Here is a 72089-nt window from a genome sequence, read left to right on the forward strand (position 1 = left end):
AACTTTGTAGGTCAAGACGTTTTCGTGAGAAGACCAATTTTCGGGATTTCTCATGGTCTGACAAACACCACTCTAGCTCTGCCACCTTTCACCGCAGATGCGGAAGTGCGACATCGGCAGATGTGGCAGATGAGACGCATCCAATGCAGATATATCTAGTTTAAACTGACGGATTTTAAAGGGGATTTTTTTATTATGTTACTTAGATTGACATACCGGTGTATCAATCAACTCTAGGGGGTTTTAACATGATTTCTGAATGACTACCTCATCTCTGTACCCCACACATACAATTATCTGTAAGGTCCCTCAGTCAAGCAGTGAATTTCAAACACGGATTCAACCACAAAGACCAGGGAGGTTTTCCAATGCCTCACAAAGAAGGGTACCTATTGTGGGTAAAAATACAAAAAAGCAGACATTGAATATACCTTTGAGCATGGTAAAGTTATTAATTACACTTTGGATGGTGTATCAATACACCCAGTCACTACAAAGATACAGGTATCCTTCCTAACTCAGGAAGGAAGGAAACAGCTCAGAGATTTCACCATGAGGCCAATGGTGACTTTAATACAGTTACTGAGTTTAATGGCTGTGATAGGAGAAAACTGAGGATGGATAAACAACATTGTAGTTACTCCACAATAGTAAGTGAAAAGAAGTCCAAAACATACAGTGGGGAAAAAAAGTATTTAGTCAGCCACCAATTGTGCAAGTTCTCCCACTTAAAAAGATGAGAGAGGCCTGTAATTTTCATCATAGGTACACGTCAACTATGACAGACAAAATCCAGAAAATCACATTGAAGGATTTTTAATGAATTTATTTGCAAATTATGGTGGAAAATAAGTATTTGGTCAATAACAAAAGTTTCTCAATACTTTGTTATATACCCTTTGTTGGCAATGACACAGGTCAAACGTTTTCTGTAAGTCTTCACACACTGTTGCTGGTATTTTGGCCCATTCCTCCATGCAGATCTCCTCTAGAGCAGTGATGTTTTGGGGCTGTCGCTGGGCAACACAGACTTTCAATTCCCTCCAAAGATTTTTTATGGGGTTGAGATCTGGAGACTGGCTAGGCCACTCCAGGACCTTGAAATGCTTCTTACGAAGCCACTCCTTCGTTGCCCGGGCGGTGTGTTTGGGATCATTGTCATGCTGAAAGACCCAGCCATGTTTAATCTTCAATGCCCTTGCTGATGGAAGGAGGTTTTCACTCAAAATCTCACGATACATGGCCCCATTCATTCTTTCCTTTACACGGATCAGTCGTCCTGGTCCCTTTGCAGAAAAAACAGCCCCAAAGCATGATGTTTCCACCCCCATGCTTCACAGTAGGTATGGTGTTCTTTGGATGCAACTCAGCATTCTTTGTCCTCCAAACACGACGAGTTGAGTTTTTACCAAAAAGTTATATTTTGGTTTCATCTGACCATATGACATTCTCCCAATCCTCTTCTGGATCATCCAAATACACTCTAGCAAACTTCAGACGGGCCTGGACATGTACTGGCTTAAGCAAGGGGACACGTCTGGCACTGCAGGATTTGAGTCCCTGGCGGCGTAGTGTGTTACCGATGGTAGGCTTTGTTACTTTGGTCCCAGCTCTCTGCAGGTCATTCACTAGCTCCCCCCGTGTGGTTCTGGGATTTTTGCTCACCGTTCTTGTGATCATTTTGACCCCACGGGGTGAGATCTTGCGTGGAGCCCCAGATCGAGGGAGATTATCAGTGGTCTTGTATGTCTTCCATTTCTTAATAATTGCTCCCACAGTTGATTTCTTCAAACCAAGCTGCTTACCTATTGCAGATTCAGTCTTCCCAGCCTGGTGCAGGTCTACAATTTTGTTTCTGGTGTCCTTTGACAGCTCTTTGGTCTTGGCCATAGTGGAGTTTGGAGTATGACTGTTTGAGGTTGTGGACAGGTGTCTTTTATACTGATAACAAGTTCAAACAGGTGCCATTAATACAGGTAACGAGTGGAGGACAGAGGAGCCTCTTAAAGAAGAAGTTACAGGTCTGTGAGAGCCAGAAATCTTGCTTTTTTGTAGGTGACCAAATACTTATTTTCCACCATAATTTGCAAATAAATTCATTAAAAATCCTACAATGTGATTTTCTGGATTTTTTTCCCTCAATTTGTCTGTCATAGTTGACGTGTACCTATGATGAAAATTACAGGCCTCTCTCATCTTTTTAAGTGGGAAAACTTGCACAATTGGTGGCTGACTAAATACTTTTTTTCCCCACTGTACATCCTGTTCGCAACAAGGCACTAAAGTAATACTGCAGAAAATGTGACAAAGCAATTAACTTTTTGTCCTGAATGCAAAGTGTTATGTTTAGGGCAAATCCAATACAACACATTACTGAGTATCACTCTACATATTTTCAAGCATAGTGGTGGCTGCTTCATGTTATGGGTATGCTTGTAATTGTTAAGGACTGTGGAGTTTTTCAAGATAAAAAATAAACGGCATGGAGCTAAACAGATCCTAGAGGAAAACCTGGTTCAGTCTGCTTTCCACTGGGAGATGAATTCACCTTTCAGTAGGACAATAACCTAAAACACAAGGCCGAATCTACACTGGAGTTGCTTACCAAGAAGATAGTGAATCTTCCTGAGTGGCCTAGTTACAGTTTTGACATTAAATCTGCTTGAAAATCTATGGCAATTTTTAGAAGAATAATGGGCAAATATTGTACAATCCAGGTGTGTAAAGCTCTTAGAGACTGTTTGGAGACCCAGAAAGACTCAGCTGTAATCGCTGCCAAAAGTGATTCTAACATGTATTGTCTCAGGGGTGTGAATACTTATGTCAATGAAATATTTCTGTGTTTCATTTCAATAAATTTGCTAAAATGTCTAAAAACATATTTTCACTTTGTCATTATGGGGTATTATAATCAATTTTAAATTCAGGCTGTAACGCAACAGTTTCAATACCATATTTTGAGGGCATCCTGGTAAACATGTCTGTGAGGACGGTCTCACATGTTCACCTTTTACCCTTCATATGTCAAGCTGATGCTGTCTCACTATGAGGTTAATGTCTACCAGCTTCAAGGGCGCGCACACACACTCACACACATCCCAGGCAGAGAGCAAGAGTGTGAAAGAGATTACAGACGGCATTTTCCATTCCTTCCCGTCTGTGTGGTGTAACTCTGCCCCTTATTTGCCTGAGTAATTATTTAAGTGGAAAGTCACTGGTTGGGAAATTGCTGGGGTTTGGTATTGCAGTGTTGCTTCTTTCAGTCTGGATGCAGATGTCTGCCCTCTTTCAAATGACAAATGACAACCCCCAAGTAGCTCATAATAGCTTATTCTATCTCACATGATGATTGTACAAGTGCCACTGTGACAATGGTTTTCAAGTGTCTCCCAGACCAGACAGTATACTGTATCTCGTTAGCTTCTCCTGGACAGTAAAGCACCTCTGTTGACCACTGATCAGTTGTGCCCTTTCTGACCCTAATTAGCTAAACCAATTTAGATTACAGCACTTGTATCCAAGAGCGCTAATGAAGTCTTTAAAGTGTTAACAGTTTCTCTTTAAAAACTTCACCATTTGTGTCTGAGAATCTATGTGTTTGTGCCATTGATTAAACATATAAAGTGAGGTATATTGGTTGTGAAGAATAAAATAATAATTATGACAGATGAGGAGGCAGCCAGACAGCCAGACAGGTAAGGACAGTGTTTGAAGCGTGGCTGCATGACCGTTTGAAGTGCTGATGTGCTCCTCAGTGATACATCTAGATAAACCTACTTTACACTAGCCCCCCTCTGTCCACAAATGTTATCTGGCATATGAGAGTTTATTTGTTTCCTTTGTTTAGCCTGATTAAAGCAGCAATAATCAGGCTAAATCCCTATGCTGGCATAGTGTGCCTGTGTGTGTGTGTGTCTCTGTGTGTGTTTGTGGTGTGTGTGTGTGTGTGTGTGTGTGTGTGTGTGTGTGTGTGTGTGTGTGTGTGTGTGTGTGTGTGTGTGTGTGTGTGTGTGTGTGTGTGTGTGTGTGTTTCAGTTGGCAGAGTTCGTTTTGGGGGTGGGGAGTTTTACTAATGTGATCTGGGGTTAAATATGCCTACATTCTAGCAGATAATCTACTATAGGCCCAGGATGCACATACACAGTCGCAAGCATTGTCCGTCCTTTTCAATTTGCCCTCTCTGAAAAAAGAGGGTTCAAAGGTTTTACAAATGTTAAATCTGTATAATATAAGATAGTTAAAGAGTACAACCTAGTAGTCTATCTTTTAAAATATTTCTTATACTTTTCTCTCTTTCTCTTTTTCTATCTGTATCTCTCTCTCTCTCTCTCTCTCTCTCTCTCTCTCTCTCTCTCTCTCTCTCTCTCTCTGCTTCGTTGTCTTCCACTCTCTCAGTCTCTGCTGCTGTTTCTTCCATTCCCTTCCAGTCGCGAATCTCTTTCTGGGATGGCTGTAGTGCAGTGGACCCCTTGCTGTGTCAGGAGGCCTGAGTATTATGGGCCGCTCAGCAACTTAATTTCTCTTCCCAGCATGCCCCAGGGGCTCTCAGGGAAACATCCAGTGGGAAGACCAGTAAAAAGCAGGGTCTACTACAGTAAAGTGACCTCATCCCACAGTAAATCATACCGTGATATATGGCGCATGGTAAGATTAGGGGGAGGCCCCTGTGGAGTGTTAGGGTGATGTGACCCGTTTCTTTCTTGACTGGTGTCCCTTTGCTGCTATCTGTTGCTTAGTTTCCCTAGAACATCAACCCGTCTGATGTATTTATGATCATGAGAAGTACGAAGCCGGGCCCTGAACAGTGTTGCTGTAAAATAAAAAACATGTTTGAGCATTATGGCTACCTGTGTATTCCCACTGGAGCTGTTGTGTGAACATATGTGGGAGGGGAGGGGTGTAGGAGGGGTAGCGTGGCGGGGAGGTGGGTGTCTGGTATCCGCTCACATGAACACACTCATCTTATGTCAAGCTCTCTGCTGGAGTTGTTTTTACATTTGACCCAGTTCAGTTTTTTGTGTGTGAAATTTTACACAATGCTTTTGCAATTTCACACTCCAATATCAAACACTTACTGTATAGACAGATAAAGTCACAGATATAGAAGAATATGCACTTGTGTCTGTGTGTGCATATAGATGGGGGTAGGTGTACATTCCAATGGGAGACTCAGGTGACAGGCAGTGAGCCCAGACTTGTTGCTGCATTCCAGACTCCTGCTTCAGGAAACAATCTCCTCCGAGAATCCTGTGGGGATTTCCGAAAAGAGTTGGGACAGGGGGCAACGTAGCGAGTGAGTAGAAAAAGTGTAGTTTTGCGGACATGACTAGTATTAACAGTTTACTATAGTATAAATACTGTAGTATGAGAAAAAAAAAACAGTAGTATATACTATAGTAATTACTGTAGTTTTTTTGTTTTATTATCTTTGACATAGCAGTGAGGGCTTTGTCCTTGAGGAAACCTACTGGGCAAAATACTCAAAGAGCATTTTGTACGTTTGCCCACTGACAAAGACATGATCAGTCTATAATTTTAATGGTAGGTTTATTTGAACAGTGAGAGACAGAATAACAACAAAAAAATCCAGAAAAACGCATGTCAAAAATGTTATAAATTGATTTGCATTTTAATTAGGGAAATAAGTATTTGACCCCTCTGCAAAACATGACTTAGTACTTGGTGGCAAAACCCTTTTTGGCAATCACAGAGGTCAGACGTTTCTTGTAGTTGGCCACCAGGTTTGCACACATCTCAGGAGGGATTTTGTCCCACTCCTCTTTGCAGATCTTCTCCAAGTCATTAAGGTTTCGAGCCTGACGTTTGGCAACTCGAACCTTCAGCTCCCTCCACAGATTTTCTATGGGATTAAAGTCTGGAGACTGGCTAGGCCACATCAGGACCTTAATGTGCTTCTTCTTGAGCCACTCCTTTGTTGCCTTGGCCGTGTGTTTTGGGTCATTGTCATGCTGGAATACCCATCCACGACCCATTTTCAATGCCCTAGCTGAGGGAAGGAGGTTCTCACTCAAGTTTTGACGGTACATGGCCCCGTCCATCGTCCCTTTGATCCGGTGAAGTTGTCCTGTCCCCTTAGCAGAAAAACACCCTCAAAGCATAATGTTTCCACCTCCATGTTTGACGGTGGGGATGGTGTTCTTGGGGTCATAGGCAGCATTCCTCCTCCTCCAAACACGGCGAATTGAGTTGATGCCAAAGAGCTCGATTTTGGTCTCATCTGACCACAACACTTTCACCCAGTTCTCCTCTGAATCATTTAGATGTTCATTGGCAAACTTCAGACGGCCCTGTATATGTGCTTTCTTGAGCAGGGGGACCTTGCGGGCGCTGCAGGATTTCAGTCCTTCACGGCGTAGTGTGTTATCAATTGTTTTCTTGGTGACTATGGTCTCAGCTGCCTTGAGTTCATTGACAAGATCCTCCCGTGTAGTTCTGGGCTGATTCCTCACCGTTCTCATGATCATTGCAACTCCACGAGGTGAGATCTTGCATGGAGCCCCAGGCCGAGGGAGATTGACAGTTTTTTTTTGTTTCTTCCATTTGCGAATAATCGCACCAACTGTTGTCACCTTCTCACCAAGCTGCTTGGCGATGGTTTTGTAGCCCATTCCAGCCTTGTGTAGGTCTACAATCTTGTCCCTGACATCCTTGAAGAGCTCTTTGGTCTTGGCCATGGTGGAGAGTTTGGAATCTGATTGATTGATTGCTTCTGTGGACAGGTGTCTTTTATACAGGTAACAAACTGAGATTAGGAGCACTCCCTTTAAGAGTGTGCTCCTAATCTCTGCTCGTTACCTGTATAAAAGACACCTGGGAGCCAGAAATCTTTCTGATTGAGAGGGGGTCAAATACTTATTTCCCTCATTAAAATGCAAATCAATTTATAACGTTTTTGACATGTGTCTTTCTGGATTTTTTTATTGTTATTCTGTCTCTCACTGTTCAAATAAACCTACTATTAAAATTATAGACTGATCATTTCTTTGTCAGTGGGCAAACGTACAAAATCAGCAGGGGATCAAATACTTTTTTCCCTCACTGTAGGTAGGACTGCGGTCTGAATGGACACGTCAGAGCTTATGCTCTTTTTTATAGCCTATAGGGAGCACAATATATGGTCTTTACAGTGGCTTGCGACAGTATTCTCCCCCTTGGCATTTTTGCTATTTTGTTATATGGGTATGTATCATTTGATTTATAACAACATGCCTACTGCTTTGAAGATGCAAAATATTTTTTATTGTGAAATAAACAAGAAATAAGACAAAAAAACTGAAAACTTGAGCGTGCATAACTATTCGACTCCCAGGTCGAGTCATACCAAATATGAGGTGTGCTTGTACAAAAAGCTGTCTCATGCTACAGTAACAGGAGAAGGCTACTTACTTACTTCTCTATGGATGGCAATTTCATAATGTGTCCTTGGTGACCTGTCCTTTGCGCTCCGTGTTATCTCTGGAATGTCTAGGGTGGTTACTGTAATTGTGTGAACTCCATCAAACTCGCTCTGAGAAATTAGGTTTTACATTTAGCATTGCAAACTGCCACACATGTCATATAAAAGTCAAAACATTGACACATTGGACTGGTCTCCTGACTCATTGTATTCTTGTGGGCGTGTCTGGCCTGGCGCTTACTCACAGGACGTGGGCATGGCCAGTGCCTGCCAGTGCCCGTCTCTGCCCACCCTTCAGACGGCAGTATGGTTCGACCAACTTTGGCGCCAGTCTCTCTGAAAACGACTAATCTACCTTCTTTGCCCTGTTTCACCCAAATCATTCCTTTCGTCTCTCTCTCTCGCTCTCTCTCTCTCTCTCTCTCTCTCTCTCTCTCTCTCTCTCGCTTACCTTTAGAAAAACCAACAAAAACGTCCCATGTGTCACACTTATGTATTGGATCAAACAGCCGGTTATGCAAACAAGTGGTGTGTGGAGATACGCAAACAGAGCCTCCGTAATGAAGGACAGCTATTGCGTAATAGGGTAAAAGTCAGTGAGAACGCGTAAGCACAACTGTAGTGGTTTATGTAAGCAGGAGCAGGTGATGATGACAGAGCACAGGGGGTGTTACAAGGCTATGGACTGATAACACAGCAGAAATATTGTCAATGACTCCATGAATCAGGCCCATAGACTGAATGTGTCCATTACCATGCTTCATATTCATGACTCCCATGCTACTCAATACAACAAAAAAGTAATGTCATACTACACTCCAAAAGGGTTTTTACATTTACATGACATTTACGTGTTTGGCAGACGCTCTTATCCAGAGCGACTTACAATTTGGTGCATTCACCTTATAGCCAGTGGGATAACCACTTTACAATATGTTTTTTTTTTTTTTTTTTTTTTTTTTATTATTATTATTTATTTATTTTTCTTTGGGGTGGGGTAAGGGGGGGTAGAATGATTACTTTATCCTATCCCAGGTATTCCTTAAAGAGGTGGGGTTTCAAGTGTCTCTGGAAGGTGGTGAGTGACTCCGCTGTCCTGGCGTCGTGAGGGAGCTTGTTCCACCATTGGGGTGCCAGAGCAGCGAACAGTTTTGACTGGGTTGAGCGGGAACTGTGCTTCCGCAGAGGTAGGGGGTCCAGCAGGCCAGAGGTGGATGAACGCAATGCCCTCGTTTGGGTGTAGGGACTGATCAGAGCCTGAAGGTACGGAGGTGCCGTTCCCCTCACAGCTCCGTAGGCAAGCACCATGGTCTTGTAGCAGATGCGAGCTTCAACTGGAAGCCAGTGGAGTGTGCGGAGGAGCGGGGTGACGTGAGAGAACTTGGGAAGGTTGCATTATACAAATAATAATAATGAATAATAATTGATTGGATTTATATAGCGCTTTTCTACCAAACAAGGTACTCAAAGCGCTTTACATAGAAGGGGGAAACTCACCTCATTTTTCGACTGTCCCTGTAGGACAGGAGTCCCCAACTGGCGGCCTGCGCCCGAATTTGGCCCGTGGGTGGTTTTATTTGGCCCCCTAAGTTTTCTGAGCAAAAAACAACAACAAATAATATATAATTAATTTTTTCTTCATTTTTTTTCTTAATTGTTGGACAGAAAATACTTTAAAAATCAGCTCCAAGTTATTTTAATTTTGGAAACCTGTTCCCAAGTATTCCCACGCATAAAAGAGAGACATATGTGATTATATACAAATAACAATAATTCATAATAATTGATTGGATTTATATAGCACTTTTCAACCAAACAAGGTACTCAAAGCGCATTACATAGAAGGGGGAAACTCACCTCATCCACCATCAATGTGTAGCACCCACCACAGTGATGGACGGAGACCATTTATGTGCCAGAACGCTCACCACACATCAGCTATCAGGTGGAGAGGTGAGGAGTGATGTATGCCAATTAGGAATGAGGGGGATGATTAGGTGGCCATGATGGAATGTGGCCAGGTTGGGAATATAGCCATGACACTGGGTTGAACACCCCTACTCTTACAATAAGTGCCATGGGATTTTGAATGACCACAGAGAGTCAGGACACCCGTTTTAGCGTCCCATCCGAAAGACGGCACCCTACTCAGGGCAATGTCCCCAAATGTAATCAAGGTTTGAAATTACTATGTTTTAGTCAAATATTATATAATCTGTTTATGCCTCTTGCTGTCAATTTGCAGTCTAAAAATAATTTTTTAATCAAGTTCCAGCCCCCCAACCATCCGCTCAAGAAAAAGTTGGCCCGCAGCTGAATCTAGTTGATGATCCCTGCCATAGGAGAACCCTTTTTGGTTCCAGGTAGAACCCTTTTGTGTCCATGTAGAACCCTCTGTGGAAAGGGTTCTACATGGAACCAAAATGGTCCTACCTTGAACCAAAAAGGTGGGGACAGCCAAAGAACCCGTTTAGGTTCTAGATAGCACCTTTCTTTCTAAGAATGTGTGCTAGTTCACACATTCAGAGGAGGTTCAGGTACCTCTCATGCTAACTAGGGGCTAACAATTCAGCATCTCCATACCAGGAAGGAACAAATGTAAAAAATTAAAGATTAGACGTAACCCTATTCTGGTTGGGTATTAAGACATTCCAAATATGTTATGTTTAAATCAACACAACATTCTAAGAAAAAAAGGTGCTATCTAGAACCTAAAAGGGTTCTTTCGGCTGTCCCCATAGCAGGACCCTTTGAATAACCTGTTTTGATTGCAGGTAGAATCCTTTTGGTTCCAGATAGAACCATCTGTGGAAAGGGTTCTACATGGAACTCAAAAGGGTTTTAGCTGAAACCAAAAAGGGTTCTCCTATGGGGACAGCAGAAGAACACTTTTGGAAGCCTTTTTTCTAAGAGTGTATTTATGTCTGTTTAAACCATTAATATGTGATTACCTTTTGCAAGAGTGGGCATGTTAAATCAGGTTAGTACCACTACCAGTGACGCCGGTTTCTACCAATGAGGCTGTTTTTTGTGTCGGCAATGCCAAATGTCTTTCTTGAAATTGGCACAATCTCCTCTCACTTAAATATCGTAAAATAGCGGCTAAAAACACATGGTGTGTCAGTGTTTTGAGGTGGATGTGGTGTTGGAGTCAGGCGCAGGACACAGAAGCTTAGTCCAAACAGACTTTACTTGTCAGCAAATGACAATACAAAATAAAGGGCCTCAAATAACGGAGGCGAGCGATACGCAAAACAGTGCGTAAAACACTAAACATAAGCGATGCGCAAACAGTGCGTCAATCCACTTAAATACAAGAATGCTAAATCCAAAACCTCAACGGACAGGCGTACAACAACACACAACTACAAACAAAACCAAAGGAAACTTATAGGTGACATAATCAGGACGGATAAGACACAGGTGCACCAAACAGACAAAACCAAACAAACACAGAGAACATCAAACGGTAGCAGCTAGTACTCCGGGGACGACGAACGCCGAAGCCTGCCCGAACAAGGAGGAGGAGCAGCCTCGGCGGAATTCGTGACAGTACCCCCCCCCTTAACGCGCGGCTCCAGCCGTGCGCCGACCCCGGCCTCGGGGACGGCCAGGAGGACGTGGAGCAGGGCGCGTAGGATGACTGCGATGGAACTCAGTCAGGAGGGATGGATCTAAAATGTCCCTCCGAGGCACCCAGCACCGTTCCTCCGGACCGTACCCCTCCCACTTCACGAGATATTGTAGACTCCCCATCCGACGTCTCGAATACACGATGGACCGGACTGAGTACGCCGGAGCCCCCTCGATGTCCAGTGGGGGCGGAGGGGTCTCCCTTATCTCACTCTCCTGGAGTGGACCAGCTACCACCGGCCTGAGGAGAGACACATGGAATGAGGGGTTAATATGATAGTCATTGGGCAGTTGCAACCTGTAACACACCTCATTCAATCTCCTCAGGACTTTAAATGGCCCCACAAACCGCCGGCCAAGCTTCCGGCAGGGCAGGCGAAGGGGCAGGTTTCGAGTCGAGAGCCAGACTCGATCTCCAGGGGCGTAGACTGGACCCTCACTGCGGTGGAGGTCGGCGCTCGCCTTCTGCCTGCGGATGGCCCGCTGCAGATGGACATGGGCAGCGTTCCACGTCTCCTCCGAGCGCGAAACCACTCATCCACCGCAGGAGCCTCGATCTGGCTCTGATGCCATGGTGCCAGAACCGGCTGATAACCTAACACACACTGAAAAGGGGTCAGGTTAGTAGAGGAGTGGCGGAGAGAGTTCTGAGCCATCTCTGCCCAGGGGATATACCCCGACCACTCCTCCAGCCGGCCCTGGCAATAGGATCTCAGAAACCTACCCACATCCTGGTTTACTCTCTCCACCTGCCCATTACTCTCCGGGTGGTAACCCGAGGTAAGGCTAACCGAGACCCCCAAGCGTTCCATGAACGCCCTCCAGACTCTAGAGGTGAACTGGGGACCCCGATCAGACACTATATCCTCGGGAACCCCGTAGTGCCGGAAGACGTGGGTGAACAAAGCCTCAGCGGTCTGTAGGGCAGTAGGGAGACCCGGCATAGGAATGAGACGACAGGCCTTAGAGAACCGATCCACAACGACCAGAATAGTGGTATTCCCCTGGGAGGGGGAAGGTCCGTGACAAAGTCCACCGAGAGGTGAGACCACGGCCGTTGTGGAACGGGCAGGGGTTGTAACTTCCCTTAGCAGGTGTCTAGGCGCCTTACACTGAGCGCACACCGAGCAGGAGGAGACATAAACCCTCACGTCCTTAGCCAATGTTGGCCACCAGTATTTAACACTAAGGCAGTGCACTGTCCGGCCAATACCTGGATGTCCAGAGGAGGGTGACGTATGAGCCCAATAAATGAGCCGATCACGGACCTCGAGCGGCACGTACGTCCGACCCACTGGACACTCTGGGGGAGTAGGGTCAGTGCGTAACGCCCGCTCAATTTCCGCATCGACCTCCCATACCACCGGTGCCACCAGACAAGACTCCGGCAGTATGGGAGTGGGCTCAATGGACCTCTCCTCTGTCTCATACCGCCGGGACAGGGCGTCTGCCTTACCGTTCTGGGACCCTGGGATGTACGTGATCTTAAAAACGAACTGGGTCAGGAACATGTTCCACCTAGCCTGACGAGGGTTTAATCTCCTAGCTGCCCGGATGTACTCCAGGTTACGATGGTCGGTCAGAATGAGAAAAGGGTGTTGAGCCCCCTCAAGCCAATGCCTCCACACCTTTAGGGCTTGAACCACGGCTAACAGCTCCCTGTCCCCTACGTCATAATTACGCTCCGCCGGGCTGAGCTTCTTAGAATAAAAAGCGCAGGGACGGAGCTTAGGTGGCGTGCCTGAGCGTTGCGACAGTACTGCCCCAATACCGGCCTCTGACGCGTCCACCTCTACCTGGAACGCTAAAGCGGGGTCCGGGTGCGCCAGCACCGGGGCCGAGGTGAACAGGTCCTTCAGTTTACAAAACACCCTGTCCGCCTCAGCTGACCACTGCAAACGCACCGGGCCCCCCTTCAGCAGGGAAGTAATGGGAGCTGCTACCTGTCCAAAACCCCGGATAAACCTCTGGTAGTAATTGGCAAAACCCAAAAACTGCTGCACCTCTTTCACAGTGGCTGGGGTTTGCCAGTTACGCACGGCTGACACACGGTCAATCTCCATCTTCACCCCTGACGCGGACAACCGATGACCCAAGAAGGAGATGGACTCCTGGAAAAACAGACATTTCTCTGCCTTGACATACAAGTCATGCTCCAACAGTCTACCCAACACTCGGCGTACCAGGGCTACATGCTCGGCACGTGTAGCAGAGTACACTAAGATGTCGTCAATGTACACTACCACTCCCTGCCCATGCAGGTCCCGGAAGATCTCGTCCACAAATGATTGGAAGACTGAAGGAGCTTTCATTAACCCGTATGGCATGACAAGATACTCATAATGACCTGAGGTGGTACTAAATGCTGTCTTCCATTCATCCCCCTCCCTAATGCGCACCAAGTTATAAGCACTCCTGAGATCCAGTTTTGTGAAGAAACGCGCCCCGCGTAATGATTCAATCATACTCGCAATCAGAGGAAGAGGGTAACTGTATTTCACAGTGATCTGATTGAGACTACGATAATCAATACACGGGCGCAAACCTCCATCTTTCTTCTTCACAAAAAAGAAACTCGAGGACGCAGGGGAAGTGGAGGGCCGTATGTATCCCTGTTTCAGGGACTCAGCTATGTATGTCTCCATAGCCGCCGTCTCCTCTTGAGACAGAGGATACACATGGCTCCACGGAAGTGCCGCACCTGTCTGGAGGTTTATCGCACAATCTCCCTGCCTATGAGGTGGCAATCGTGTCGCCCTCGTCTTGCTGAACACGAGTGCCAAATCCTCATACTCAGGGGGAATGTGCATTGCGGGCACTTGGTTCGGACTCTCCACCGTGGTCGCCCCCACGGAAACACCTAGACATCGCCCAACACACTGGCCAGACCATTCCTTGAGAGCCCTCTGTTGCCACGAAATGGTGGGGTCATGGGTGACTAACCAAGGAAGCCCCAGCACCACGGGATACGCAGGAGAGTCAATTAGGTATTACTGAATAATCTCCTCATGACCCCCTTGCGTCTTCATCTTTAGTGGCGCTGTGACTTCCCTAATCAACCCAGACCCCAGCGGGCGGCTATCTAGGGCATGGACAGGAAAGGGTGTATCAATGGGCAGGAGGGGAATCCCTAACCTAGAACAACATTTCCGATCAATAAAATTCCCAGCTGCGCCTGAATCGACTAGCGCCTTATGCTGGGAATGAGATGTAACCTGAGGAAATACTACAGGTATACAAAAGTGAACAACAGAGAGCTCTGGGTGAGTGGGGCGCCTACTCACCTGAAATGACTCTCCAGTGCGCGACCTGTTGTCCTGATTCCCTTGAGACCCTCCCCAGCACCTAGCCGCAGTGTGTCCTCCACAGCCACAGCTGGTGCAGGGGACGGCCCCCCTCGGATTCTCTCTCCTTCTCCCTCTAGCGCCAGCACCCCCGAGCTCCATTGGGATCGGCTCGGAGGTGCTGGGGGATGGAATGGACGGCCCCATCTCGGGACGTCCGCGGGTGGCCAGCAGGGTATCCAGCCGGATGGACATGTCCACTAGCTGGTCAAAGGACAGATTGGTGTCCCTGCAGGCCAGCTCTCGACGAACGTCCTCTCGCAGGCTACACCTATAGTGGTCGATTAGGGCCCTCTCATTCCACCCCGCATCCGCCGCTAGAGTCCGAAAATCCAGGGCGAAATCCTGTGCGCTCCTCTTCCCCTGTCGGAGGTGGAACAGACGCTCCCCCGCCGCTTTACCCTCAGGAGGGTGATCGAAAACAGCCCTGAAGCGGCGGGAGAACTCCGCGTAGCTGATGGTGGCGGCGTCTATTCCCCTCCATTCGGCGTTGGCCCACTCCAACGCCTTGCCGGAGAGACAGGAGATGAGGGCGGAAACGCTCTCGTATCCCGAGGTCGCCGGGTGTATGGTGGCCAAGTAGAGTTCCACCTGCAGGAGGAAACCCTGACACCCGGCTGCTGTGCCATCATACGCCCTCGGGAGCGAGAGCCTAATCCCACTGGATTCCGGGACCGGTCTGGTGGGACTGGCCGATGGTGGTGGTACTGTAGGAGGAGGTGTGGGCACACCTCCCCTTTCCCATCGGCGCAGGGTGTTCATGACTTCCTGCATGGCGGAGCCGAGTTGCTGGATCCTGGCGTCCTGGCAGCTGACCCGATCCTCCAGTGACTCGGTCGCCGCCGCTGCTCCTGCTGACTCCATGAATGGTGTGTTGTTCTGTCAGTGTTTTGAGGTGGATGTGGTGTTGGAGTCAGGCGCAGGACACAGAAGCTTAGTACAAACAGACTTTACTTGTCAGCAAATGACAATACAAAATAAAGGGCCTCAAATAACGGAGGCGAGCGATACGCAAAACAGTGCGTAAAACACTAAACATAAGCGATGCGCAAACAGTGTGTCAATCCACTTAAATACAAGAATGCAAAATCCAAAACCTCAACGGACAGGCGTACAACAACACACAACTACAAACAAAACCAAAGGAAACTTATAGGTGACATAATCAGGACAGGATAAGACACAGGTGCACCAAACAGACAAAACCAAACAAACACAGAGAACATCAAACGGTAGCAGCTAGTACTCCGGGGACGACGAACGCCGAAGCCTGCCCGAACAAGGAGGAGGAGCAGCCTCGGCGGAATTCGTGACATGGTGGTTGATGAGAAGAGATACCCCTACAATGTAAGAGTCCCCCCATGGATGCTGTGGATCAGCCTGATAACAAACAGCCAGTCACAGTAACCCAGAGATGAGATACCCAATGGACCTGAGTGCCGCAGATGACGAGAGCGGGACCTTTGTCACTCAGGCATCCTGTCTGATCCCTGATGAGAGAGAGAGAGAGAGAGAGAGAGAGAGAGAGAGAGAGAGAGAGAGAGAGAGAGAGAGAGAGAGAGAGAGAGAGAGAGAGAGAGAGAGAGAGAGAGAGAGAGAGAGAGAGAGCATACATAGTTAGTTGCACAACTGAATGCATTCAACCAAAATGTGTCTTCCGCATTTAACCCAATGCAAAAAGAATAATTTGCCTGCGCTGAAGACTTCTATATCGGTCTGCTAAATCAGAATTAGTAAAGGCCTAGTGCACTACTTTTGTAAAGAAAAATGTAACTAAATGTATTTGAGTGTTTACCAGCATTTGTAACTTGAATCTGATAATTATCTGTACAAAACAATTAATCTGATAATACTTGTGGAATATAACAAAACATTTCTTGATAGATGTTTTCTAAAACACCAGTCTCAACGTCAACAGTGAAGAGGCGACTCCGGGATGCTGACATTCTAGGCAGAGTTACAAAGAAAAAGCCATATCTCAGACTGGCCAATAAAAATTAAAGATTAAGATGGGCAGTCTGAGATATGGCTTTTTCTTTGCAACTCTGCCTAGAAGGTCAGCATCCCGATCGCTCTTCACTGTTGACGTTGAGACTGGTGTTTGCAGGTACTATTTAATGAAGCTGCCAGTTGAGGACCTGTGAGGCGCCTGTTTCTCAAACTAGACACTCTAATGTATTTGTCCTCTTTCTCAGTTGTGCACCGGGGCCTCCCACTCCTCTTTCTATTCTGGTTAGAGCCCGTTTGCGCTGTTCTGTGAAGGGAGTAGTACACAGCATTGTACAAGATCTTCAGTTTCCAGGCTCTGCATGGTCAATCCAACGTCTGCAGTTGCGGTACAGTATTTACTCACATGCGACCTCCACAGAAGCCAGAGCATTCATACTTCTTGAGCTTCGGGGAGATGTCATAGGCATCCAATAAATTGATCTGCAATGCACCACCGGAAGCGATTTAGGGCTAATCTCTATAGCCATCCAGCTAAATACACTGAACAAAAATATAAACGCAACATACAACAATTTCAAAGATTTTACTGAGTTACAGTTCATATAAGGAAATCAGTCAATTGAAATAAATTCATTAGGCCCTAATCTATGGATTTCACATGATTGGGAATACAGATATGCATATGTTCACAGATACCTTTAAAAAAAGGTGGGCGGCAGGATCAGAAAACCGGTCAGTATCAGGTGTGACCACCATTTGCCTTATGTAGCGCGACACATCTCCTTCACATAAAGTTGATCAGATTGTTGATTGTAGCCTGTGGAATGTTGTCCCACTCCTCTTCAATGGCTGTGCGAAGTTGCTGGATATTGGCGGGAACTGGAAGATGCTGCCGTACACGTCAATCCAGAGCATCCCAAACATGCTAAATGGGTGACATGTATGGTGAGTATGCAGGCCATGGAAGAACTGGGACATTTTCAGCTTCCAGGAATTGTGTACAGACCCGTGCGACATGAGACCATGCATTATCATGCTGAAAGATGAGGTGATGGCAGCGGATGAATGGCACGACAATGGGCCTCAGGATCTCATCACGGTATCTCTGTGCATTGAAATTGCCATCGATAAAATGCAATTGTGTTCATTGTCCGTAGCTTATGCCTGCCCATACCATAACCCTACCGCCACCATGGGGCACTCTGTTCGCAACATTGACATCAGCAAACCGCTCGCCCACACAACTCCATCTACCCGGTACAGTTGAAACCAGGATTCATCCGTGAACCTCTCCAGTGTGCCAGTGAAGGTAAGCATTTGCCCACTGAAGTCGGTTATGACGCCAAACTGCAGTCAGATCAAGATCCTGGTGAGGACGACGAGCACGCAGAAGAGCTTCCCTGAGACTGTTTCTGACAGTTTGTGCAAAAAATCTTAGGTTGTGCAAATGCACAGTTTCATCAGTTGTCCGTTTGGCTGGTCTCAGTTGGTCCCGCAGGTGAAGAAGCCGGATGTGGAGGTCCTGGACTGGCGTGGTTACACGTGGTCTACGGTTGTGAGGCCAGTTGGACGTACTGCCAAATCCTCTAAAACAACGTTAGAGGCAGCTTATGCTAGATAAATTAACATTTAATTATTTGGCAATAGCTCTGGTGGACGTGCCAATTCCCTCAAAACTTGAGACATATGTGGCATTGTGTTGTGTGACAAAACTTCACATTTTAGAGTGGCCTTTTATTGTCCCCAGCACAAGGTGCAGCTGTGTAATGACCATGCTGTTTAATTAGCTTCTTGATGTGCCACACCTGTCAAGTGGATGGATTATCTTGGCAAAGGAGACATGCTCATTAACAGGGATGTAAACAAATTTGTGCACAGAATCTGAGAGAAATAAGCTTCTTGTGCATATAGAACATTTCTGAGATCTTTTATTTCAGCTCATGAAACATGGGACTTTACGGACTTTACATGTTGCGTGTATATTTTTGTTTAGTATAATAATACTCTTAGCAAAAAGGTTTATCTTTAATTAACAATCTGTAGAAACTATGAGAATAGAAAGGTTCAGAACTTTTGTGAAACATCACAGCACAGTTGAAAAATATGTAGCAAACACAAATCAAAACTGGATGGAGTTCAGAGATAGATGGGAGGGGCTGAGTGGTGCTGAAGGGTGGGACTAAAAATAACAAGATAACTAATGTAAAATATACACTGTCCGTAAAATGTATATAGGTTAAGAACTTTTGTGAAACAGCACAGTTGAAAAATGTATGGCAAACAGAAATCAAAAACTGGATGCTCTTCAGAGATAGATGGGAGGGATTGAGAGTAGCTGAAGGATGGGACTAAAAACAAACAAAATGTGAATATTGTCAAATATACTGTGTCCGTAAAATTGATAGAGTATGTATGAGCTGGAAATAGAATCCTAAGTGTTGTTGTCCATTAGTTTACTCCAATTAGGGTAGGGGTGGTAGGGTTAGGGGAAAATAATAAAGGAAGGTATATTTTAAAATATATAAATTGTATATACAGTACCAGTCAAAAGTTTGGACACACCTACATTTTTTTTCTACATTGTAGAATAATAGTGAAGACAGCGAAACTATGAAATAACACATATGGAATCATGTAGTAACCAAAGAAGTGTTACACAAATCAAAATATATTTTAAATTTGAGATTCTTCAAATAGTCATCCCTTTGCCTTGATGACAGCTTTGCACACCTTTGGCATTCTCTCAACCAGCTTCACCTGGAATGCTTTTCCAACAGTCTTGAAGGAGTTCCCACACATGCTTAGCACAAACCATCTCAATTGGGTTGAGGTAGGGGGATAGTGGAGGCCAGGTCATCTGATGCAGCTCTCCATCACACTCCTTCTTGTTAAAATAGCCCTTATACAGCCTGGAGGTGTGTTGGGTCATTGTCCTGTTGAAAAACAAATGATAGTCCAACTAAGCCCAAACCAGATGGGATGGCGTATCGCTGCAGAATGCTGTGGTAGCCATGCTGGTTAAGTGTGCCTTGAATTCTAAATAAATCACAGACAGTGTCACCAGCAAAGCGCCTGCTTCTCCATGCTTTACGGTGGGAACTACACATGCGGAGATCATCCGCTCACCCACACCGCGTCTCACAAAGACACGGCGGTTGGAACCAAAATTCTCCAATTTGGACTCCAGACCATAGGACAAATTTCCACCGATCTAATGTCCATTGCTCGTGTTTCTTGGCCCAAGCAGGTCTCTTCTTCTTATTGGTGTCCTTTAGTAGTGGTTTCTTTGCAGCAATTCGACCATGAAGGCCTGATTCACACAGTCCCCTCTGAACAGTTGATATTGAGATGTGTGTGTGACTTGAACTCTGTAAAGCATTTATTTGGGCTGCAATTTCTGAGGCTGGTAACTCTAATGAACTTATCCTCTGCATCAGAGCTAACTCTGGGTCTTCCATTCCTGTGGTGGTCCTCATGAGAGCCAGTTTCATCATAGCGCTTGATGGTTTTTGCGACTGCACTTGAAGAAACGTTAAAAGTTCTTGAAATGATCCATATTGACTGACCTTCATGTCTTAACATAATTATGGACTGTCGTTTCTCTTTGCTTATTTGAGCTGTTCTTGCCATAATATGGACTTGGTCTTTTACCAAGTAGGGCTATCTTCTGTATACTTTTTTGGTTACTACATGATTCCATATGTGTTATTTAATAGTTTTGATGTCTTCACTATTATTCTACAATGTAAAACATTTTAAAAATAAAGAAAAACCCTTGAATGAGTAGGCGTGTCCAAACTTTTGACTGGTAGTGTATATATTAACAAAAATGGTATATGACTGGGGTATTGGAAATTATGCAGGCAATTAAATTGATGGAAGCCACAATCTCTCTGCAAGATTAAAGCATAGCTACCACCCCCCCTTACCCCCATAAAGTGTGCAATTAGCTACGCAAATAAATATGCCATTTAGCAGACTCTTTTATCCAAAGTGACTTACAGTCATGCGTGCATACATTTTTACGTATGGGTGGTCCCGGGTCAAACCCACTACCTTGGCGTTACAAGCGCCGTGCTCTACCAGCTGAGCTACAGAGGACCACACAAAATGGCGATCCTGCGTACTTCTTTTATTTCAGCTCATGAAACATGGGACCAACACTTTACATGTTGCGTTTATATTTTTGTTCAGTATACAAGCAACTGGCTAAACGAAAAGACAAGAGTTTACTTCTGAGATATTGGAGTCCGTTTCCCGGTGCTTGACATAGGAGCTCAGCCAAAATAGCATGAAGTAAAAAGGCTGCACAGTTTTCCCACCTGCAACATACATGTTGTCCATCCAATCATAGGATTAGGATCAGAGAATGAACCTAGTGTGTTGTATTGGTTGTGCCGCAGAGCATTATGGGGGGGGTTCTATGTGTTGAGAACACACTAGAACGTTGTTGAGTTGGTGACATTTTGGATAGCGATTAAAAAGTGATATTATTCAATTGAAATTAGTTTATTCAAATTACAGGAGACTTAGGAGGTAGATTATAAAATGACTTGTTTTATAACATTATTTTTATGTCCAGTTAGCACAGTTTATTTCAATTTGCCTTGCTAACAAGTAGCAGTAGCTAGCTAGATAGCTACCAGCTCGAGTGTGCAGTTTTCGCCACCAACTCTATTGAAAACGTTGTTGACTTTTTGTTGAAGAACCCCTTTCATTCTCTGGGGTACGCGGAAAAGGTACGATTTAAAACCGAGGGTCGACCTCTGCCTGAGATCAGTTTCATGAAGAACGATGAAAAGGTGAGGGTGTTCAATATCAATTGGTATCAAAAGTATAGCTGGTTAACAGGGAGCCTTTCATCAAGCCGCCTGTATTGCTGACCTTGCCTGGTTTTTGGAAAGTCGGAGCCTTGGGCGAAAGGGGGGTACAGTGACCTGAAGAACATTGATCGTTCAGCTAAACGGCAAAACAAAAGCAGGGAGCATATACATGTCCACATCAGATTCAAGCTTCTGGGAAAAAGCCACGTCGATCATGACTAAGGTCTGCGTATTCAAACTGTGTAACACAACGAGAAAGTAAGAAGAAACAGGGATGTTCTCAAGTGGCTTATCAACACCACTGAGTTTTGGGGCCTGCAAGAATTGGCTTTTAGAGGAATGACGAGAGGGAAAGTTCCGCTAACAAGGGCAACTACAAGCAGCTTGCAGCGGTAATTGCACGTTACGAAGCTTTACTTGCTGAACATATGGAACTTTCGACTGTCTTTTCTGGGATGTCGAATTTATTCAGAATGATTTGATAGCTTCCATCGCATCATCCATTAAAAGTTAGATTAAAGAGAGAGGTTGACGCAGCACATTTTTTTCACGCGCTCAGACACAAGCAAAAACTCAGCAGCCTAGGCTACACCTAAACATTAGAGGTCTGACATGTTGTATGGGATGAAAGCAAGACAATTTTTCAGTCAGATCAACTGTAGGCTACTAATAAGAACAGCTGCATACAGCCTATGTGCCATTTGGTCAGGGTAAACTAATTGGTAACATTATGTATTTATAGTCCATTTGTATGTCAGGAGAAAATGTGAATGTGATCAAATTTGGTTTATATTCAAAATTGGGCTGGCTAGGCTGCCTATACGTTTTCAATCCAAAATTATTAACTGGAATTAATCAATCAACATAATAGATGACAGATGTGAGTACATTTTTTATAAAGCCTACAGTTGCATAGGTGTGCATGATGCAAACATGCATCATGCAAATAGCGGATAATTGGAGCTGAGATGAAAGTTCTAATAATGATGGAACATTTAGATAGCATTTAACCAACCTTCCTTAAATTGGACCATAAAGGAAACAAGAATCATTGCATAAAAAGTTATCCCAACTAAGTAATCATTAATGATTTAAATTATCTCAATTATCATTCTGTCACTGCATGACATTGTACATTAGTTGTAGCCTACAACTGTTATTGTCTTTGAAGCCAAAAACAGGACATGTATTTTGGGGAAATACTATAAATAGCAAGTTGTTCAGTTGTTTTTAATTTCATACCAATACATGAACCCAAAATTGCACTAGCCTACTGGGCAAATGAATGAAAATATAAATTAGGCCTACAACTATCACAGCCTATATATTAATGGCAATAAAATAGCTTTTTGGTTTCGAATGGTCACCAAAAAGGAGGACTCCCCCTCCTCCCAATTCCCAATTAATTTAACCCCAAGCTATCAGATTACAACAAGGCTTTCAAGGCCGAGTTCAAATGCCTACATCAAATTCAAAGCAATCGGCTGACTGGCAAAGCAAACTTGCACTGTCTCCGCTCTCTGCTTTCTACAAGTGAGAAAGAGAAGGGCACAGGCTAGCAGCTGTTCTCAGAGCGATGGTCCGCATGGTCCTAAAGCCATCTAGGCAATACGCTAAACAGCCGTTGGATTTTAATCGGGATTGGAATGATTTTAGGTTAGTTTTTTTTGCCTACTTAAAATGTTTGGTCTTGAGCAACTGACGCCCCTGCTATAATGAGCCTTCGACTGATCAGTGGGCATTGTAATAGTTAGTGGCACATTTACATTTTAGTCATTTAGCAGACGCTCTTATCCAGAGCGACTTACAGTTAGTGAGTGCATACATTTTTTATAAAAGAGGAGGAGGACCATGTCTCACCAGTCACTGGTACATAAAATGGTTGAGAAATGCTGTACTGTACTGCCTAAGTTATGTGTCAGCAATATTGTCTGTGTCTAAGTAGCGTGTGTAGGGTTAGGTTGTATGTCTGGGAATGGGGTGTGTGTTTATGGCTGGGGGCCTGCTGAAGGGGTGGTGGGGGTGAGTTGGCTACGCGCGCAATGATGTGGGCTGGTGTGGATAAAATGCCAGGGCCGAATTCTTGTCCCAGTCCATCCCTGTTGCAGTGCTAATTTGTGTGTTAAAGATTTAAAGATACTTAATATCCCTTTAAGCAGGGCACAAATATGGGAACCATGAGTAATGTTTCCATATTTGTACCATGGCCACCCAGACTATTTACATTGACTTGCTGTTTATTATCTATGCATAGTCACTTTACCCCATGTACAAATGACTTTGACTAACCTGTACCCCCGCACATTCACTCGGTACCGTACCCCCTGTATATAGCCTCATTATTGTTATTTTATTGTGTTATTTTTTATTTTTTTTACTTTAGTTTATTTAGTAAATACTTTCTTAACTCTATTTCTTGAACTGCATTGTTGGTTAAGGGTTTGTAAGTAAGCATTTCACGGTAAGGTCTACAGCTGTTGTATTCGGCGCATGTGACAAATAACATTTGATTTGATTTTTAAATATAATTCTCCAATTAAATTGATTAATTATAATCTTCTTATAGGAGTTTAATGTATGGGAATGGATTAATGCAATCCCCTCAGTAAATGACAGACTTTTGTCTATTGTGCCAAACATATTGCAATGTCAGTCAAGAAAACTAACATGAAGCTATATTGTGCATAATACCTTCTAGGATTCCTCTTGTTTAATCTCAGAAATATCATGGAATAAATATTGATGGACAGGTGTGAAAACAGAAAACAAGTGGACAGGTTAATCAGCGACATCACCGATTTGCTCAATGATTCTGTTGAATTTATCCCTAAATCAAGTGCATTTCCAGGTAGGAAAAAATTAACTGTATGTATTGTCAAAGCAGGTACAATATTTGACTTTATGCTACACCATCACTGCCTGTCTGAAATCCTGTATTGCTGTAGCTTGTGTTTGCATAACGGCATAATGATATTTAACTAGCTTTGTGGCCAAGGTCATCTGTAGTGGCACGAGTCCAGGGACCAGATCAAACATTCAGGAAACAACTCAGTCTGTTTGTGTGTTTCTCTGAAAATTAACAACACAGATACGTGGGCTATTTGCCAGACAGACTGACAGAAATGTGGCATGTGGGCAGGTAGGCACACACACAATGACATACATTGAGTTGAGTGACAGGCTGCCAAGTTTTTAGTAATCTTTATTAGTCAACAAAGATGAAAGATGAAACGGCGGTGAACGTGTGTCTGGGTGTGGGTTTAGAATTCTTATGGCCTGTGTTTGGGTGCCCCATAGTCTCAGGGCTGGCAGGTACACTATACAGTTGAAGTCGGAAGTTTACATACACTTAGGTTGGAGTCATTAAAACTTGTTTTTCAACCACTCCACAAATTTCTTGTAAACAAACTATAGTTTTGGCAAGTTGGTTAGGACATCTACTTTGTGCATGACACAAGTAATCTTTCCAACAATTGTTTACAGACAGATTATTTCACAATTCCATTGGGTCAGAAGTTTACATACACTAAGTTGACTGTGCCTTTAAACAGCTTGGAAAATTCCAGAAAATGATGTCATGGCTTTTGAAGCTTCTGATAGGCTAATTGACATAATTTGAGTCAATTGGAGGTATACCTATGGATGTATTTCAAGGCCTACCTTCAAACTCAGTGCATCAGGGGAAAATCAAAAGAAATCAGACAAGACCTCAGAAAAAAAATTGTAGAACTCCACAAGTCTGGTTCATCCTTGGGAGCAATTTCCAAACGCCTGAAGGTACCATGTTTATCTGTACAAACAATAGTACGCAAGTATAAACACCATGGGACCACGCAGCCATCATACTGCTCAGGAAGGAAACGCGTTCTGTCTCCTAGAGATGAACGTACTTTGATGCGAAAAGTGCTAATCAATCACAGAACAACAGCAAAGGACCTTGTGAAGATGCTGGAGGAAACAGGTACAAAAGTATCTATATCCACAGTAAAACGAGTCCTATAGCAACATAACCTGAAAGGCCGCTCAGCAAGGAAGAAGCCACTGCTCCAAAACCGCCATAAAAAAGCCAGACTACTGTTTGCAACTGCACATGGGCACAAAGATCATACTTTTTGGAGAAATGTCCTCTGGTCTGATGAAACAAAAATTGAACTCTTTGGCCATAATGACCATTGTTGTGTTTGGAGGAAAAGGGGGTGGCTTGCAAGCCGAAGAACACCATCCCAACCGTGAAGCACGGGGGTGGCAGCATCATGCTGTGGGGGTGCTTGCTGCAGGAGGGACTGGTGCACTTCACAAAATAGATGGCATCATGAGGAAGGAAAATTATGTGGATATATTGAAGCAACATCTCAAGACATCAGTCAGGAAGATAAAGCTTGGTCGCAAATGGGTCTTCCAAATGGACAATGACCCCAAGCATACTTCCAAAGTTGTGGCAAAATGGCTTAAGGACGACAAAGTTAAGGTATTGGAGTGGCCATCACAAAGCCCTGACCTCAATCCTATAGAAAATGTGTGGGCAGAACTGAAAAAGCGTGTGCGAGCAAGGAGGCCTACAAACCTGACTCAGTTACACCAGCTCTGTCAGGAGGAATGGGCCAAAATTCACCCAACTTATTGTGGGAAGCTTGTGGAAGGCTACCCGAAACGTTTGACCCAAGTTAAACAATTTAAAGGCAATGCTACCAAATACTAATTGAGTGTATGTAAACTTCTGACCCACTGGGAATGTGATGAAAGAAATAATAGCTGAAATAAATCATTCTCTCTACTATTATTCTGACGTTTCACATTCTTAAAATAAAGTTGTGATCCTAACTGACCTAAAACAGGTCATTTTTACTGGGATTAAATGTCAGGAATTGTGAAAAACTGAGTTTAAATGTATTTGGCTAAGGTGTATGTAAACTTCCGACTTCAACTTTTTTATTTGATGACTTTATTATTTTATTCCAAGTCATCATCTCATCTCTATAGAGCTGCTGCCTATGCTGTCTGACAAAATTAAATGTTTAGTAGTTCTTCAAAGTAAATAAGGAGTACTTTTATGACTGCTGAATACCAACTATCAATCACTTAGATCATGTATTGTATTTTCAGGTAGAGATACCTCGTGAAGCAACTGCTCTCTATCCCTCTTGATCATGCATTCTTCTGTTTCTGCCCCACACTAATATAACATAGCACGTGTAAAAGAAATACACACTGGACAAGTAGGCGCGCAATGGATTATGGTCATTGTAGTTAATTACCAAGTTTTATGCGCTGAACTATGTAGAATATTGGCCTATTGGAACTACAAATCCCTACTACATTGCACAGTTTGGGCTTGATCTGATTTATCTCTAGAGAAACTGCACAATGTGCACATTGAGTTCACAAAAAATGAAAAAAATGAAATGTAATTCAAATAATTGAACAGACTTTAGTTGTCAATTAAGCCCCATTTCCACTGGCACTTAAAATTAGGGCCAAATTCGAGCTGGCTCGAATGGAATTCTCAAATTCGAGCTGGGTCGAGGGAAACCCGATTAGAATGGTGACGCCGTTCATGGAACCACCAGCTGATCATGTTTAGCTAGCTCGTCTGGGCTTGTTGCTGTTAGCCAGCACATGGACAAGGAATACTGCTGTAGTCAGACATGACATGAATTACCACCATAGCTGGATCCTTCATTTATTTTTACACTACACCAACTTTTATGAGAACAGTCAGCCCTCGAATGCTAAGTAGCTACCTAACGTTAGCTTGCAAATCAGTTGAAACAAACCCATATAAAATCATACACAGCATTGGAGTGAAGTATGCACGTTTCCACTTGTGAAAGTAATTCATATATTTGTATCCCTCCAGGTCTCGCTATCACATGAAAGGAGAGAGAGTGAAAAGCTCTTGTGCGTGAGATCAAACTTAATGAGATTTTTTGGTTCCCATTCTCAACTTTCTGCATTTGCAGCTACTCATACGGTCAAGGATCCAGCTGATGATATGCCAACAACTCAGGGTGGATAGGATTAACTCTTCATGCATTTAATAGGGAGCTATCGCCCATGAGGTCCGACTCGCATGAACAGCCCTGGACTCAATGTGTGCACAGGTTCTTGGCTGTGTGTTCAGTACAGTACGTCACAGTCTCTGGATCATTTTAAAACTGTTCCATGTGTCCGATTTTTTTCTGTGGGGAATTTGACACTATAGAACATAACACAATACAATTAGGTTTAATGCACAATAACAATACAGTATAATTTACTGAAAGTAAACTGATTGTATGTTCCCTATCCATCTGCCTTGTGCATAAACAGCTGAAGGCAACACAAATGCACACCTTTTTTTGGGGGGTCATTACAAAAAAACTAACATTACAGTTAGTGAGTCATTACATTATATTTCATACTGGCCCCCCGTGGGAATCGAACCCACAACCCTGGCGTTGCAAACACCATGCTCTACCAACTGAGCTACATCCCTGCCGGCCATTCCCTCCCCTACCCTGGGCCAATTGTGCGCCGCCCCATGGGTCTCCCGGTCACGGCTGACCACGACAGAGCCTGGATGCTTCCTTTTGTCTATCGTCAGGTACTTACATTTATTGTATTTTGTACTGTTTTTGTTATGATGTTTGATTACAAAATACCCAGTCTGATATTGACATGCAAGCGACGAATCACGTATTTACAGCCATCAACATTATATTGTCCTGCACATCTAATGTGCTTCCTTGTGTCTATTGTCAGAATCATCTGGGGCCGCTGTCTGGGCATTCCTTTCTTTAAAAACACAATGCAAGAGAGTTACGAAGTACGATCACATCTGTTACACTGGTGCCGAGACCAGTCTTCTTGTCTTCGTGGGACATCAGTTACACTGGTGCCGTGACCCCGATCACTCAGTTGGGCTCTGCCCAGCTGCTGGGGTTGCTGCGGGGAAGGAGGAGGTCAAAGGGGGGTGAGTGTAACCGGTGTGAAATGGCTAGCTAGTTAGCGGTGCGCGCTAGTAGCGTTTCAATCGTGACGTCACTTGCTCTGAGACCTTGAAGTAGTTGTTTCCTTTGCTCTGCAAGGGCTGTGACTTTTGTGGAGAAATAGGTAAATAAGCTTTGAGGGTGACTGTTGTAGATGTGTTCAGAGAGTCCCTGGTTCGAGCCCAGGTTGGGGCAAGAAGAGAAACGGAAGCAATACTGTGGGGCAGGGAGAGGAACGGAAGCAATACTGTTACATTGATGCTGTTGACCTGGATCACTTTGCTGGGCTCTGCCCAGCTGCTGGGATTGCTGCAGAGAAGGGGGAGGTCAAATGGGGGTGAGTGTAACCATTGTGAAATGACTAGCTAGCTAGTTAGCGGTGCATGCTAGTAATGTTTCAATTGGTGACGTCACTCGATCTGAGATCTTGAAGTAGTTGTTTCCCTTGCTCTGCAAGGGCCGTGTCATGAATGTCTGTGGAATGAGGAAGGCCAGAGTCAAGCGCAGGACACAGAATATAATGAAAAACTACTTTACTGTATAGTAAAGAAACAACCAAAACCTCCAACACAGGGAGGAGCAAACCCGCTCACAAACGACACTCGAAACAAGTTACAAACACGCACAACACACAGTGGGAGCGAACAGGTTAAATAGGGAAGGACATAATACCATAATGGGAAACAGGTGTGCAACACTAGACAACAACTAGATGAACATAGAAACATTAAACATAGATCGGCAGCAGCTAGTATTCTGGTGACGAAGAACGCCGAAGCCTGCCCGAACCAGAAGGAAGGGCAGTCTCGGAAGAATCTGTGACAGGCCGTGGCTTTTGTGGAGCGATATGTAACAATGCTTCGTGGGGGTCCCTGGTTTGAACCCAGGTTGGGGCGAGGAGAGGGATGGAAGTAACACTGTTACATATGGATTTACGCTGCCAAGTCTAGACAGAACAAAAAGGAAACCAAAACAATTTTGGTTGCCGGGGTAAAGAATGGTTTTAAAACAAATAGATAAGAGAGTCAGCAAAACATCAAACTGCATTTTCTCTTCCTGATTGACTGACCTACTTATCAGAGATGCTTCCCAAACAAACACAAGCAGACTGTGTTGTAAACTTCTGAAAATCTTTAGTGGTTAATAAGGGGCAGGGATGGCAGTGAGTTATGTGGGAACATACCGTATATCCTGCATTTGGGAGCCCTACTACAGACAAATTAAAAATATTTGTCAAATTAAAATTTTAAATTCAGAAGCTTATGACTACACAGGTTGTCTACAAAAACACTAAAACATTCAAGACAGACCTGGAAATGACTGTGGGAGCCTTAAGGATCGGACCCTTTTTTTAAATATTGCCTAAAATAATATAACCAAATCGAACTGCCTGTAGCTCAGGACCTGAAGCAAGGATATGCATATTCTTGATATCATTTGAAAGGAAAAACTTTGAATTTTGGGGAAATGTCAAATTAATGTAGGAGAATATAACACATTAGATCTGGTAAAAGATCTTCGAAATGCAAGAGATTGGCCAGACAGTAATGTAAGATTTTAGATGTAATTTAGATGTTGTCCACTAGACGGCAGCAGGGTGTGTGCAAAGTTTCAGACTGATCCAGTGAAAAATTACATCACTACACAATATTTTGTATAAAGTCTGCCAGGAGTTTTCCCAAATGTGCCGAATTGGTTTTTAAGTACATACAGTGGGGGAAAAAAGTATTTAGTCAGCCACCAATTGTACAAGTTCTCCCACTTAATAAGATGAGAGAGGCCTGTAATTTTCATCATAGGTACACGTCAACTATGACAGACAAAATGAGGGAAAAAAATCAAGAAAATCACATTGTAGGATTTTTTATGAATTTATTTGCAAATTATGGTAGAAAATAAGTATTTGGTCAATAACAAAAGTTTCTCAATACTTTGTTATATACCCTTTGTTGGCAATGACAACAACAAGATTTTATATGGGGTTGAGATCTGGAGACTGGCTAGGCCACTCCAGGACCTTGAAATGTTTCTTACGAAGCCACTCCTTCGTTGCCCGGGCGGTGTGTTTGGGATCATTGTCATGCTGAAAGACCCAGCCACGTTTCATCTTCAATGCCCTTGCTGATGGAAGGAGGTTTTCACTCAAAATCTCACGATACATGGCCCCATTCATTCTTTCCTTTACATGGATCAGTCGTCCTGGTCCCTTTGCAGAAAAACAGCCCCAAAGCACGATGTTTCCACCCCCATGCTTCACAGTAGGTATGGTGTTCTTTGGATGCAACTCAGCATTCTTTGTCCTCCAAACACGACGAGTTGAGTTTTTACCAAAAGTTATATTTTGGTTTCATCTGACCATATGACATTCTCCCAATCCTCTTCTGGATCATCCAAATGCACTCTAGCAAACTTCAGACGGGCCTGGACATGTACTGGCTTAAGCAGGGGGACACATCTGGCACTGCAGGATTTGAGTCCCTGGCGGCGTAGTGTGTTACTGATGGTAGGCTTTGTTACTTTGGTCCCAGCTCTCTGCAGGTCATTCACTAGGTCCCCCCGTGTGGTTCTGGGATTTTTGCTCACCGTTCTTGTGATCATTTTGACCCCACGGGGTGAGATCTTGCATGGAGCCCCAGATCGAGGGAGATTATCAGTGGTCTTGTATGTCTTCCATTTCCTAATAATTGCTCCCACAGTTGATTTCTTCAAACCAAGCTGCTTGCCTATTGCAGATTCAGTCTTCCCAGCCTGGTGCAGGTCTACAATTTTGTTTCTGGTGTCCTTTGACAGCTCTTTGGTCTTGGCCATAGTGGAGTTTGGAGTGTGGCTGTTTGAGGTTGTGGACAGGTGTCTTTTATACTGATAACAAGTTCAAACAGGTGCCATTAATACAGGTAACGAGTGGAGGACAGAGGAGCCTCTTGAAGAAGAAGTTACAGGTCTGTGAGAGCCAGAAATCTTGCTTGTTTCTAGGTGACCAAATACTTATTTTCCACCATAATTTGGAAATAAATTCATAAAAAATCCTACAATGTGATTTTCTTGATTTTTTTTTCTCAATTTGTCTGTCATAGTTGACGTGTACCTATGATGAAAATTACAGGCCTCTCATCTTTTTAAGTGGGAGAACTTGCACAATTGGTGGCTGACTAAATACTTTTTTCCCCCACTGTAACTATGGAGAACATACAAAAATGCTATGGTAATACAAAATGTAAGTTTGCACACTCCCAGGAATGTCATACATGATGGATCATTAGCTTCCCTACAGCAAAGACACTAACCGTCACACATCTAGATGGCCGGGCACGGTGGGTGTGGAGCCAGAGGTCAAACTGTAGAACCCAGTTCCTACATTTGAATATAAAATTTTTTCAAACAAAACGACACTACATTTTATTTCTCGGTCCCTCAGAATGACAAATCAGAGCAAGATTACTGAATGTAAGTACATTATTTACCTTCAGAGGTGAATGTACCAAACCAGTTGCCGTGATAGAAGTGTTTTGTTGTTGTGCACTATCCTCAAACAATAGCATGGTATTTTCTTGCTGTAATAGCTACTGTGAATTGGACAATGCAGTTAGATTAACAATAATTTAAGCTTTCTGCCCAAATAAGACATGTCTATGTCCTGGAAAGTTGTCTGTTGTTTACAACACCATTCTAGTCACATATTGCATATTGAGCAGCAACCGTCCCGTATAAAGGACACTAATCCCGTAGACATTAAGCATGAAACATACCGAGAATCTTACTGTCGATAGACTGCCGATATGCTGCCGATTGGTACTTATCACAGTTGGAGGCCATTCCTTCTCTTGCTAGAACGAAAGCGGTACCTGCTGCGTGCCGACCCGATAGCGATGAACCTACCGATTCTACTTGTAGAATCGTAATGCTCATCAGTGACCATCAACTTGACTTTGAGCCAATCAGAAAGCACAACCCCCCTCGTGGGGGAGCCAACAATTTTTTTTTTAAAGAGGGAATTGTCTCTGTACATCCACGGATGAGCCAGTCACACTTCATATACAATGTAGGCTATGGGGTGGTAGCTAGCTAAGTGCACAGATGCAATGCATACAACACTAAATACTTCCTCCAAGCTAGCCATAATAATTAAATCACAATTGATTAGCTAGTTTCCATGAAACAGCTGTCTGTGTTAGCTGCCGAGATAGTGCAGTGTCCTTAGCTAGCTAGCTATGTCACTACTTAGCTAGCTAAACATTTGGTTATGGGCTGGCACTAACGGTGTGGGATTATGGAGAGTGAATTACATTGTTTCTTTGTCATCTTGCAAGGTAGTTATCTAGCTGTGACCATCTGGCAAGTATCAACAAGGGCTTTCTACAAAATAACAACATTAGCGCAGATAGCTTGGAATCTAGACCATTAGCAATGCGCATGGATTTGCATTGCTAAACAACGTTACTGCCACTAACTGGTTTCGAGTATTTTAACAAGGCTGAGTGGCTGACGACTTCCAAGGTCTTTGCTGTGTGAACACAAAAAAGATTGACTGCCAACACTCTGTTCAGAGGTGCTCAGCACTGTAGGCAGGCAAACGTTTGACAATCCTGCCGGTGTGTCTGCGCTTTTAGGTGTGCCCCAAGGTGTCATTTTCAGCCTCTGCTTTTTCTATCATTTCAAAGCATCAACCCTGATTTGTTAAAATTCTAATGTCTGTCTTTACACTGACAACATAGTGCTATGTCGATTTTAGTACATAAACTGTGGACTATCTCTTTCCAAACTGAAAATGAGATTGGAACAGGACAATAATGACATAATTCATTTTAACATGGAGATATATTTCATAGCTTTTAAATGGTTAATTTCACAATGTGCATGAAAAATAGTTTGATCTCACTGCAGGCCAAGTTCAGCTTGGTTTAAGATTTCCACATATCAGTCAAGTGTTTCAGATTCTTGTGGATTTTTGCATTTGATCAGGTTCCAGGTTGTAATGTTCCTATGAAAAACAGACTTGAAAGATTCTTTGCCAAGGAATCTCAGAAAAGGTCAGGCTGGAAGTTTTATAGTCAGATAAATATTAGGGCTCATTGAATTTTATGAGTGGATTGTTTGAAGATTAGATGCGTCCAAAATGTAAACATAAAGCCAGATTCCAATATTCAGCAATGAAAAAACTATTAAAACAAGCAAGTTTCTGCCCACATCTCGAGCTCAGTATGTGTGCGTTTATACATGTAAGTACGCCTTTATGTACATATGGATCCACAGGTTGTATGACAGCTCAGTTGGCAGGATGGACGCCTGGCTTGCGCAGTTTGCCAGAGCAGCTGGCTGCGTGGTTGATGAGGAGCATGTGACCATGATGTCAGGCCCAGCTGTCGTGGATGTGGAGACGACCTCCCAGTCTGAACTATGGGAGGGGAGTGATCCCCCTGACAGCCTCCCTCTCAGGGAGAGACTCCTCTCTGGGGTCAGCCCAGGCTTATTTACATCACCTTCAAGAACCTCAAAGCTGAGGGGAGATAAACTGAACAGTAGCGGAGTCTAGATTGAGATCATTTACATATTTTATACATTATGTCTAATCTCTCTCTCTTTTTCTCTCTCTCAGTCCCTTTCTCTCTTTGTCTGTCCCTCCCTCTCTCACACACACTCTCATTCCCTCTCTATCTCATTCTCTACCTCTCTGACTCTCTATATCCCGCTCTCTTTATCTCACTCCCTCTCTCACTTAGGCCTACTCACTCTCTAAGTCTAATCTCTCACACATAACTCTCGAAGAGTCTCTCTTGGTGTGTAATGTGAGATAACTGCATAAGGAGGCTCTGCACTCATTGACACTCTATCACTGTTCACTGGCAGGTCTAAATTAAGCCCCACGGAGCGGAGTACCGTGCATAGGAACGTCTTATTAATAGCCGTCTTCACCTGGTGCAGGCAAAGAGCAGCGGTCACAAGACACACTCAACACCACCCAACCTCCCCCAGAACTGACACCCTGCATGGCTGTCCTAGAGGAATCACATTTGCACTGCTGGTGACTACAGTTGACATTGAAAGTCCTGGGCCTCTGGCCACAGTAGGGGTTGGATGGATGTGATAACCTGAATTAGCTCTGATCATCAAGGGCTCATTTTGTTCCATGTGTTGACTTGACGACTGGGAGTAGGGATGTCTTGAAGGATACCCCCCTCTTAGCTTACTCCCCTTGCGACCTCCCTGTCCACGCATTACGCAATGGCAAGACATTTCCAACCCAATGAGAGAGTACAGATGTAGGATCTTAATTTGAGCCAGTTTACTACAGCAGGAAAATAATCCTACAGCAACAGGAAATGTGAATTATTATGTGGATTATATTTAATGGACATTTTTGTAGTGGTTGATATATTTTTCATAATGGAAAATCAAGTCTGAAATGTCAAAGTGGAAATTACAAACTTCAGAAGCCTTTTTAGACCTCAAATACACTTAAAGTTTTACATTTCCTGCATTGTTCTCCTACAACAGGGTGATCAAATTAAGATCCTACTTCTGTATCACCATCGCTCTATTTATGCTGACGTCAGCAGGCCTTAGTCAGTCAGGTTCACCACCCAATAGGAAAACTCATCTGGGTTTTAAAACAAGCCTATGATTCACTCAGGAATTAAGTATGGATTAAATCTGGACTCCAGCCAAGGCCATCTGAGACAACTTGTGTACCACAAGCCAGATTGTGAAGGGACACCGTTTATGATACTGCTCCTTTCTCTCTGTCCCAGAAGCTTACAATCGTCCAGTCACAGCTCCAAATAATTTTTCCCAACCCATTGCATTTTCTTCAGCTCCACCATTCTTATACATAGTCCATGTTCTCTCTCCTTTACCTATATTCTGCTAAATTCTGCTCGTTCTGTATAAGTTCTACATTGTTTGTCCTATTCTGCTACTATTCTCAGATCCATAGAGAGCATATGCTGATATTCAACAGGTGTTCGATTGGTGGCCATCACATCAGCAGAGGGTCTGAAGGCCCAAAAGGGAGAGTGTTATAGGAGAGTGAGTGGAAACATGGGCAAGTAGTGTGGGCTGTGCCTGCTAAAAGAGGAAAGCACCGTGATGCCACTGGACGTCATGCGTTCTGGACTACACTCAGGAATGGAAGGAATCTTCTAGAGTCACCTTTGCAGTTGGAGAGTAGAAAGATATCAATGTGGTGAGCCATAGTAACCTGTTACTTCCATAACAGCCAGGCATGGCACACGGGACCACAACAACGTGCCTATTGTCATGCAGTGTTATGATGTCACCATGAATAGCACACAGATTGGGCATATTTAGAGCCATGTATAGTTCATGTCATCACCAATCTCCATAACAATACACACCTGATTTATGCACCTGAATATTCCCCCAGTTAAAGTTACTGTGGTGAACACTCCCTCACCCATTTGCTACGCCTGTTGCCAAGCTTTATCATGAAGACCTTGAGCCAATAGTGGGAACGATTTGTGAGGAGTTGTCAGATGCTATTATTGCCCTGCAGAAGAGTTTGTTCAGGTTTGGCTCGTACAGTATGTCACTTCACCCCAGTGTCTATGGGTCAGTTTCTATTTTCACACATAATGTAAATGCTTGAATGATCAAATGCCCAGTGACTTGGTCATTCATCCTGTCCAGATAATGTCAAAGCCTTATTAGTTACCTGAGTGAAAGAAGCCTCCCTCAGACTGACCTTGTGTCTGCTGTCTAAGTGCTCTTACAAAACGCACACACTACCTGTTGTCATCTGGTTGGTAAGACTGTCACTGGGAAGGGATGGTATTTACTGCTGGTATGCACTGACTGATGTAAATAGTTAAGTTAGATATGCTGTTTGCAGGATAGGGGAGTAGCAGGAAGGATGGCAAAAAATAAACACATGTAGTAGATTGTGCAACAGAAGCATGCCACTGTGACCCTGTTGTAATATGCTATTGTAGAGATATAAACAGCAACAGACCCTTTAACAGGTTCAATATGCTATTGTAGAAATATGAACAGCATCAAACATGTTGTCACGCCCTGGCTCTGGGGACTCTTAAATGTTGAGCCAGGGTGTTAGTTTATATGTGTAGTGTCTATGTTTTGATTTCTATGTGTTCTTTTCTAGATCGTGTGTTTCTTTGTTGGCCGGGGTGGTTCCCAATCGGAGGCAGCTGTGTCTTGTTGTCTCTGATTGGGATCCATACTTAGGCAGCCTGTTGTGCACTTGTCATTTGTGGGATCTTGTTCCGTGTAGGTTTGTGTTTATGACCGAGGACTTCACGTTTCGTTTTGTTATTGTTAATAGTACTCAATAAAAGATGTACGCATTTCACGCTGCGCCTTGGTCCACTCATTACGACGATCGTGACACATGTAGTATACATTTGAACACAAAAAAATGCGTGGGCACTGGTTTTATTCCTAAATGAGCCACATATTAAGACATAACTAAGTCATTTCGTATACAATCAATTAAAGCTAATGATAAATGACTACATTGTATGAAGTTGTGTTCCTCTGTGATGCTGTTGTGTATATTGTGAATGCTGGCCACTCTGCATCTCTGGCACTGTGAGAGGTGCTTTTGGGCAAGGGTGGGTTTTTGCAGCTGTATTGTGGGAGTGTACCTTATGAGGGTACCAGAGCGGCAGGCAGAGCAGTCCGAGCGCTCCCGCTGGTGTGGTCTGACCTCTGGATACCCTGCCAGAGATTTTTATAGACAATAAGGGCAATGTCACCTTCTCAATACAGCGTGGAACTGACATGCCCCGTGATGTCACTGGTCAGCTGACCATGGAAAACATCTCTGACGTTTGCAAATAAACACAGGAAAGCCACATCGCATGTTCGCCAACTTAGCGGCTCTCTCTCACAAGAGCGAGAGTACTCATACACACAGCTCATGAACATGTACTGTACACTCTCCCCTCTCTCTGTTTCTATCTCTTACATAAACATTCTCAAACGCACATACACTACCGTTCAAAAGTTTGGTGTCACTTAGAAATGTCCTTGTTTTCGAAAGAAAAGCAATTTTTTGTCCATTAAAATAACATCAAATTGATCAGAAATACAGTGTAGACATTGTTAATGTTGTAAATGGCTATTGTAGCTGGAAACGGCTGATTTGTTATGGAATATCTACATAGGCGTACAGAGGCCCATTATCAGCAACCATCAGTCCTGTGTTCCAATGGCACGTTGTGTTTGCTAATCCAAGTTTATCATTTTAAAAGGCTAATTGATCATTAGAAAACCCTTTTGCAATTATGTTAGCACAGCTGAAAACTGTTGTGCTGATTAAAGAAGCAATAAAACTGGCCTTCTTGAGACTAGTTGAGTATCTGGAGCATCAGCAATTGTGTGTTCGATTACAGGCTCAAAATGGCCAGAAACAAATAACTTTCTTCTGAAACTCGTCAGTCTATTCTTGTTCTGATAAATTAAGGCTATTCCATGCGAGAAATTGCCAAGTAACTGACGATCTTGTACAACGCTGTGTACTACTCTCTTCACAGAACAGCACAAACTGAATCTAACCAGAATAGAAAGAGGAGTGGGAGGCCCCGGTGCACAACTGAGCAAGTGGAAAAATATATTAGAGTGTCTAGTTTGAGAAACAGACACCTCATAGGTCCTCAACTGGCAGCTTCATTAAATAGTACCCGCAAAACACCAGTCTCAACGTGAACAGTGAAGCAGCGACTCAGGGATGCTGACCTTCTAGGCAGAGTTGCAAAGAAAAAGCCATATCTCAGACTGCCCATCTTAATCTTTTCTTTTTATTGGCCAGTCTGAGATATGGCTTTTTCTTTGCAAAAAATCAGCCGTTTCCAGCTACAATAGCCATTTACAACATTAACAATGTCTACACTGTATTTCTGATCAATTTGATGTTATTTTAATGGACAAAAAATTGCTCATCTTTCGAAAACAAGGACATTTCTTTTGAACGGTAGAGTACTGTAACATACCCTACTCGCAACCAGACTTGCAGTCTCTTCCAAATCACACACGCATGCACACACACAAGCACGCACGAAAGTACATGCACACACAAATGCATACACACAAAAACACAAACATACACTCCCCCTCCTCCCATTTCTATAAGCCCCATTCTCGAAGGGCCGATCCATGGCTACAGTATCTATCCAAGGGAAGGTCACTTGGTTAAGGCCTGGTTGAGGTGCAGCCAGTTCCACATGGAAGTGCCAAGTTTCCAGCGGAGCACAGGGTCTAAACTCCCCCTACTCACCCTGAAGGTTAAACACTATTATAAGCAATCAGGCTATTCGACGGAGGGGGAGAAAAAGGGGGTTCTTTGGAGGTGTTTATTCCCGGAAGCAGCCGAGGCAGGTGGTGTTGGCTTGGCTGATTTGCCATTACACCTTGGCCAGGATCTGGTCTGTCAACTGAAAAGCTGGTCAGAGGAAGGGCTTCCTTCCATTTATAGCAAGCGGCTCCACTGATGGCCCATGGAGATACGCAGCCGAGGGAATCTAATATGGTAATGACAGTTTTCTTTTGGCAGGGCGTCAAAATAGACCTTCAAGGCAGGGGACTCTTTTTCAAATGTGCCCTGTATAATACAACATAAATATACACTGACTATACAAAACATTAAGAATACCTGCTCTTTCCATGACATAGACTGACCAAGTGAATCTAGGTGAAAGCTATGATCCCTTATTGATGTCACTTGTTAAATCCACTTCAATCAGTGTAAATGAAGGGGAGGAGACAGGTTAAATAAATATGTTTAAGCCTTGAGACATGGATTGTGTATGTGTCAATCAGAGGGTAAATGGACAAGACAAAAAATGTAAGTACCTTTGAACGGGGTATGGTAGTAGGTGCCAGGCGTATTGGTTTGTGCAAAGAACTGCAATGCTGCTGGGTTTTTCACACTCAACAGTTTCCTGTGTGTATTAAGAATGGTCCACCACCCAAAAGACATTCAGCCAACTTAACACAACTGTGGGAAGCATTGGAGTCAACTTGGGTCAGCATCCCTGTGGAATGCTTTCGACACCTTGTAGAGTCCATGTCCCGATGAATTGAGGCTGTTCTGAGGGCAACTCAATATTAGCAAGGTGTTGCTAATGTTTTCTATAACTCTGTGTACATATTATACATTATATATATATATACAGTTGAAGTCGGAAGTTTACATACACCTAAGCCAAATACATTAAAACTCAGTTCTTCACAATTCCTGACATTTAATCCTAGTAAAAATTCCCTGTCTTAGGTCAGTTAGGATCACCACTTTATTTTAAGAATGTGAAATGTCAGAATAATAGTAGCGAGAATGATTTATTTCAGCTTTTATTTCTTTCATCACATTTCCAGTGCGTCAGAAGTTTACATACACTAAATTAGTATTTGGTAGCATTGCCTTTAAATTGTTTAACTTGGGTCAAACGTTTCGGGAGCCTTCCACAAGCTTCCCACAATAAGTTGGGTGAATTTTGGCCCATTCCTCCTGACAGAGCTGGTGTAACTGAGTCAGGTTTGTAGGCCTCCTTGCTCGCACACTCTTTTTCAATTCTGCCCACAAAGTTTCTATAGGTTTGAGGTCAGGGCTTTGTGATAGCCACTCCAATACCTTCACTTTGTTGTCATTAAGCCATTTTGCCACAACTTTGGAAGTATGCTTGGTGTCATTGTCCATTTGGAAGACCCATTTGCGACCAAGCTTTAACTTCCTGACTGATGTCTTGAGATGTTGCTTCAATATATCCACATCATTTTCCTTCCTCATGATGCCATCTATTTTGTGAAGTGCACCAGTCCCTCCTGAAGCAAAGCACCCCCACAGCATGATGCTGCCACCCCCGTGCTTCACGGTTGGGATGGTGTTCTTCGGCTTGCAAGCTTTCCCCTTTTCCTCCAAACATAACGATGGTCATTATGGCCAAACAGTTCTATTTTTGTTTCATCAGACCAGAGGACATTTCTCCAAAAAGTACGATCTTTGTCCCCATGTGCAGTTGCAAACCATAGTCTGGCTTTTTTATGGCGATTTTGGAGCAGTGGCTTCTTCCTTGCTGAGCGGCCTTTCAGGTTATGTCGATATAGGACTCGTTTTACTTTGGATATACATTGGGGGAAAAAAGTATTTAGTCAGCCACCAATTGTGCAAGTTCTCCCACTTAAAAAGAAGAGAGAGGCCTGTAATTTTCATCATAGGTACACGTCAACTATGACAGACAAATTGAGGGAAAAAAATCAGGAAAATCACATTGTAGGATTTTTTATGAATTTATTTGCAAATTATGGTGGAAAATAAGTAGAACTTTTTGGTAAAAACTAAACTCGTCGTGTTTGGAGGACAAAGAATGCTGAGTTGCATCCAAAGAACACCATACCTACTGTGAAGCTTGGGGGTGGAAACATCATGCTTTGGGGCTGTTTTTCTGCAAAGGGACCAGGACGACTGATCCGTGTAAAGGAAAGAATGAATGGGGCCATGTATCATGAGATTTTGAGTGAAAACCTCCTTCCATCAGCAAGGGCATTGAAGATGAAACGTGGCTGGGTCTTTCAGCATGACAATGATCCCAAACACACCGCACGGGCAACGAAGGAGTGGCTTCGTAAGAAGCATTTCAAGGTCCTGGAGTGGCCTAGCCAGTCTCCAGATCTCAACCCCATCGAAAACCTTTGGAGGGAGTTGAAAGTCTGTGTTGCCCAGCGACAGCCCCAAAACATCACTGCTCTAAAGGAGATCTGCATGGAGGAATGGGCCAAAATACCAGCAACAGTGTGTAAAAACCTTGTGAAGACTTACAGAAAACGTTTGACCTGTGTCATTGCCAACAAAGGGTATATAACAAAGTATTGAGAAACTTTTGTTATTGACCAAATACTTATTTTCCACCATAATTTGCAAATAAATTCATTAAAAATCCTACAATGTGATTTTCTGGATTATTTTTTCTCATTTTGTCTGTCATAGTTGACGTGTACCTATGATGAAAATTACAGGCCTCTCTCATCTTTTTAAGTGGGAGAACTAGCACAATTGGTGGCTGACTAAATACTTTTTCCCCCCACTGTAGATACTTTTGTACCTGTTTCCTCCAGCATCTTCACAAGGTCCTTTGCTGTTCTGGTATTGATTTGCACTTTTCGCACCAAATTACGTTCATCTCTAGACAGAACGCGTCTCCTTCCTGAGCGGTATTTTATTTTATTTATTTTATTTAACCTTTATTTAACCAGGTAAGCCAGTTGAGAACAAGTTCTCATTTACAACTGCGACCTGGCCAAGATAAAGCAAATGAGTGCGATAAAAACAACAACACAGAGTTACATATGGGGTAAAAAAACATCAAGTCAAAAATACAAACAGAAAATATATATACAGTGTGTGCGAATATAGTAAGTTATGGAGGTAAGGCAATAAATAGGCCATAGTGCAAAATAGTTACAATTTCGTATTAACACTGGAATGATAGATGTGCAAAAGATGATGTGCAAATAGAGATACTGGGGTGCAAATGAGCAAAATAAATAACAATTTGGGGATGAGGTAGTTGGGTGGGCTAATTTCAGAATGGCTGTGTACAGGTGCAGTGATCGGTAAGCTGCTCTGACAACTGACGCTTAAATTTAGTGAGGGAGATAAGAGTCTCCAGCTTCAGAGATTTTTGCAGTTCGTTCCAGTCATTGGCAGCAGAGAACTGGAAGGAATGGCGGCCAAAGGAGGTGTTGGCTTTGGGGATGACCAGTGAGATATACCTGCTGGAGCGCAGACCACGGGTGGGTGTTGCTATGGTGACCAGTGAGCTGAGATAAGACGAGGATTTGCCTGCAGTGATATATAGATGACCTGGAGCCAGTGGGTTTGGCAACGAATATGTAGTGAGGGCCAGCCAACAAGAGCGTACAGGTCACAATGGTGGGTAGTATATGGGGCTTTGGTGACAAAACGGATGGCACTGTGATAGACTACATCCAATTTGCTGAGTAGAGTGTTGGAGGCTAAGGTGTTTGATGGGATTGAGGTCAGGGCTCTGTGCAGGCCAGTCAAGTTCTTCCACATCGATCTCGACAAACCATTTCTGTATGGACCTCGCTTTGTGCACGGGGGAATTGTCATGCTGAAACAGGAAAGGGCCTTCCCCAAAGTGTTGCCACAAAGTTGGAAGCACAGAATTGTCTAGAATGTAATTGTATGTTGTAGCGCAGTGGTTCCCAACCAGGGGTATTAGGCCTATCCACAGGGGGTACTTGAGAAGACTCATGAGACCATAGGCCTACTGGAGGGGTACTTTAGATAGTCCGTGGTACAGTAATTGAAAAAGGTTGGGAACAACTGCTGTAGCGTTAAGATTTTCCTTCACTGGAACTTAGGGGCCTAGCCCAAACCATGAAAAACAGCCCCAGACCATTATTCCTCCTCCACCAAACTTTACCGTTGGCATTATGCATTGCGTTCTCCTGGCATCCGCCAAACCCAGATTAGTCCGTCGGACTGCAAGATGGTGAAGCGTGATTCATCACTCCAGAGAATGCATTTCCACTACTCCAGAGTCCAATAGTGGCGAGGTTTACACCACTCCAGCCAACGCTTGTGTGCGGCTGCTCGGCCATGAAAACCCATTTCATGAAGCTCCCAATGAACAGTTATTGTGCTGATGTTGCTTCCAGAGGCAGTTTGGAACTCGGTAGTGAGTGTTGCAACCGAGGACAGATGATTTTTACACGCTAGGTGCCTCAGCACTCGGCGGTCCCGTTCTGTGAGCTTGTGTGGCCTTCAGTAAGGTAATTATACTACCAATGTTTGTCTATGGAGATTGCATGGCTGTGTGCCTGATTTTATACACCTGTCAGCAACGGGTGTAGCTGAAATAGCCGAAACCACAATAGTGTTCACATACTTTTGTTTATATATATATATATATATATATATATATATATTAAAATACAAAACACATACACGGGAAGCAGAAATAAAACATCACAAATCACTCCAAAAACCTGTTACATTCCTTCACAAATAAGTCCCCAATCAATACTTAAAATTTCCTGAACATCAAGAATAAATTTATTTTGAATTTTATTCCAGCAAGACAGTGCATTAAAACTAAAAGCAGATTTACCTTGCTCGGTAAATCTGGACGGGTTAGGCAACTCAGGTGTCTGTACTTCAAAAGAGAGTTTTGAAGTAGGGCCTTGTAAACAAAACAAAACGGGAGTAATGTAGAGATCTTCGGGTCTTTAGTGAAGTCCAGCCAACCTTTTGATACAGGATGCAGTGATGAGTATCAAAACTGTCACCTGTAACAAAACAAAGGGCACTATGGTAGATAGTATCCAAAGGTTTAAGAGTAGTAGCAGCTGCACTTTGATAAAGAATATCACCATGCTCAACAACAGATAAAAAGGTTGACTGAATAATCTGCTTCCTACTGCTTAGAGAAAGGCACGATCTGTTTCATACAGTGCATTCGGAAAGTATTCAGACCCCTTGAATTTTTCCACATTTTGTTATGTTTCAGCCTTATTCTAAAATTGATTAAATGGAAAAAGTAAAGGGGTCTGAATACTTTCCGAATGCACTGTACATATCAGTCCAAATGCCTAAGTATTTATATGCGGGAACACGTTCGATTGGAGAACCATCTAATGAGTGAACATGGAATTAATCTGAAACATTCTTATGAGAGTTTAAAATCAACACATATTTTGTTTTGCCCGTATTAAGCACTCGTTTTAAGGGATTCCTCCGTAGCTATAAAATCTGACTGTAGTTTTGACACAGCCAGAACAACAGTCGGGGCAATAGCATACATAATAGTATCATCCGCATACAGATTAAGTTTTTAAAAATTCACAGACTGACCAATGGTATTTATACAAATAGTGAAGAGAACAGGTCCCAAAACCGACCCCTGTGGTACACCTTTAAGTACTTCAAGAAATTCAGACTTAACCCCATCAATCACGATGGCCTGAGTTCTGCCACTAAGATAATCATGAAACCATGAACAGGCGTCAGAGCTCAGGTCTATCGAGGACAATTTATTCAATGAAATAGCATGATCAACAGTATCAAAAGCTTTTGACAGGTTAACAAACAAAGCAGCACAGTTAATTTTAGTGTCTTAAGCATTGACAAGATCATTAGCAACTAAAGTGGTTGCTTTAATAGTGCTATGCCCAGGCCTAAACCCTGATTGGTTTACATTCAAACTATTTCTCAGACAGAAAAGAGCCTAAAAAAAATTACATTTACCAAGGATTCAAAAATCTTAGCTAGACAAGGAAGCCTTGAAATGGAGCGATAATTATTAAGATCACTACTATCCCCGCCCTTTTGGTGTGGCAGCACAACAGCTGATTTCCATACTTTTGGAATATTTCCTGATAGCAATGTTAAATTAAAAATGTGGGTTATTGAGCCAACAATGATGGACGCTGCACACTTAAGCAGACCAGGATCTAATTGGTCGGCCACTGTGGATTTCTTGTTGTCTATTGCTGGCAAAGCATCTAGGACTTATTTTTCTGTAAATAGTTTAAAAGAAAAGCTTTGACTATAATTTCAATGATCATTCAGCAAGTTTCCCCTATCAGCATCCAGACATATATCATTGTGAATAGGCTTTGAAGTTCTTACAAATAAATAAAATGGTGATTAAATGCATTAATGATGGCATTTCTTTTTTTTGTAATGAGGCCAGTGTCTGAATTAATTTGTTGTGGCAGAGAGGAGGAAGTAGAACGGGTTCCCATTATAGTCCGAAAGAGCGGTTACATAATAATCTGATTTAGCTTTTCTGATTTGTCTTACACAATGATTCCTAAGTTGCTTAAAAGATTGCCAGTCCAGGCCTAAGCCTGTGTTCCTGGCCTTGACCCAAGCATCATCTATTTTATGAATGACTTCTGATAATTCCAGAGTGTACCAGGAGTTCGATCTACCTTTAACAGTTATTTTCTTGAAGGGAGCATAATTATCCACAATAGTATTGAAGACCTCTGCAAAAAGGCTCAAAGCTAAATCAGGTTCAGGGATAGCTGAAGTACAATCAAGGTCACTAAAATAAAGATAATGTAAAAAAGCCTGTTCACTGAAGTTCCTCTTTGTGATAATGATTGTTGTATTCTCACATCTCAGACACAAACAACTGGGCAATGGTCACTAATGTCTTTGGCGAAGACACCGTGTAGGCTTAGTCACCAGCTGGGTTAGGGTTAGATCATTACACATGCCTTTTAGATTCTCTGAAGCCTGCATTTCCCAATCATAATTTAGGTCACCCAGGATAATAACTACTGATTTAGTAAAAGAAGACAACAAACTAGTTAACTCCTCGAGTGCACAAAGGTTAGCAGAGGGAGGACGGTAGACCCCTATAACAGTTATGGATACGTTTTTCCCCAGACAAAGACTTAAAGATAGTAGCTAATTTTTTTGGGCAGTACTCCAGTTTAGGAAGTAAGCTCATAATGTTCTGATGCATCAACCCAAGTCCTTTAAGATTTTTAAAGTCACATGGAGTCTCCAACTCAAATAAGCTACGTTCAATAGGCGGTTGCAGGCCCTGTCTGATGGTTGATTTTGATATAGTTGGTATGGCTAAAATATTGCACAGAATTGCACAATGGAGTACCACAGTATGAGTCATAATACCCATAAAACAGAGCAGTCAAACAGGGAAACGGTTCCAATTGTTTTTACACCATTCATTTTTCCCATAGTGGATTATAGAAACACTTCAAATAAGGGCTGTGTTTCGTGTAGACTTACCCTGGTGCGACGTTTTGATAACCGTGTATATCTCTCTAGGACAAGGTCACTTTAATCAATATATTTGCCTGTATTTACAATATATTTGCCCCAAACATGAAATGCTAATAATGTGGCTATCAAAAAGAACTACAAATGCCATGATGATCTGGACGAGACTGCCGAATCGAGGCAAAGGTAAGAATCTCTGGATTAACTATCTAATGTTAGCTAAATGTAGTAATGGATAAATTGGCTACGTTTCTTTAAATGGACAATTCTGTGAACTGACTTGTGCAAGTTTTAAATTGACAAAATACCTGTTAGCAAAGATGTCCGCTAGAGATGACATGCAGGAGCTTGCAAGGCTTTGTAGTTTTGCATGATATCTACTTGGATGCTAATTAGCATTTTTGAATCTGAGAGCCGAATATATTGATAAAAGTCACCTTGTCAGAGAGAGAGATTTACATGGTTATTAAAACGTCACGCCAGGGTAAGCCTACACGAAACATAGCCCTTATTTTAAGTGATTCTAAAATCCCCTATGGGAAAATAAATGGTGAAAAAACGATTGGAACCATTTCCCTGTTTGACCGCTAGGTTTTATGGGTATTATGACACCTCCACAGTGGGGCTCTATTTGGTCTATCCCTAATAGTAATAGAGGAATTACTTTTCCAAGGTTAGCACTATAGGGCATGAGGCTGCAGCCAATGTCAATATGAGGAACTCTCAGAGTAACCAGTGATGGAATCTTATAAACTGACTTCCATGGGATTTGGTTGCTATCTTGCAACAGCCCAAGCCCTCTACGTGATTTGACAACCGAGGGGGGCTGAAGCCTCAGACACCCTCGAGAACTGATGTGAGAGGAAGCCTGGTGGTATGGGCCTGTGGTAGAAACCCTCTGAGCTGGACCCTCAGGAGACAGGATAGAGGATGAAGGAGCAGGAATCTCTGGAAGCAGGTGGGCGAGACTGTTGTTATCCCCTGCTGCCTTGCGCTGGGTTTACGGTGTGTGACATGCCTCCATTGGGATGCAGAATCAATAACTGCGGCATCTGCCAGGTCCTCATAAAGCGTCCTTTATGCTCTTTTATTCTCCAAGGGAGGTGGGGAAGGTGGGGGGTAGGATACGGGGGGTGACTTCACTAGGGAGGGGTCTCTGCAGGGCAGCCCTGGCCAGTCAGTCGGAGAGTGGCGACACTGTGGCAAGGCAGTGACACGACGACCAATCTGAGGAGTAGAAAAGGAAAAGGTCTTAGATTGGGGCCTTTCCAGGATACACTGCAATGTCTCAATTTGCTTACTTTGGATGTCCAGCTCATACATACACTATCGTTCAAAAGTTTGGGGTCACATATAAATGTCCTTGTTTTCAAAAGAAAAGCAATTTTTTTGTCCATTAAAATAACATCAAATTGATCAGAAATACAGTGTTGTCACAATCGTCATAATGATTGGACCAAGGCGCAGCGTGATATGCGTACATCTTTTTAATAGTGTACTGGCAACACGATACAAATAACAAAACAACCAAACGAAACGTGAAGTCCTCGGTTAACAACACAAACCAACACGGAACAAGATCCCACCAAACACAAGTGCACAACAGGCTGCCTAAGTATGGTTCCCAATCAGAGACAACAAGCACCAGCTGATTCTCGTTGCCTCTGATTGAGAACCACCCCGGCCAACCTAGAAAACACATGAACTAGAAACTGAACATAGAACACAAAACATAGACCCTACACACCCTGGCTCAACATATAAGAGTCCCCAGAGCCAGGGCGTGAGAGTACCCCCCCCAAAGGCGCGGACTGCGACCACGCCAACATAAACCCAACAGGGGAGGGGCCGGGTGGGCATTCCGCCTTGGAGGCGGATCTGGCTCCGGGCGTGACCACCACCCTCTAACAACCCCCCCGTAGCGCCCCTGGTCTGGTCTGGCCCCGCTGGCTGGAGCTGGACTGGACATCGGTGGAGCGGATTGCTTAGGCTCCGGTTTGGAGCAGCTGACCGGTACCTGACCAGGCACCGGTGAAACAGGCACGGGCTGTGCCGGACTGACGACGCGCACCACAGGCTTGGTGCGGGGAGCAGGGACGGGCCGGACCGGGCTGGCGATGCGCACCACAGGCTTGGTGCGGGGAGTAGGAATGGGCCGGACCGGGCTGACGAAGCGCACCACTGGCTTGGTGCGGGGAGCAGGAACAGGCCGGGCCGGGCTGGCGACGCGCACCATAGGCTTGGTGCGGGGAGCAGGAACAGGCCGGGCCGGGCTGGCGACGCGCACCATTGGCTTGGTGCGGGGAGCAGGGACGGGCCGGACCGGGCTGACGAACCGCACCACTGGCTTGGTGCGGGGAGCAGGAACAGGCCGGACCGGGCTGATGACGCGCACCATTGGCTTGGTGCGAGGGGCAGGAACAGGCCGGGCCGGGCTGGCGACGTGCACCACAGGCTTGGTGCGGGGAGCAGGAACAGGCCGGGCCGGGCTGGCGACGCGCACCATTGGCTTGGTGCGAGGAGCAGGAACAGGCCGGGCCGGGCTGGCGACGCGCACCATAGGCTTGGTGCGGGGAGCAGGAACAGGCCGGGCCGGGCTGGCGACGCGCACCATTGGCTTGGTGCGGGGAGCAGGGACGGGCCGGACCGGGCTGACGAACCGCACCACTGGCTTGGTGCGGGGAGCAGGAACAGGCCGGACCGGGCTGATGACGCGCACCATTGGCTTGGTGCGAGGGGCAGGAACAGGCCGGGCCGGGCTGGCGACGCGCACCACAGGCTTGGTGCGGGGAGCAGGAACAGGCCGGGCCGGGCTGGCGACGCGCACCATTGGCTTGGTGCGAGGAGCAGGAACAGGCCGGGCCGGGCTGGCGACGCACACCATAGGCTTGGTGCGGGGAGCAGGAACAGGCCGGGCCGGGCTGGCGACGCACACCATTGGCTTGGTGCGGGGAGCAGGGACGGGCCGGACCGGGCTGACGAAGCGCACCACTGGCTTGGTGCGGGGAGCAGGAACAGGCCGGACCGGGCTGACGACGCGCACCATTGGCTTGGTGCGAGGGGCAGGAACAGGCCGGGCCGGGCTGGCGACGCGCACCACAGGCTTGGTGCGAGGGTTGGTGCGAGGGGCAGGAACAGGCCGGGCCGGGCTGGCGACGCGCACCATTGGCTTGGTGCGAGGGGCAGGAACAGGCCGGGCCGGGCTGGCGACGCGCACCACAGGCTTGGTGCGGGGAGCAGGAACAGGCCAGGCCGGGCTGGCGACGCGCACCATTGGCTTGGTGCGAGGGGCAGGAACAGGCCGGGCCGGGCTGGCGACGCGCACCATTGGCTTGGTGCGAGGGTTGGTGCGAGGGGCAGGAACAGGCCGGGCCGGGCTGGCGACGCGGACCATTGGCTTGGTGCGAGGGGCAGGAACAGGCCGGGCCGGGCTGGCGACGCGCACCACAGGCTTGGTGCGAGGGTTGGTGCGAGGGGCAGGAACAGGCCGGGCCGGGCTGGCGACGCGCACCATTGGCTTGGTGCGAGGGGCAGGAACAGGCCGGGCCGGGCTGGCGACGCGCACCACAGGCTTGGTGCGGGGAGCAGGAACAGGCCGGGCCGGGCTGGCGGCGCGCACCATTGGCTTGGTGCGAGGGGCAGGAACAGGCCGGGCCGGGCTGGCGACGCGCACCATTGGCTTGGTGCGAGGGTTGGTGCGAGGGGCAGGAACAGGCCGGGCCGGGCTGGCGACGCGCACCATTGGCTTGGTGCGAGGGGCAGGAACAGGCCGGGCCGGGCTGGCGACGCGCACCACAGGCTTGGTGCGGGGAGCAGGAACAGGCCGGGCCGGGCTGGCGACGCGCACCATTGGCTTGGTGCGAGGGGCAGGAACAGGCCGGGCCGGGCTGGCGACGCACACCATTGGCTTGGTAAGAGGGGCAGGAACAGGTCGGGCCGGGCTGGCGACGCACACCATTGGCTTGGTGCGAGGGGCAGGAACAGGCCGGGCCGGGCTGGCGACGCGCACCATTGGCTTGGTGCGAGGGGCAGGAACAGGCCGGGCCGGGCTGGCGACGCGCACCACAGGCTTGGCCCCCGTAACCTGGTGGCCTTCTCTCCTCGTCCACAAACTCGCCCTTTATCTGCCTCCAGCAGCCCCGTCGTCCATGCCGTGTGGCCCCCCCAAAAAAATTATTGGGGTTGCCTCTCGCCTGTCCGACGACGACACTGTTGGCGCCGTACCTCCTCTCTCGCCAGGGCTTTAACTTTAGCCCATGGCCCTTTTCCCGCGAACATATCCTCCCAGGACCACCATTGGCCCACCTGGGCCATCGCCAACCTCTCCAGCTCCTTACCCGGCATTTGCTCCTGGAAATGCTGCTTTGTCCCCTTTTGGTGGGATCTTCTGTCACGATCGTCATAATGATTGGACCAAGGCGCAGCGTGATATGCGTACATCTTTTTAATAGTGTACTGGCAACACGATACAAATAACAAAACAACCAAACGAAACGTGAAGTCCTCGGTTAACAACACAAACCAACACGGAACAAGATCCCACCAAACACAAGTGCACAACAGGCTGCCTAAATATGGTTCCCAATCAGAGACAACAAGCAACAGCTGATTCTCGTTGCCTCTGATTGAGAACCACCCCGGCCAACCTAGAAAACACATGAACTAGAAACTGAACATAGAACACAAAACATAGACCCTACACACCCTGGCTCAACATATAAGAGTCCCCAGAGCCAGGGCGTGACAAGTGTAGACATTGTTAATGTAGTAAATGGCTATTGTAGCTGGTAACTGCTGATTTTTAATGTAATATCTACATAGGCGTACAGTGGCCCATTATCAGCAACCATCAGTCCTGTGTTCCAATGGCACATTGTGTTTTCTAATCCAAGTTTATCATTTTAAAAGGCTAATTGATCATTAGAAAACCCTTTTGCAATTATGTTAGCACAGCTGAAAACTGTTGTGCTGATTAAAGAAGCAATAAAACTGGCCTTCTTGAGACTAGTTGAGTATCTGGAGCATCAGCAATTGTGGGTTCGATTACAGGCTCAAAATGGCCAGAAACAAATAACTTTCTTCTGAAACTCGTCAGTCTATTCTTGTTCTGAGAAATGAAGGCTATTCTATGCGAGAAATTGACAAGAAACTGACGATCTTGTACAACACCTTGTACTACTCCCTTCACAGAACAGCGCAAACAGGCTCTAACCAGAATAGAAAGAGGAGTGGGAGGCCCCGGTGCACAACTGAGCAAGAGGACAAATACATTAGAGTGTCTAGTTTGAGAAACAGGCGCCTCACAGGTCCTCAACTGGCAGCTTCATTAAATAGTACCCGCAAAACACCAGTCTCAACGTCAACAGTGAAGAGGCGACTCCGGGATGCTGACCTTCTAGGCAGAGTTTCAAAGAAAAAGCCATATGTCAGACTGGCCAATAAAAATAAAAGATTAAGATGGGCAAAAGAACACAGACACTGGACTTTTTCTTCAGCAGTTTCCAGCTACAATAGCCATTTACAACATTAACAATGTCTACACTGTATTTCTGATCAATTTTATCTTATTTTAATGGACAATTTTTTTTGCTTTTCTTTCGAAAACAAGGACATTACTAAGTGACCCCAAACTTTTGAACGGTAGTGTATATTCCTCAATAAGCAGACAGTTCTCACATTGGAATTTTGGACGGTCAATATTATCCAGGAACGGTGCAAAGTAAGTGCAGCTCCTACATGGGATGAAACATTCACAGAAGTCCGCAAAAAAAACTACAATGAATACTGTAGTATTTACTTTTGTGTTTTTGCAGAAATTACTGTAGTATACTTTAGTATTCACTGTAGTGTTTTTGCTGAACATTACTGTAGTATACTATAATATTCACTGTGGTGTTTTTGTGGACATGACCGTACTACACTATAGTATTCACTGTAGTGTTTTTGCAGACATGACTGTAGTATACTATAGTTTTCACTGTAGTGTTTTTGGGGAAGTTACTGTAGCATACTGTAGTGTTTTTGCGTATATTACTGTAGTATACTGTAGTATTTACTGTAGTGTTATTGCGTACATGACTGTTTTTGCAGATACAGTGGGGAGAACAAGTATTTGATACATTGCCGATTTTGCAGGTTTTCCTACTTACAAAGCATGTAGAGGTCTGTCATTTTTATCATAGGTACACTTCAACTGTGAGAGACGGAATCTAAAACAAAAATCCAGAAAATCACATTGTATGATTTTTAAGTAATTAATTTGCATTTTATTGCATGACATAAGTATTTGATACATCAGAAAAGCAGAACGTAATATTTGGTACAGAAACCTTTGTTTGCAATTACAGAAATCATACGTTTCCTGTAGGTCTTGACCAGGTTTGCACACACTGCAGCAGGGATTTTGGCCCACTCCTCCATACAGACCTTCTCCAGATCCTTCAGGTTTCGGGGCTGTCGCTAGGTAATACAGACTTTCAGCTCCCTCCAAAGATGTTCTATTGGGTTCAGGTCTGGAGACTGGCTAGGCCACTCCAGGACTTTGAGATGCTTCTTGCAGAGCCACTCCTTAGTTGCCCTGGCTGTGTGTTTCGGGTCGTTGTCATGCTGGAAGACCCAGCCACGACCCATCTTCAATGCTCTTACTGAGGGAAGGAGGTTGTTGGCCAAGATCTCGCGATACATGGCCCCATCCATCCTCCCCTCAATACGGTGCAGTTGTCCTGTCCCCTTTGCAGAAAAGCATCCCCAAAGAATGATGTTTCCACCTCCATGCTTCACGATTGGGATGGTGTTCTTGGGGTTGTACTCATCCTTCTTCTTCCTCCAAACACGGCGAGTGGAGTTTAGACCAAAAAGCTCTATTTTTGTCTCTTCAGACCACATGACCTTCTCCCATTCCTCCTCTGGATCATCCAGATGGTCATTGGCAAACTTCAGACGGGCCTGGACATGCGCTGGCTTGAGCAGGGGGACCTTGCGTGCGCTGCAGGATTTTAATCCATGACGGCGTAGTGTGTTGCTAATGGTTTTCTTTGAGACTGTGGTCCCAGCTCTCTTCAGGTCATTGACCAGGTCCTGCCGTGTAGTTATGGGCTGATCCCTCACCTTCCTCATGATCATTGATGCCCCACGAGGTGAGATCTTGCATGGAGCCCCAGACCGAGGGTGATTGACCGTCATCTTGAACTTTTTCCATTTTCTAATAATTGCGCCAACAGTTGTTGCCTTCTCACCAAGCTGCTTGCCTATTGTCCTGTAGCCCATCCCAGCCTTGTGCAGGTCTACAATTTTATCCCTGATGTCCTTACACAGCTCTCGGGTCTTGGCCATTGTGGAGAGGTTGGAGTCTGTTTGATTGAATGTGTGGACAGGTGTCTTTTATACAGGTAACGAATTCAAACAGTTGCAGTTAATATAGGTAATGAGTGGAGAACAGGAGGGCTTCTTAAAGAAAAACGAACAGGTCTGTGAGAGCCAGTATTCTTACTGGTTGGTAGGTGATCAAATACTTATGTCATGCAATAAAATGCAAATTAATTACTTAAAAATCATACAATGTGATTTTCTGGATTTTTGATGATGATGATAAAAATTACAGACCTCTACATGCTTTGTAAGTAGGAAAACCTGCAAAATCGGCAGTGTATCAAATACTTGTTCTCCCCACTGTATGTATGGTAGTGAACTGTAGTATTCACTATAGTTTTTTGCAGATAATTACTATACACTATAGTATTCACTGTAGTGTTTTGGCAGACATGACTGTAGTATACTATAGTACTCACTGTAGTGTTTTTGCGGACTTTACTGTAGTATTCACTGTAGTGTTTCTGCGGACATGACTGTAGTATACAGCGTTCACAGTAGTGTTTTTGCGGACATGACTGTAGTATACAGTATTTACTGTAGTGTTTTTGTGGACATGACTGTAGTATACCATAGTGTTCACTGTAGTGTTTTTGCAGACTTTACTGTAGCATTCACTGTAGTGTTTTGGCAGACATGACTGTAGTATACTATAGTACTCACTGTAGTGTTTCTGCGGACATGACTGTAGTATACAGCGTTCACAGTAGTGTTTTTGCGGACATGACTGTAGTATACAGTATTTACTGTAGTGTTTTTGTGGACATGACTGTAGTATACCATAGTGTTCACTGTAGTGTTTTTGCAGACTTTACTGTAGCATTCACTGTAGTGTTTTTGCGGACATGACTGTAGTATACTATAGTATTCACTGTAGTGTTTTTGGGGAAGTTACAGTAGCATACTGTAGTGTTTTTGCGTACATGACTGTAGTATACTGTAGTATTTACTGTAGTGTTATTGCGGACATGACCCTACTACACTATAGTATTCACTGTAGTGTTTTTACGGCCGTTACTGTGGTATACTGTAGTTATTGCGTACATGACTGTTTTTGCAGATATGATTGTAGTGTACTATAGTATTCACTATAGTGTTTTTGCAGATAATTACTTTACTACACTATAGTATTCACTGTAGTGTTTTGGCAGACATGACTGTAGTATACTATAGTACTCACTGTAGTGTTTTTGCGGACTTTACTGTAGTATTCACTGTAGTGTTTCTGCGGACATGACTGTAGTATACAGCGTTCACAGTAGTGTTTTTGCGGACAAGACTGTAGTATACAGTATTCACTGTAGTGGTTTTGCGGACATGACTGTAGTATACAGTATTTACTGTAGTGTTTTTGTGGACATGACTGTAGTATACCATAGTATTCACTGTAGTGTTTTTGCAGACTTTACTGTAGCATTCACTGTAGTGTTTTTGCGGACATGACTGTAGTATACTATAGTATTCACTGTAGAGTTTTTGGGGAAGTTACAGTAGCATACTGTAGTGTTTTTGTGGACATGACTGTAGTATACCATAGTATTCACTGTAGTGTTTTTGCAGACTTTACTGTAGCATTCACTGTAGTGTTTTTGCGGACATGACTGTAGTATACTATAGTATTCACTGTAGAGTTTTTGGGGAAGTTACAGTAGCATACTGTAGTGTTTTTGCGTACATGACTGTAGTATACTGTAGTATTTACTGTAGTGTTATTGCGGACATGACCGTACTACACTATAGTATTCAAAGTAGTGTTTTTATGGACGTTACTGTGGTATACTGTAGTGTTTTTGCGTACATGACTGTTTTTGCAGATATGATTGTAGTGTACTGTAGTATTCACTATAGTGTTTTTGCAGATCATTACTTTACTACACTATAGTATTCACTGTAGTGTTTTGGCAGACATGACTGTAGTATACCATAGTACCCACTGTAGTGTTTTTGCGAACTTTACTGTAGCAATCACTGTAGTGTTTCTGCGGACATGACTGTCGTATACAGCGTTCACAGTAGTGTTTTTGCGGACATGACTGTAGTATACATTATTCACTGTGGTGTTTTTGCGGACATGACTGTAGTATACAGTATTTACTGTAGTGTTTTTGTGGACATGACTGTAGTATACCATAGTATTCACTGTAGTGTTTTTGCAGACTTTACTGTAGCATTCACTGTAGTGTTTTTAAGGACGTTACTGTGGTATACTGTAGTGTTTTTGCGTACATGATATGATTGTAGTGTACTGTAGTATTCACTATAGTGTTTTTCAGATAATTACTTTACTACACTATAGTATTCACTGTAGTGTTTTGGCAGACATGACTGTAGTATACAGTTTTCACTGTTGTGTTTTTGCAGACTTTACTGTAGTATTGACTGTAATGTTTTTGCACAAAATAATGTAGTATACTATAGTATTCACTGTAGTGTTTTTGGGGACTTTATTGTAGTATTCACTGTAGTGTTTGTGTGGACATGACTGTAGTATACTATAGTATTCACTGTAGTGTTTTTGCGGAAGTTACAATAGCATACTGTAGTGTTTTTGCAGACATGACTGTAGTATACTATAGTATTCACTGTATTGTTTTTGCAATATTTACTGTAGTATTCACTGTAGTGTTTTTGCGGACTTTACTGTAGTATTCACTGTAGTGTTTCTGCGGACATGACTGTAGTATACAGCGTTCACAGTAGTGTTTTTGCGGACATGACTGTAGTATACAGTATTCACTTTAGTGTTTTTGCGGACATGACTGTAGTATATTATAGTATTCACTGTAGTGTTTTTACAGACTTTACTGTAGCATTGACTGTACTGGTTTTGCACACAATAATGTAGTATACTATAGTATTCACTGTACTGTTTTTGCGGACTTTACTGTAGTATTCACTGTAGTGATTCTGCGGACATGACTGTAGTATACAGTATTCACTGTAGTGTTTTTGCAGACTTTACTGTAGTATTGACTAATGTTTTTGCACAAAATAGTGTAGTATACTATAGTATTCATTGTAGTGTTTTTGGGGACTTTATTGTAGTATTCACTGTAGTGTTTGTGCGGACATGACTGTAGTATACTATAGTATTCCCTGTAGTGTTTTTGCGGAAGTTACAATAGCATACTGTAGAGTTTTTGCAGACATGATTTTAGTATACCATAGTATTCACTGTAGTGTTTTTGCAGACTTTAATGTAGCATTCACTGTAGTGTTTTTGCGGACATGAATGTAGTATGCTATAGTATTCACTGTAGTGTTTTTGCGTACATGACTGTAGTATACTGTAGTATTTACTGTAGTGTTATTGCGGACATGACCGTACTACACTATCGTATTCACTGTAGCGTTTTTATGGACGTTACTGTGGTATACTATAGTGTTTTTGCATACGTGACGGTTTTTGCAGATATGATTGTAGTGTACTGTAGTATTCACTATAGTGTTTTTGCAGATAATTACTTTACTACACTATAGTATTCACTGTAGTGTTTTGGCAGACATGACTGTAGTATACTATAGTACTCACTGTAGTGTTTTTGCTGACTTTACTGTAGTATTGACTGTAATGTTTTTGCACAAAATAATGTAGTATACTATAGTATTCACTGTAGTGTTTTTGGGGACTTTATTGTAGTATTCACTGTAGTGTTTGTGTGGACATGACTGTAGTATACTATAGTATTCACTGTAGTGTTTTTGCGGAAGTTACAATAGCATACTGTAGTGTTTTTGCAGACATGACTGTAGTATACTATAGTATTCACTGTATTGTTTTTGCAATATTTACTGTAGTATTCACTGTAGTGTTTTTGCGGACTTTACTGTAGTATTCACTGTAGTGTTTCTGCGGACATGACTGTAGTATACAGCGTTCACAGTAGTGTTTTTTGCGGACATGACTGTAGTATACAGTATTCACTTTAGTGTTTTTTGCGGACATGACTGTAGTATATTATAGTATTCACTGTAGTGTTTTTACAGACTTTACTGTAGCATTGACTGTACTGGTTTTGCACACAATAATGTAGTATACTATAGTATTCACTGTACTGTTTTTTGCGGACTTTACTGTAGTATTCACTGTAGTGATTCTGCGGACATGACTGTAGTATACAGTATTCACTGTAGTGTTTTTGCAGACTTTACTGTAGTATTGACTAATGTTTTTGCACAAAATAGTGTAGTATACTATAGTATTCATTGTAGTGTTTTTGGGGACTTTATTGTAGTATTCACTGTAGTGTTTGTGCGGACATGACTGTAGTATACTATAGTATTCCCTGTAGTGTTTTTGCGGAAGTTACAATAGCATACTGTAGAGTTTTTGCAGACATGATTTTAGTATACCATAGTATTCACTGTAGTGTTTTTGCAGACTTTAATGTAGCATTCACTGTAGTGTTTTTGCGGACATGAATGTAGTATGCTATAGTATTCACTGTAGTGTTTTTGCGTACATGACTGTAGTATACTGTAGTATTTACTGTAGTGTTATTGCGGACATGACCGTACTACACTATCGTATTCACTGTAGCGTTTTTATGGACGTTACTGTGGTATACTATAGTGTTTTTGCATACGTGACGGTTTTTGCAGATATGATTGTAGTGTACTGTAGTATTCACTATAGTGTTTTTGCAGATAATTACTTTACTACACCATAGTATTCACTGTAGTGTTTTGGCAGACATGACTGTAGTATACTATAGTACTCACTGTAGTGTTTTTGCTGACTTTACTGTAGTATTCACTGTAGTGTTTCTGCGGACATGACTGTAGTATACATTATTCACAGTAGTGTTTTTGCGGACATGACTGTAGTATACTATAGTATTCACTGTAGTGTTTTTACAGACTTTACTGTAGCATTGACTGTAATGTTTTTGCACACAAGAATGTAGTATACTATAGTATTCACTGTAGTGTTTATGCGGACTTTACTGTAGTATTCACTGTAGTGATTCTGCGGACATGACTGTAGTATACAGTATTCACTGTAGTGTTTTTGCGGACATTACTGTAGTATTGACTGTAATGTTTTTGCACACAAGAATGTCGTATACCATAGTATTCACTGTAGTGTTTTTGGGGACTTTACTGTAGTATTCACTGTAGTATTTGTGCGGACATGACTGTAGTATACAGTATTCACTGTACTGTTTTTGCGGACATGACTGTAGAATACCATAGTATTCACTGTAGTGTTTTTGCAGACTTTACTGTAGTATTCACTGTAGTGTTTTTGCGGACATGACTGTAGTATACCATAGTATTCACTGTAGTGATTTTGCAGACATGACTGTAGTATACAGCGTTCACAGTAGTGTTTTTGTGGACATGACTGTAGTATACAATATTCACTGTAGTGTTTTTGCGGACATGACTGTAGTATACTATAGTATTCACTGTAGTGTTTTTGGGGAAGTTACACTAGCATACTGTAGTGTTATTGCGTACATGACTGTAGTATACTGTAGTATTTACTGTAGTGTTATTGCGGACATGACCATACTACACTATAGTATTCACTGTAGTGTTTTTGCGGATGTTACTGTCGCATACTGTAGTTTTTTTGTGTACATGACTGTTTTTGCAGATATGACTGTTTTGTACTGTAGTATTCACTATAGTGGTTTTGCAGACATGACTGTAGTATACTATAGTATTCACTGTAGTGTTTTTGCAAAATTTACTGTAGTATTCACTGTAGTGTTTGTGCGGACATGACTGTAGTATACAGTATTCACTGTAGTGTTTTTGCGGACATGAATGCAGTATGCTATAGTATTCACTGTAGTGTTTCTGGGGAAGTTTCTGTAGCATACTGTAGTGTTTTTGCGTACATGACTGTAGTATACTGTAGTATTTACTGTAGTGTTATTGCGGACATGACCGTACTACACTATAGTATTCACTATATATACCATAGTATTCACTGTAGTGTTTGTGCGGACATGACTGTAGTATACAGTATTCACTATAGTATTTTTGCGGATATGACTGTAGTACACCATAGTATTCTCTGTAGTGTTTTTGCAGACTTTATGTAGCATTCACTGTAGTGTTTTTGCGGACATGACTGTAGTAGACTATAGTATTCACTGTAGTGTTTCTGCTGACATGACTGTAGTATACAGTATTCACTGTAGTGTTTTTGCTGATATTACTTTAGTATATTATATTATTCACTGTAGTGTTTTTACGGACATGACTGTATTCACTGTAGTGTTTTTGTAGACATGATTGTAGTATACTATAGTATTCACTGTAGTGTTTCTGCGGACATGACTGTAGTATACAGCGTTCACAGTAGTGTTTTTGCGGACATGACTGTAGTATACTATAATATTCACTGTAGTGTTTTTACAGACTTTACTGTAGCATTGACTGTAATGTTTTTGCACACAAAAATGTAGTATACTATAGTATTCACTGTACTGTTTTTGCGGACTTTACTGTAGTATTCACTGTAGTGTTTGTGCTAACCTGTCTGTAGTATACAGTATTCACTATAGTGTTTTTGCAGATATGACTGTAGTATACCATAGTATTCACTGTAGTGTTTTTGCAGACTTTATGTAGCATTCACTGTAGTGTTTTTGCGGACATGACTGTAGTAGACTATAGTACTCACTGTAGTGTTTGTGCGGACATGACTGTAGTATACAGTATTCACTATAGTATTTTTGCGGATATGACTGTAGTATACAGTATTCACTGTAGTGTTTTTGCGGATATTACTTTAGTATTGTCACAGTTCCCTCAGCCAGAACCCAAAAGCAGACCAGGACAAGGAGAGTTGAAACGAAGGTGAGGGTTTATTAGATACGACAAAAGGTGCAGAATAATCCAGGGACAGAGCGGGCGGCGTGGTTGAGTAGTTGGGGGTGCAGTACTGGGTCCAGTGATGGCTCGGCAGCCGCCGACCATCAGGCAGAGGTGGGGTGAAGGTTCCGGACGTGTGACTGCAGGTGGAACAAAAACGGAGGTAAGAACACAAAAAACTCAACAAAGTACAAAATAACAAAACTCACGCTAGAACACTCTAAACTGATACACAGAACACCTACTGTTCATGGCTAACGATCCGGCAGGAACTGGATGTTTGGCCAGAGCCTAAAAAGGGTGATGATGAGGGCCAGGTGTGCAGATTGCTGACGGGATGCAGGTGCGGAAAACAAGAGAGCTCCCCGGAGCGTTCCCGAACCCTCGGGGAAACTGGAGACTACGAACAGGAAACACTAGTCACCAGACAGGACCCGACTCAGACTGCCGGGATCGTTACAGTACCCTCCGACGAACGCCACCGGGCGGACCTCCCGGAGCGCCAGGATGGAGGCGGTAGAAATCCCTGATGAGGTCAGCATCTAGGACCTGTCGCCGCGGAATCCAACTCCTCTCTTCAGGACCATACCCCTCCCAGTCCACGAGATACTGGAAACCCCGGCCCCGCCGTCTGGAATCCATGATGCGACGCACCGTGTAGGCAGGACCACCTCCGATCATCCGAGGAGGAGGAGGAGGAGGCGGAGGAGGCAACAGAGGACTGAGGAAGACAGGCTTGAGGCAGGAGACATGAAAGGTGGGATGGACTCTGAGCGTCCTCGGTAGTTTGAGTCGAACTGCCACCGGATTGATCACCTTCTCCACCACAAACGGACCAATGAACTCCGGTAACAACTTCCTAGACTCAGTCCGTAACGGAAGATCCCTGTGGCCAACCAAACCCTATCTCCGATGGTATAGGTGGGAGCGGGGATCCGGCGACGATTCGCCTGGAGCTGATACCGATCCGAACCTCTAAGGAGTGCCTTTCTGGCCCGATGCCAGGTCCGGTGGCAACGACGAATATGAGCCTGAACAGAAGGCACTGATAGCTCCTTCTCTGAGAAAGGAACAGGGGAGGTTGGTAGCCATACAGGCACTGGAAGGAGACATCCCAGTGGCAGATGTAGGGGAGAGTATTGTGGGCATACTCAACCCCAAGGCAACTGAGAGGCCCAGGAGGTGGGGTTGGAAGAGACCAGACAGCGTAGCGTGGATTCCATCTTCTGGTTGGCTCTCTCCGCCTGACCATTGGATTGGGGGGTGAAAACCAGATGTGAGACTGACTGTAGCTCCAATGGCCAAACAGAAGGACTTCCAGACAGCAGAGGTAAACTGAGGACCACGGTCGGAAACGATATCACTGGGCAAACCGTGGACCCTGAAAACCTCCTAACCAGGATCTCGGACGTCTCCGAGGCAGAGGGAAGCTTGGCAATAGGCACAAAGTGGGCGAACTTGCTGAATCTGTCCACGATAGTCAGAACGACCGTGTTCCCCTCAGAAGCGGGCAACCCCGTGACGAAGTCCAGGGCCAGATGCGACCATGGACGCCGGGGAATAGGAAGGGGGTGAAGTAGTCCAGAGCTGGGCCGATTGGTACTCTTATTCTGCGCACACACTGGACAGGCAGCAACAAAACCCCGAGTATCCTCGGCCATGGCAGGCCACCAAAAAGCGTCTGCGAAGAAACGCCATAGTCCGAGCCACGCCGGGGGTGACAAGCCATCTTGCTGGCGTGGGACCATTTGAGGACAGCAGGGACGAACCGACTCAGGCACAAACAACCGACCGGGTGGACCGTTACCGGGACCGGGCTGAGTCCGAAGGGCCGCCAGCACCTCCTCCTCAATCTTCCACATCACTGCTCCCACGACGCAGTTCCGGGGGAGAATAGTCTCGGTCTTGGACCCACTCTCCTCCGTCTTGGAGAACATCCGGGACAAGGCGTCCGCCTTGCCGTTCTTAGATCCAGGTCGGAACGTCAGGGCAAACTTGAATCGTCCGAAAAACAACGCCCACCTGGCCTGACGGGAGTTGAGACGTTTAGCCGATTGCACGTAAGCAAGATTCTTGTGGTCAGTCCAGACAATAAACGGTTGCTCCGCCCTCCAACCAGTGGCGCCACTCCTCCAAGGCAAGTTTCACCGCGAGAAGCTCCCGGTTACCCACATCGTAATTCCTCTCTGCAGGCGAAAGGCGGCCGAGTAGTAGGCGCAGGGATGGAGTTTACTGTCCGTGGAGCATCGCTGCGACAGGATGGCGCCAACTCCCACATCAGAGCGCGTCCACTTCAACGACGAACTGACGGGCCGTGTCCGGTTGAGAGAGAATCGGTGCGTTGGTGAATCGCCTCTTCAAATCCAGAAACGCTCGATCCGCCTCCGGATTCCACTTGAAGGTCCTGATACTGGAAGTCAAGGCAGTTAATGGAGCGGCCACACGGCTGTAATCCCGGATGAATCTGCGGTAGAAATTCGCAAACCCCAAAAATCTCTGGAGTTGCAATCTCGTACCGGGCTGGACCCATTCCAGAACCGCTCTAACCTTCTCCTGATCCATCCTAATCTCACCCCTGGAGATGATGTACCCGAGAAAGGATGTAGTGTGGGCGTGAAACTCGCACTTCTCGGCCTTCACGAACAGGCGATTCTCCAACAATCGCTGCAGAACCTGCCGGACATGCTGGACGTGGTCGGAAGGTTCCTTCGAGAAGATCAGAATGTCATCCAGGTAAACAAACACGAAGAGACCCGATCATATCTCTCAGGACGTCGTTCACCATACTCTGGAATACCGCTGGAGCATTGGTCAGTCCAAACGGCATCACCTGATACTCGAAGTGACCCATCGGTGTATTGAAACCCGTCAACCACTCGTCCCCCTCTCTGATCCGGACCAGGTGATACGCATTGCGTAGGTCTAGCTTGGTGAACACCGTAGCACCCTGTAAGGAGTCGAAGGCAGAACTCATCAAGGGCAGGGGATACTTGTTCTTGACCGTGATGTCATTCAACCCCCGATAATCAATACACGGTCGAAGAGAGCCATCCTTCTTTCCCACAAAGAAGAATCCTGACCCCAGGGGGTGATGACGAGGGCCGAACGAGACCAGCAGCTAGGGACTCCTTGATGTAGGTCTCCAACGCCTCACGTTCAGGTCGGGAGATACTGTATAACCTTCCCTTGGGGTAGACAGCTCCAGGAACCAGGTTGATGGCACAATCATATGGTCGGTGGGGAGGAAGTGACAGAGCCTTCTGCTTACTGAAAACTTTCCCCAAATCGTGATATGTCTCGGGAACCAGGGACAAATCTGGGGGTTTAGCCTCAATCACCTGACTGGGAACCGAATGGGGGCAGGCAGTCTTGAGACAGTTAGCATGACAATCAAGGCTCCAACTCGTTACCTTGCCCGTCACCCAATCGAACGTGGGATTGTGTTCCTTCAGCCAGGGGTATCCAAGGACCAGAGGAACATGGGAAGACGGCAGAATGAAAAATGAAATCATCTCAGAATGATTCCCCGACAACCGCATCTTAACCGGTTCAGTCCTCATCGTGATACGTGCCAGACTACTGCCGTTCAGAGTAGTCGCTTCAATGGCTTCCGGCAATTGCTCCTTGGAAAGCCCCAGCTGTTCCACCAACTCGGCATCAAGAAAGCTTCCATCGGCACCTGAATCGATAAAAGCGTTAAGCGCTAAGCTCTGATTCCTGTTCACAAGGGTAGCCGGGAAGCGGGGTCTGACAGAGGTACTGAGAGGTTGAAACTGGCTCGCTAAAAGTCCTCCCAACTTTAGCGAGCCGGGCAGTTTGACGACCGCCGGGAACAAGTGGAGAGGTAATGTCCCGAGCGACCACAGTAGAGGCAGCAGTTGGTCTTACGTCTATGTTGACGCTCCTCCTTGGTTAACCCGTGCCGCCCCACTTGCATGGGTTCAGAATCGGGAGAGAGGTCCTCTCCACTAATCCTTAGTGGTGGAGAATGATCGACGTGTTCTGGTCCACCACCCGACCCGACTGGGAACTGAGAAGCTGATCGATTGGACGGACCCCATTGCTTCTCCCTCCTTCGCTCTCGGACTCGATTATCCACCCGAATAGACAAGGCTACCAAGCTGTCCAGGTCACTAGGCTCCGGATAGGAGATCAACTCATCCTTGAGCTGCTCCGACAGGCCCTGGTAAAAGGCCGCTTGCAAAGACTCCTCGTTCCACCCACTCTCCACAGCCAACGTCTTGAACTCGATCACGAAGTCGGCCACGCTGCGAGTTCCTTGGTGAAGAGAAAACAGACGCCTAGCTGCGTCCCTCCCTCGGACGGAATGGTCGAAGAGCTTCCTCATCTCGGCCGTGAACCCCTGGTATGAAGCCATGCAGGGATCCTGTCGTTCCCAAACGGCTGAAGCCCACTCAGCGCTCGGCCACGCAGCAACTCAATCAAAAAGGCTATCCTAGCCTTGTCAGTGGCATAAGAGTAGGGCTGTAGATCGAACACTAATCCACACTGCATAAGGAAGGAACGGCATCTTCCCAGCTCCCCCTCATATTTATCCGGCGCGGAACCTTGGGCTCACGGAGGGACACAACTTCAGAAGCGGCAGGCGAGATGGGTGAAACCGGTAGTGAGTCCTCCACCGGACACTGGCGTTGGTTCTGGACCTCCGTCAGGCGGTAGAAAGGTTCCGAACTGACAACGCGATCTCCTGTAGTACCATGCTATGATGGCCCAACATCTTCTCCTGCTGGGTAATGGCATGGCGAACAGAGTCCAGGTCCGCTGGGTTCATATTTGGGCCGGATCGTTCTGTCACAGTTCCCTCAGCCAGAACCCAAAAGCAGACCAGGACAAGGAGAGTTGAACGAAGGTGAGGGTTTATTAGATACGACAAAAGGTGCAGAATAATCCAGGGACAGAGCGGGCGGCGTGGTTGAGTAGTTGGGGGTGCAGTACTGGGTCCAGTGATGGCTCGGCAGCCGCCGACCATCAGGCAGAGGTGGGGTGAAGGTTCCGGACGTGTGACTGCAGGTGGAACAAAAACGGAGGTAAGAACACAAAAACTCAACAAAGTACAAAATAACAAAACTCACGCTAGAACACTCTAAACTGATACACAGAACACCTACTGTTCATGGCTACCGATCCGGCAGGAACTGGATGTTTGGCCAGAGCCTAAAAAGGGTGATGATGAGGGCCAGGTGTGCAGATTGCTGACGGGATGCAGGTGCGGAAAACAAGAGAGCTCCCCGGAGCGTTCCCGAACCCTCGGGAAACTGGAGACTACGAACAGGAAACACTAGTCACCAGACAGGACCCGACTCAGACTGCCGGGATCGTTACAAGTATATTATATTATTCACTGTAGTGTTTTTACGGACATGACTGTATTCACTGTAGTGTTTTTGTAGACATGATTGTAGTATACTATAGTATTCACTGTATTTTTTTGTGGACTTTACTGTAGTCTTTACTGTTGTGATTTTGCAGACATTACTATAGTATACTATAGTATTCAGTATAGTGATTTTGCAGACATGACTGTAGTCACTGTAATGTTTTTGCAGACATGACTGTAGTACAATGCAGTATTTACTGTAGTTGTTTTGCATACATGACTTTAGTATACTATAGTATTCACTGTAGGCGACTGAAGTGATGTCTCACTGCTATCCATGTTGTTTGTTTCTGTGGAGAATAGTCTTCATGCAGTGACCTGCTTACCAATTCAGTAGAGATGCTTTAGCAACACTTATGACACCATGTCGCTCATACTTGGTGTTTGCTTACATAAACATTATCATTTTCAAAAATATTACCACACCTCCTGATCCATCATGTTATATTTAGTCCTCCATTTGTTGCTTTGTTTATTTTTCTGTCTCTAGGTGAATGTGTGATATTGTATGTTACAAAGTTTTGGTAAGATCATTTTAACCTTTGCACACCTACATAATTCAAGTGCTTTGGGAAATTGACTTGGTAATGAATAAAAAATCAACTCCTGCATACTGGCAAGGAGTGCACTATAGCACTAACGAGTAAGTCCTTTTCAAATAAATGCATTAGTCAACTAAATGTTTACCTTAAAGATGAAAAAGGTAAGATTTAATACTATTTTTTGATGTATGAACATCCTCTAAAGTAGTGCCAATGATGGTCTCGAGACATTATATGTATCACAGACCCCCAAAATAGATAAAAGGACACTGAAAACAAACCGTCATACCCCAGATTCCACTCTCTCCCTGGGTAAACTGCTGAGCATGTGAAAGAGGAGTGGCAGTGTCCATGGTCGGGGGCATGGTCCCTTTATCCCTATCTGCATTAGTGTAGAGACAGCCCGTCTCCAGAATCAACCACGTCTAATTTCCTCCTGATTATGGCATATTAGTGGTCGAGGCCCGGGTACACAGGAAGCATTGTCAGGGACGATGTGAAGGTAGATGTGCATCTCCTGTTGATCCAGGAAGACGAATGGCTCCCATTAAAGATGAGTCCTGTTTGCTCCACGGGATGACACTGCTAGAGTACACAACACTGTTACTTTGGGGACAGATGGAGAGATGGGGTAAAAAAAGGATAGGAGTAATTCAGATGAAAAGTGGTGTCACACTGAATGGTGAGAGTGGGGGCTGAGAAAGATGACCATACATGGGTTCCATATTGTGGGTGCTAAAATGAGAGGAATCTCAATATGGGGAGGTGTGGCTGGTAGGACACAGATTATTGGATGGGATTTTTTCATCAATAGTGCTAATTAAATGTAGTGTGCACCACAATGGGTTTTTAACACTATGGACATATTTTCTGTGGTAGATTCTCTGGCAATTCTTTATTAAACAGTACTGTGAGATTTACTGGAGATGTCTGGTCATGAGTACTGTTCCAAGAACATGAAGACATGAAATGGTGATCACTGAAACACATACCCGTGTGGCATATGAGTAAATTTCAACCATGAACCTATAATAGCATTTAGTGAAGCCTAGTTTGACCCCTGAGCAAGCCCCAGTTAAAACTTATTGCATCACATCCCACCAAGGGAGTGTAAAATGTGAGCTGTGTTGTAAAGTCTTTGTCTTCACCACTGGGGTTTTACATAGTCATCTATCTTCTCCCTCAGTGCAGTATCATCACTGGGATCACTGGCCCCATACATGATGGCCGTCATTTTGGGGATCAACTTAAGTGCATTACACAAAACTCATCTCTCATGGACAGACGTACATAACATAAATGTATCGTAACAGTTATGCAAGATTTTGTATCTGAGTTTCCGAGATTCCACAAAACATACAGTGGTGGAGAATGGGTTTTGGTGTGGGGGTAAGATAATGTACGGAGATAGTAATATTATAGTGGTCTAATGGGAAAAGAGGTGGTTTAGTATCTCTGGACTCCATAGAGAAGGAATCATGATACATTGAGAAAGACATGAACAGTGCAGACTCAGGTCCAGGCCATAACCTGGCATCTAGCTAGTGTCCATATGGGAATTCAAGGTGGGTGGTATGACTATCAGCTCTGTTAACACTTTAAGTTTGGGAACATGAGAGACATGTTGGAGTTTGACTGTGGCTGCAACCTGTGGTCTAGATACCCATGCTCCCTAACCAAAAACCTCCAGAGGATTGGATCATTTATGTTACTCACAATTTCACTGTGTCATTGCAGAGGCTATAGCATTAAAGTGGAACTGACAGCATTTTAACTACTTTGCAGATATGAGGCTAACAGACAATCATAATATCAGTCAAAAATATATAATTCCAGCTTATGCTACAAAACCAACTTTATAAGAGGTTTAAAAAATAGGTTCTATTTGACTCAACATTCCATGACGTACACTAAGGCATTGTTGGCAGAATAGATGGATGCAGTTCAATGCATGATTAATATATTCACCAATACATTTCTTGGAAGTCCAAAAAATATTGCTATCAGGTTGTAAATCACAGCTGACTTGGTACATTGTTTGCTGCCTCCATACGGGATGCACTGTTTCAATTTCATGACTCAATATTTTGGACAAAAACGGACGAATGTAACAAAGGCTGGGAATGTGGTCCTCTGTAGCTCAGCTGGTAGAGCACGGCGCTTGTAACGCCAAGGTAGTGGGTTCGATCCCCGGGACCACCCATACACAAAAAAAATATATATATGTATGCACGCATGACTGTAAGTCGCTTTGGATAAAAGCGTCTGCTAAATGGCATAATATATTATTATTATATTATTATTATATTATATTACATATTATAATGTCGATACAATCAGACTAGCTAGGGAAATGATCACAAGTCAGTCATAATGTGGCTAATAGGCTACAATATCTATTTATGTAGCAATCTAAAAACACGGAGCCTAACGTTAGCTAGATAGATAGCTAGCTGGCTGCTAGTAGGATATCATGTCTTTGGAGGAGTGGGTGGGTGACTGACTTTTTCCCCTCATATCATTTTCCGGTGGCTATAAACAGCTAGAGATGCAGGTGTCATTGGTTAGCTAGCTAGCAAGAACTTGAACGACTGTTATCCAGTTAGCTAGCATATCTCTTTCGCTTTCGCAAATTCACTCTGGCTATCTAGCTAGCTACTCTGATTTCGGAGCAGAATAACTGATTAATTTACGAACGCGCAACCCCCGCTGAATATGACCAGTGTCAGTAGACATAGATTGTATAGTTAGTCACGAACGCTCTAGATAACATGTAAACAGCCTAACCAACTCTGCTAGGGTGAGTAAAATGGTCAGAGTGAGGTGCTCTCTCATTTGTGTCTGGAAGTAGCTAGCTAGCAAGCTAGCCAACTTTAGCCAGTTAGCTTGGGTGCTTGGTTGGGACAGGTATGCATTGGCAGGCAAGCTGCAGAAGGACGACTAGGCTCCAATTCCCCATCGTTTACCAGTGCAATTTTGACGGCCAACTAGCTGAAAAAGTTTGAGAGGGTTTCTCTAATGTTCCTTTGTTAGATTTTAGCACATCTTGCTCTGGCTAGCATTAGTTGTTGATCTTGTTGTTGTTGATGTGCATAACTGAGGGAGAAATAGCCTACCTTTTCATGGTTGTTTGACCAATAGGACTGTAAAGATCCCAAATGTAAGAGACTCCCGTGGTATTTGCAGAAATCCATTCAGGTGTATTTTGTGGCTTTTGGCGAATGTGTTCTAATAAGCTAAAGTCGCGCTGTTGCAACTGCCTGTAAACACACAGTCCAGTTCAAAGTGAATGATGTCAGGCCTGTGTGGCAAATGGCTTGTTTGCATAAAGGCCTACTGTAGCTCTGATTGGCTATGGTGCAGCGGTCTGCGTAGACTCCGGTCCTGGACGAGGGATGTTTTTATTAGGTTTTATTATTTACTGCAATTGTCCAAACGCACAGCCGCTTCCCACTCTATATTGCTATAGAATTTTCACAAATGCCTTGGTATACGTAATTCCCAAACATTCTAGGAATTTATGAAGATGTGAAAATGACCATATCTAAGTGCTCGCTTGTCAGAAAATGGTTTTTAAAAAGTGTAATATTCTTCCTGGGAGTGTACTGTATATGAACAGATTTTAAGCAGATTTCATGTTGCTAAAATGCTGTCAGTGTCACGAGTTGCTAAGCCAGAACCCAGAAGCAGACCAGGACAAGGTAAGTTGAAACGAAGGTGAGTGTTTATTTACAAGTTCAAGAGTGATGCTGAATAATCCAGGGAACAGAGCGGGCGGCGTTGATTAGTTGTTGGGGGTGCAGTGGTTGATCCCATCCTGGGTCGGCAGCCGCCGACCACCAGGCAGAGGTTGGATGAAGGTTCCGGACGGGTGACTGCAGATGGAACAAAAGCGGGGGTAAGTAAGCAACAAACCAACAAGGTGCAAAAACAACAAAACTAACGCTAGGCTCTAAGACTGATACTCTGGTAAACCTACTGTTCATGGCTAACGATCCGGCAGGGAATGGATGTTAGGCCAGAGCCTAAGAAGGGTGATGATCAGGACCAGGTGTGCAGATTGCTGATGGGATGCAGGTGCGGAAATCAAGAGAGCTCCCCGGAGCGTTCCCGAACCCTCGGGAAACTGGAGATCACGAACAGAAAACTAGTCACCAGACAGGACCCGACTCAGACTGCCGGGATCGTTACAGTACCCCCCCTCCGACGAACGCCACCGGGCGGACTCCCCGGAGCGCCAGGATGGAGGCGGTAGAAGTCACTGATGAGGTCAGCATCTAGGACCTGTCGCCGCGGAATCCAACTCCTCTCTTCAGGACCATACCCCTCCCAGTCCACGAGATACTGGAAACCCCGGCCCCGCCGTCTGGAATCCATGATGCGACGCACCGTGTAGGCAGGACCACCTCCGATCATCCGAGGAGGAGGAGGAGGAGGCGGAGGAGGCAACAGAGGACTGAGGAAAACAGGCTTGAGGCAGGAGACATGAAAGGTGGGATGGACTCTGAGCGTCCTCGGGAGTTTGAGTCGAACTGCCACCGGATTGATCACCTTCTCCACCACAAACGGACCAATGAACTTCGGTAACAACTTCCTAGACTCAGTCCGTAACGGAAGATCCCGTGTGGCCAACCAGACCCTATCTCCGATGGAATAGGTGGGAGCGGGGATCCGGCGACGATTCGCCTGGAGCTGATACCGGTCCGAAACTCTAAGGAGTGCCTTTCTGGCCCGATGCCAGGTCCGGTGGCAACGACCGAATATGGGCCTGAACAGAAGGCACTGAGAGCTCCTTCTCCTGAGAAGGGAACAGGGGAGGTTGGTAGCCATACAGGCACTGGAAGGGAGACATCCCAGTGGCAGATGTAGGGAGAGTATTGTGGGCATACTCAACCCAAGGCAACTGAGAGACCCAGGAGGTGGGGTTGGAAGAGACCAGGCAGCGTAGCGTGGATTCCATCTTCTGGTTGGCTCTCTCCGCCTGACCATTGGATTGGGGGTGAAAACCAGATGTGAGACGGACTGTAGCTCCAATGGCCAAACAGAAGGACTTCCAGACAGCAGAGGTAAACTGAGGGCCACGGTCGGAAACGATATCACTGGGCAAACCGTGGACCCTGAAAACCTCCCTAACCAGGATCTCGGACGTCTCCGAGGCAGAGGGAAGCTTGGCAATTGGCACAAAGTGGGCGAACTTGCTGAATCTGTCCACGATAGTCAGAACGACCGTGTTCCCCTCAGAAGCGGGCAGCCCAGTGACGAAGTCCAGGGCCAGATGCGACCATGGTCGCCGGGGAATAGGAAGGGGGTGAAGTAGTCCAGAGCTGGGCCGATTGGTACTCTTATTCTGCGCACACACTGGACAGGCAGCAACAAAACCCCGAGTATCCTCGGCCATGGCAGGCCACCAAAAACGTCTGCGAAGAAACGCCATTGTCCGAGCCACGCCAGGGTGACAAGCCATCTTGCTGGCGTGGGACCATTTGAGGACAGCAGGACGAACCGACTCAGGCACAAACAACCGACCGGGTGGACCGTTACCGGGACCGGGCTGAGTCCGAAGGGCCGCCAGCACCTCCTCCTCAATCTTCCACATAACTGCTCCCACGACGCAGTTCCGGGGGAGAATTGTCTCGGTCTTGGACCCACTCTCCTCCGTCTTGGAGAACATCCGGGACAAGGCGTCCGCCTTGCCGTTCTTAGATCCAGGTCGGAACGTCAGGGAAAACTTGAATCGTCCGAAAAACAACGCCCACCTGGCCTGACGGGAGTTGAGACGTTTAGCCGATTGCACGTAAGCAAGATTCTTGTGGTCAGTCCAGACAATAAACGGTTGCTCCGCCCCCTCCAACCAGTGGCGCCACTCCTCCAAGGCAAGTTTCACCGCGAGAAGCTCCCGGTTACCCACATCGTAATTCCTCTCCGCAGGCGAAAGGCGACGAGAGTAGTAGGCGCAGGGATGGAGTTTACTGTCCGTGGAGCATCGCTGCGACAGGATGGCGCCAACTCCCACATCAGACGCGTCCACTTCAACGACGAACTGACGGGCCGTGTCCGGTTGAGAGA

This window comes from Coregonus clupeaformis, unplaced genomic scaffold, assembly GCF_020615455.1.
Source record: "Coregonus clupeaformis isolate EN_2021a unplaced genomic scaffold, ASM2061545v1 scaf0434, whole genome shotgun sequence".
NCBI classification, from domain to species: Eukaryota; Metazoa; Chordata; class Actinopteri; order Salmoniformes; family Salmonidae; genus Coregonus; species Coregonus clupeaformis.